Here is a 72,089-nt window from a genome sequence, read left to right as displayed (position 1 = left end):
CTAATTGCCTATAATTTCCACCAGTTGTCTATTCCATTTGCACAACAGCATGTGAAATGTATTGTCAATCAGTGTTGCTTCCTAAGTGGACAGTTTGATTTCACAGAAGTGTGATTAACTTGGAGTTACATTGTGTTGTTTAAGTGTTCCCTTTATTTTTTTTGAGCAGTGTATTTATTATTGATGTTTTTCTGTATGTTTTTTCTGTTTATGTCCTTTTGTAGTTTGTTAGGGTAATAGTTTTTTTTCTGTGTGGGTGTGTTTTGTTGTTAGGGTGTTGGTTTGCTTTCTTTGTCTACCAGACCATGGATAGTGAGTTGAAGGGGTTGGAAGTTCTGGGGGAGGTGTGGAGAGTAATCTGGGGGACCATGAACCTTAAGGTCCCACTTGGGATGGTTATTTGTAAGGAAAGAAAGACCCTCAAAGACCCTTGTAAAACATATTTAATCTTTGTAAAAAAATAAAATAAAGAATAGTTTAGTCCCCCCAAACATGGGGGTTGGTGGTGGTCTATTAATGAAATATTATATAATAAAATAATAATTACAGAGAAGTCTAAAGTGAGTTTCTCCATCTCCACCTATGAAATAGCCAGACCATGTGGCATAATAAAATAGGTCAACAACTTGCAGATGAAAGCTGTTTAGTACTGAATCCTATGAACAAGAGCTCTTGATATATTCACAGTAATAAAATGAACATATGCTACTTGTTTGTGTCTGCTTGTTTTTCTCCAGGGAAGGGATCCATCTCCCAACATCATCATCCTATCATCCTCACTGATATTACTAGTAGTTGTTTCATGTCACAGTGTCTCCCTGAACAATGTTTAAGACAAAACATCTTACGACAATCATACAGATTAGAAGCCAGGCAGCATCCGGCAAATAGGAATTTATTCTACATTCTTTACATTTAGATATACTCTATTTATAAGTATATAATTATACTTAGAGTACAGTATAATTATACCCATATATATTTCTGAGCAATAGACAGCCGATTCTCAGTTATATCCACTATATAGTATAAAGTATAAAATATGTATTTTTTTTATTTCACCTTTATTTAACCAGGTAGGCAAGTTGAGAACAAGTGAGGTCAGCTCAACCCATCAACAGCTCTCATAGGTCATAGGGGTCAATTTAACACATGAACAAGCGTTGTGAGTGAAATCTGTTATTCTGTGGGTGATTTAATAGTAAGTTCAGTCACCATAGCTGTGGAATTTGTAAGCAGTCAGTCAAGATGGTTGAAAACTGCCCTGAGACAGCTAGCTCTCTCTCTCTCTCTTTCTCTCTCCAATTAGCCTAACTAGGACATTATTATGTTGAAGCTGTTGATACCAACCGAACCCATTCTAAATCTTAACTAGCCTTGACAAATTTAGTTAATCTACACTGAGTGTACAAATCATTAAGAACACCTTCCTAATACTGAGTTGCACCCACACCCAAAATCCTCATTTTGTTGGGGCATAGCCTCTACAAGGTGTCACAGTTGTGTCAAGTTGGCTGGATATCCTTTGGGTGGTGGACCATTCTTGAAAAAAACAGGAAACTGTTGAGCGTGAAAATCCCAGCAACTTTGCAGTTCTTGACACAAATCAGTGCGCCTGGCATCTACTACCATACCCCGTTAAAAGGCACTTCAATATTTTGTCTTGCCCATTCAACCCCTGAATGGCACACACACACACAATCCATGTCTGAATTGTCTCAAGGCTTAAAAATCCTTCTTTAACCTGTCTCCTCCCCTTCGTCTACACTGATTGAAGTGGATTTAACAAGTGACATCAATAAGGGATCATAGCTTTCAACAGGATTCACCTATGCCATGGAAAGAGCATAATGTGCATAATGTTTTGTGCACTCATTGCTCTGGCTCTACCTAAATGGACCTGCTGTGTGTCTCTCACTTGGCTGACTTGCTAATTGTTTTCTATGTAGAGTAGCTGAAATCAATTTAGCCAAGGGAGTGATTAACAAAGCATGTCAGGTGAGCTGCTGTATCAGATACAACACCTCCTATTAAGGAGTCCTATACCTCTCTGTACCCCTCTATACCTCTCTAACCCTCTCTGTAACTTTTCCGTTCCTCTCTGCACCTCTCTGTACCTCTCTGTACCCCTGTTCACTCATGACTGTATGGCCAGGCATGACTCCAACACCATCATTTCGTTTGCTGATAACACAATAGTGGTAGGCCTGATCACAACCTCTCCCTCAGCGTGATCAAGACAATGGAGATGATCGTGGACTACAGGAAAAGGAGGACCGAGCACGCCCCCATTCTCATCGACGGTGCTGTAGTGGAGCAGGTTGAGAGCTTCAAGTTCCTTGGCGTCCACATCACCAACAAACCAAGCATACCAAGACAGTCGTGAAGAGGGCACGACAAAACCTATTCCTCCTTAAGAGACTGAAAAGATTTGGCATGGGTCAAATCTTTCAGATCCTCAAAAGGTTTTACAGCTGCACCATCCAGAACATCCTGACCGGTTGCATTACTGTCTGGTATGGCGACTGCTCGGCTTCCGACCGCAAGGCACTACAGAGGGTAGTGCGTACGGCTCAGTACATCATTGGGTTCCTGCCATCCAGGACCCCTATACCAGGCGGTGTTAGAGGAAGGCCCTAAAAATTGTCAAAGACTTCAGCCACCCTAGTCATAGACTGTTCTCTCTGCTACTGCACAGCAAGCGGTACCGGAGCGCCAAGTCTCGGTCCAAGAGGCTTCTAAACAGCTTCTACCCCCAAAGCCATAAGACTCCTGAACAGCTAATCAAATGGCAACTAAGACTATTTGCATTGCTGCCTCCAGTCCTACTGTAAATCACCTCATATAATGTACCTCTCTGTACCACAGAACCTCCAGTTCGTCCTCTAACTCAACAACCACATGCAGCTCCACTGGAGACTTGCCGCAATTCCACTGTCTTGTAACAGTGGGAAAGCCTAAAGGGATGTGTGTCATAGGTCTAAAATGGACCCACCCCTCTTGTCTATTCTGCTGTTCTTGTCTTCTTACTTTCATATGCCTTGATGTGAATCAACTATACAGATGAACGCAAATTCCTAGTAGCCATCCATTATGTATTTCACCCTTGTTTAAGGATAAAGCAGAGGAGACGAGTAAAGGAAGCCACTGGAGACTATTGATACACACCCATGACTCCTCTCTGGAACAACACTGCCCTCTGTTGGTCTAACCATGTAACAACACAACATATTCTTGGCATGTATTACATTGTGGATAATAATACATTTCGTCACACAGCTTCAGATCTGTACGGTACACAATTTATAATGACAATCTCATCCCAGTAAATCCACTGATTAACATTGTAATATCAGATCATCCTCATCTACATGATAAGATGAAAGAGGAATGCTCAATGTGTGAATACGTTTCTGCCATCTCAAGGCATGGCAGGATACGACACACATGTCAAAGCAGTGAGTGGTCTGTGGAAGTGGGTCAGGCAGCAATCCCCAGTTCATACTCAAATCACACATGAATAAAATATCATGAGGAAATGAATAAATGAGCATCCACTTTTTCACATCGCTGCTGCTTTCCTGGCAGCTCCTTATATTCCTCAATCTTCCCTCCCTTCCCTCTCCCCCTCTCTCTTTCTCTCCCCTCCCTCCCTCGCTCCTTCTTGCCCTGTATACCTACATTTACTACTCTGCATTCCAAACCCTGGCACTGCATGCTCTGCTGAAAGCCGTGGTTGGCTGGTTGGGTTAGAGAGCCAGTGTGAACCACCTTGGGAATAGAACGGGGAGAGAGTAGAGGAGAGGGTAGGAGAGCGGAGCAGGCCGCCCGCCACTTTTTTAAACCTCTTTAGAATCTGACCATTTTCTTTACATTTTCGCCTAAAATGACATACCCAAATCTAACTGCATGTAGCTCAGGACCTAAAGCAAGGATATGCATATTCTTGATACCATTTGAAAGGAAACATGTGAACATTTGTGGAAATGTGAAGGGAATGTAGAATAATATAACACATTAGATCTGGTAAAAGATAATACAAAGAAAAAACCAACCCTTTTTTTGTGCCGTCATCCTTGAAATGCAAGAGAAAGGCCATGTATTATCCCAGGCCAGGCACTATTTAGATTTAGTCCACTAGATGGCAGCAGTGTATGTGCAAATATTCCGACTGATACAATGAACCATTGCATTTCTGGTCAAAAGTTTGTGTCAAGACTGCCAAAATGTGCCTAATTGGTTTATTAATAACTTTTTAAGTTAAAAACAGTGCACTCTCCTCAAACAATAGCATGGTATTATTTCACTGTAATAGCTACTGTAAATTGGACAGTGCAGCTAGATTAACAAGAATTTAACCTTTCTGCCAATATCAGATATGTACTGGGAAATGTTCTTACAACCTCATGCTTATTGCATTAGCCTGCGTTAGCTCAACCGTCCCGTAGGGGACCCATAGATCCTGCAGAGGTTTAATAATTGATGAGATAGTCCAATGAGATAAGATCAGAATTCTGTGATACTATTACAAGGACGTGAACGGACGTGAATACGAACAACTGTACTCCTGATCTGGCTTTTATTCTTGTCCTGTTACTGTGTGATCATCATCATCCACACCTTGACAACACTCCTTTGTGATCTCCCAATGTCTTATCACCCTCCTACTGTGTCTACCAGTGGCGATTTTAGCATGCAAATTTTGGTGGGGCAAAAAAAAAAGTGGGATACATGCCAACAAAGCCACTACAAAACAATACATTAACGGCAATATACCACTACTACACCTGGCTATCAGTCGAGCCTTGTCTGGCAGCAAAACAGTTCATTCAGCCTCATTTACTGCCTTAAAAAAAAACATAGCTGATATGGCTGACTTGCTGAAACAAATGTGGTTTCTCATGACGAGATGTACAAACTATGGCATAAAGGGACGACAAGTGAATAAGAGGAAATCAATTAAAACATGAATAAGTGAGCTAGGACGGACCTAGTCAATATAACTATTTGTTCAGCACTTTTGAAATGTACAGCGACAGAATTCAGAACATGGGCCGTCACTGTACACCAAGCCAGAGCCGTAGGATAAATAAAGGGGTAAAAAAAAAGGTTGAATGATGACGACGTCAGTGATCTTCAGATCGGGAACTCAGTCCTCTTTCTAGCTACGATTTACAATTTCTAGTTGGATGAGAGTTCAAAACATATTTTTTCCAGAGTTCACAGTTATCTGACTTTAATGAGTTCAAGACTTTGCCATTCCAAGTTAACAGTTGTTTTGAATGCGGCACAAATCATGCTTCATTGACCGCATGGCCAATGTGGAATGTTTATCATTTTAAACTAGGGAATAGCAGGCTAATTATTGCTTTGCAATGCTTGCAGTTAGCCACTGTTACCTTCCAAACCACTCATTGTTGTGATTTACAACTTGTTGTGTAATGTTTATGTCCAATGGCCGATGAGCATCGATATGTTTTATCTATAATTTCTCTTAATTATTTATCTTAATATGGCAAGGATTTAAAAGGATTTGCCAGTAGATTGTCAACTTGATTCATGATGATGACCGCTAGCTAAAATTTTGAAAGTATGATGTTGACATGATCAGTCCAATCCCAACTACTGTAGATATAACGTGATTTGACGTCATTTTATCTGTGGCCAATGACCTTGAGCCTTCTTTGATGGGCACTTCTAATGTAACTCTATGGCAGCACCCAAGGGGCTTGAATTTTCGAGCTCCACCCTTAGACTTGGTGGTGAAGTAGTGTCCCCATGAGGGACAGAACACTGAGCCAATCACGGCACAACACTACGTATTTTCTGCTGGCTTGCCCCACCACCACAGAAAGCACTGAGATAGGCTGAAACACCTGCATTTTGGAGCTGCCTTACTCAAGAAAACAAAAAAGAGACCATGATTGTATGCAGCTTTAGTAACTCAGTGATATATAATTTTTTTTTTACATTGTTTGCAAACTGATATGTGACACGTGTTAATGCCAAAATAGACACTGCCCCACCTGCACTGAATGGTGGGTGGCCATTATTAGTTATATTATTACATTATTATTATTATTATTGTTATATTGTGAATTAGCACCTCTCCTCTTATGTGGTATCCTATAGCTACTGCTCACCTTTTGCCCATACCAAGACCCATGCATGTATTCTGTTGCTTTTCTCCTCTCCCACCTATATCTTATTTACTGAACTCAGGTAGATTGTATTGTATGTTACAATAAGTATGTAACTCTCGCCTTTGGGAGCTCTGTACTGCTGCTCTCCTTTCCTCTTAAAGGTCCAGTTGTAACGGTCGTCGGTGGAAGAAGGTGAGGACCAAAGTGCAGCGTGGTACTTGTTCATGTTATATATTTAAACTGAACACTATCAAACTAAGAAACAAAAAGCACAACCGAAACAGCTCCGTCAGGTGCAACCCACACTAAACAGAAAATATGATCACCCACAACTCAAGGGTGAAAACAGGCTGCCTAAGTATGATTCTCAATCAGGGACAACGATTGACAGCTGCCTCTGATTGAGAACCATACCAGGCCAAACATAGAAATACCAAATCATAGAAAAAAGAACATAGACTACCCAACCCAACTCACGCCCTGACCATACTAAAACAAAGACATAACAAAGGAACTAAGGTCAGAACGTGACACCAGTGAAGCCATTTTTATGTCAATCCGAAATCATTTGCCCTACTGTGATTGTTTTGAATTAAAATGGCTAACAAGAAACAAAAAAAAGCTTATTTTTTCATTTTTGACTAAACTCTTTTTTTTTTTATCTAGCTGATAGCAGCTGAGGGAAGAGGCTGGTTTTCTCAAGACCTGGTCCTGTAGGGCTGCAGGGTGACTCATAAAATCTTGTTCTCCAACATAAGTGGTTAATACCGTATGCATCATATCTTAATGGTTACAACGGAAGTGCAAGACAGAGAGAGGAACGAAGAGTACATAAACCCGCCTTTCAGCATTGGAAGTGGCCAAATGACTCCTAAGTGGCTACGGTAGAAGTAGGAGCTCACCAGATCAGAGCTACGTATAAATAACATTTATGAGACATCTTATCAATCTATCCCCATCTGGCCAACTGTATACCCTACCTCTGCCCTGTGGTACAGACTAAGATGGCAGACAGGAGACAGCAGATAGCGATTGGCACAGGGTCTTGTGGTGTTAGTAGTGGACAGTTAGGGGCCTCTCTGAGTGGCCTAGGGAGCTTGTCAGGGTGGCCTAATGAAGACAAAGCCTGGGGTTGAGAGGGGTTGGTGGGGTTAGAAGAGGGTGGAAGTGGGTGAGGATGGGGGAGGCTAATGTGACATTAATGGGGACCTCCACTGTCATTGACAAATCACCTCCAGAAGTCCTTGACACACACACACACACACACACACACACACACACACACACACACACACACACACACACACACACACACAATACACACACATGCACAGGCAAACACATACACACACTGTAGTGTACACACAGTAGTCACACACACAATGAGAGAACACACATACACAGATCCTCCTACACAGTAGACCCGCCACATGCACCCACTCTAAGCACTTATCAAAATGCCTCTATGTACAAACTCAGTTAGAGTAGTAATGAGTGGCATTTGTGGATGTACATATCCTCTCATCAGCATAATATCATCTCTTTTTATCTCTCCACATCCCATTTAAAAGAAGTGGTCACGTTCCATGGTGGGAAGTGAATGTCAAAATGACACATTGTACCCACATTGCCTAGTTCAGGGGAATGTAGCGTTCCCACAACACAGATGCTTAAAATGCTCTGCATCCAAATGGCACACTATTCCCTATGTAGTGCACTCCTTGTCACCAGGCCCTCTGGTCAAAAGTAGTGCACTACATAGGGAACAGAGTGCTATTTGGGACACCACCTGAGTTCCCCTCAGCATGACTATAAAGTGTTAACAGCTCAGTTGAGGACCCTGAACACTTTACTACCACCCCCAAAACAACAATCCTCTGAGACATCAAAACATTACTATTTATATGTGTTGCATATGTGTACAGCACTCCAGGTAGTCCAACATAACTTTATTATTGGATGTGTAAAGTGGTGTTGCGTTCAGTTCACAAGGAAGGAGAGGTACATTATTTAGATCCAATGACATCAAGGGAAGTGCTATATTGAGACCCCCCCTCCCCCTCTCTACACCTCCCCCTCTGTCTCTCTCTCCCTCAATCTCTGTCAGTCTCCCCAACCCTCCCCCCTCCACTCTCTGTTCAAATCAAGGTGCTTTATTGGCATGGGAAACATATGTTAACATTACCAAAGCAAATGAAATTAACAATAAAAAGTGAATGGCAAATATTATACACAAGTTCCAAAAGAATAAAGACATTTCAAATGTTATATTATGTCTATAAACAGTGTTGTAACAATGTGCAAATAGTTCAATCCCCTCACCCTACCTCTCTCTGTCTCTTCCTCCCTCTCTCTGTAGTGATACAGTCACCCTCTCCTCCTGTGAATTGAGTTGTAAATCCTTGTCTGCACTGAAATGGCTCTAAAGAGTTCTGAGAGGGTGAGCAGAGCTATAAATTGACTGACTGTTGATCCTGGGTGAGTTGTTATATTAGATATACATTATCCAACACCGGTTTGATATACTTTGAGATGAATTGATTTAAAGCTATTTGAGAAGATAGTGATTTAGATGTTATGCTGCTAACCCAGCAAACAAACATTCCCACAACTTTCGAGAGCGCTCCCTTAATAGTCTCATTTGGGTCATTAACCAACATTGTCATAGAACTGTTCCCGTGATGTGCAAGAGACCATTCCCTAAATGTCAAATAAAAACTTGGTTACCATGTTCTCAAAACTCAGGAAAAATGTTCCCTCAACGTCCTGCCAAACATATACAGAACACGGCTGACTTGTTCTCAGAACGTAAGATATTAATGTTCTAGACACGTTTCATGGGAACGTTGCAGGAACATTTACGTGTCCCAAGAAAATGTATTATGCATCACGTCTTGTTACTTCTGCCGAGCCAGTCACTGATTTATTTGAAGCTCTTCTTCTGTTGACATGTTCAGGGCAACTCACACACAGTACTTTTAACATGCAGTATGTCACGTTCTGACCTCTATTTCCTTTGTTTTGTATGTAGTTAGTATGGTCAGGTCGTGAGTTGGGTGGGCAGTCTATGTTTGTTTTTCTATGATTTGGGTATTTCTATGTTTCGGCCTAGTATGGTTCTCAATCAGAGGCAGGTGTCATTAGTTGTCTCTGATTGAGAATCATACTTAGGTAGCCTGGGTGTCACTGTGTGTTTGTGGGTGATTGTTCCTGTCACTGTGTTTGTTGTCACAGGATAGGACTGTTTTGCGTTTTCACATCTCTTGTTTTTGTTAGTTTGTTCATGTGAAGTTATTTATTAAAACATGAATCAAAACAACCACGCTGCGCTTTGGTCCGCCTCTCGTACAGACGAACGTCCTTACACAGTAGTTCTCAACATGAAGTCGGAGGTTTTACGTACACCTTAGCCAAATACATTTAAACTCAGTTTTTCACAATTACTGACATTTAATCCTAGTAAATGTTCCCTGTCTTAGTTCAGTTAGGATCACCACTTTATTTTTAAGAATGTGAAATGTCAGAATAATAGTAGGGAGAATGATTTATTTCAGCTTTTATTTCTTTCACCACATTCCCAGTGAGTCTGCTGTTTACATACCCTCAATTAGTATTTGGTAGCATTGCCTTTAAATTGTTTAATAACTTGAGTCAAACGTTTCGGGTAGCCTTCCACAAGCTTCTCACAATAAGTTGGGTGAATTCACAACACATTTTCAATAGGATTGAGGTCAGGGCTTTGTGATGGCCACTCCAATACCTTGACTTTGTTGTCCTTAAGCCATTTTGCCACAACTTTGGAAGTATGCTTGGGGTCATTGTCCATTTGGAAGAGCCATTTGCGACCAAGCTTTAACTTCCTGACTGATGTCTTGAGATGTGCTTCAATATATCCACATAATTTTCCTGGCTCATGATGCCATCTACTTTGAAGTGCACCAGTCTCTCCTGCAGCAAAGCACCCCCACAACATGATGCTGCCACCCCCACGCTTCACGGTCAGGATGGTGTTCTTCGGGCTTGTAATCCTCCCCCTTTTTTTTCCATACATAACGATGGTCATTATGGCCAAACAGTTCTATTTTGTTTCATCAGACCAGAGGACATTTCTCCAAAAAGTATGATCTTTGTCCCCATGTGCAGTTGCAAATCGTAGTCTGGCTTTTTTATGGCGGTTTTGAAGCAGTGGCTTCTTCCTTGCTGAGTTGCCTTTCAAGTTATGTTGATATAGGACTCGTTTTACTGTGGATATAGATACTTTTGTGCCTGTTTCCTCCAGCATCTTCACAAGGTCCTTTGCGGTTGTTCTGGGATTGATTTGCACTTTTCACATCAAAGTACGTTCATCTCTAGCAGACAGAATGCATCTCCTTCCTGAGCGGTACGATGGCTGCGTGGTCCCATGGTGTTTATACTTGCATACTGTTGTTTGTACTGATGAACATGGTACCTTCAGGTGTTTGGAAATTGCTCCCAAGGATGAACCAGACTTGTGGAGGTCTACAATTTATTTTCTGAGGTCTTGGCTGCTTTCTTTTGATTTTCCCCTGATGTCAAGCAAAGAGGCACTGAGATTGAAGGTAGGCCTTGAAATACATCCACAGGTACACCTCCAATTGACTCAAATGATGTCAATTAGCCTATCAGAAGCTTCTAAAGCCATGACATAATTTAGGGGAATTTTCCAAGCTGTTGAAAAGTACTGTCAACTTAGTGTATGTCAACTTTTAACCCACTGGAATTGTGATACAGTGAGTTATAAGTGAAATAATCTGTCTGTAAACAATTGTTGGAAAAATTACTTGCGTCATGCACAAAGTAGATGTTCTAATTGGCTTGCCAAAACTATATTTTGTTAACAAGAAATCTGTGGAGTGGTTGAATAATTAGTGTTTGTAGACCTCTGACTTCAACTGTAACTGACACACATGATTACATGATGTATCTTACGTTATACAGAAATTATTATAACGCATGTCCACTAGAGGTCGACCGACTATGATTTTTCAACGCCGATACAGATTAATCGGCCGATTTAAAAAATATATATATATTTGTAATAATTACAATTACAACAATACTGAATGAACACTTATTTTACTTAAAATAATACATCAATAAAAATCTATTTAGCCTCAAATAAATAATGAAACATGTTCAATTTGGTTTAAATAATGCAAAAACAGGTTCCTTGCTCAGAACATGAGAACATATGAAAGTTGGTGGTTCCTTTTAACATGAGACTTCAATATTCCAGGTAAGAGGTTTTAGGTTGTAGTTAACATAGTATTTATAGGACTATTTCTCTCTATACCATTTGTATTTCATATACCTTTGACTGTTGGATGTTCTTGTAGAAACTACAGTATTGCCAGTGTAACAGTACAGCTTCCGTTCCTCTCCTCGCCCCTACCTGGGCTCGAAACAGGGACACGTCGACAACAGCCACACTCAAAGCAGCACTACCCATCGCTCCACAAAAGCCTCGGCCCTTGCTGAGCAAGGGGAATAACTACTCCAAGTCTCAGAGCGAGTGACGTTTGAAACGCTATTAGCGCACACCCAGCTATCTAGCTAGCCATTTCACATCGGTTACACCAGCCATTAGGCTGATGGGCTTGAAGTCATAAACAGCGCTGCTGCGAGCCTGCTGCTGCCTACCATCGCTCAGTCAGACTGCTCTATCAAATCATAGACTTAATTATAACATAATAACACACAAAAATACGAGCCTTGGGTCATTAATGTGGTTGAATCCGGAAACTATCATTTCGAAAACAAAACGTTTATTATTTCAGTGAAATACAGAACCGTTCGCTATTTTGTCTAACGGGTGGCATCCCTAAGTCTAAATATTCTTGTTACAATGCACAACCATCAATGTTATGTCATAATTACATACAATTCTGGCAAATTAGTTCGCAATGAGCCAGGTGGCCCAAACTGTTGCATATACCCTGACTCTGCATGCAACGAACGCAAGAGAAATGACACAATTTCACCTGATTAATATTGCCTGCAAACCTGGATTTCTTTTAGCTAAATATGCAGGTTTATAAATATATACTTCTGTGTATTGATTTTAAGAAAGGCATTGGTGTTTATGGTTAGGTACAGTCGTCCAACGATTGTGCTTTTTTTCGCAAATGTGCTTTTGTTAAATCATCCCCCAGCGTTGCATCGATTATATGCAACACAGGACACGCTAGATAAACGAGTAATATCATCAACCGTGTGTCGTTATAACTAGTGATTATGATTGATTGTTTTTTATAAGCTAAGTTTATGCTAGCTCGTAACTTACCTTGGCTTCTTACTGCATTCGCGTAACAGGCAGGCTCCTCGTGGAGTGCAATGAGAGGCAGGTGGTTCGAGCGTTGGACGAGTTAACTGTAAGGTTGCAAGATTGGATCCCCCAAGCTGATAATGTGAAAATCTGTCGTTCTGCCCCTGAACAAGGCAGTTAACCCACCGTTCCTAGGCTGTCATTGAAAAGAAGAATGTTTTCTTAACTGACTTGCCTAGTTAAATAAAGGTATTAAAAATTTACAAAATCGGCGCCCAAAAATACAGATTTCCGATTGTTATGAAAAGTTGAAATCTGCCCTAATTAATCGGCCATTCTGATTAATCGGTCGACCTCTAATGTCCACACCTGAGATTTGAACTCACAACCTCTTGGGTCATCATACTCAGAGCTTCCTGCATCACTACCATGGCCGTGTCAGGTATCACATAATATAACTATTCTTAAGGCATTGATTTTATTGACTTATTTCAGCAATTTAAGTTTTTTTTTGTATAGCTGCCTAATGTTGGTGGAGCATATTAACCTGTTTTAATGATACTCCTGAATCACTATGATTAATAAATTATTTTTTAGAGTGTGCTTTTAACAGAACTCAAATGTACTTCAGAGTGCATTCACCCTATTGCTTACACCTATCAAGTTGTTTCATCTACATCAGTGCCTAGGGAGGAGGGGTTAGGTTTTCTTCTGGACAGGGCCTAACTATACTGGCCCAATAAGCACACATCCTGGAGATACGCCTTATTGGGATTGTGGTTAGAGCTTTTGTCATTGGTGCTGGCGGCCTAGGTTCAAGACCCGCTAGGGGAGTTAGTCTTCTCTCACATTTGTACAAATATACTGTATGTCAATGTCATTATTGCCATTTTAAATTGCATTCATCAGACATTTCGATTGTTTGTATGGACGTTTCATTAGAACACGTGGACATCTTTGTTACCATCATGTGCGTACATTTCCACTCTTTCACGCATTTCTGGAACTTTGGCTACTAGCTTTGTGCCTTTGTGCATAACCTCCAGATGCATTTTCAGGTTTGATGTGGTGTTTCTGGACGAAGAGATCCACGCTGCCTTTGCAGAGTTTGCATTTGACTAAAATGTTGTTCTCTTTCTCCACGAATAACTTCAAATACTGGGAGCATTTCCACAATGAAAAGGTTAAGTGGGGTAACAACACAGCTGCCATCTTTCTTTGATTTTTGGCTTTATGATACAATATTTGAAGACAGTAACTCGTTATATTACTCTGTTACTGGTAAAAGTAATTACTGTAATTAATATTTGATCCCCAACCCTGGTCCCAAGTATTCTGATAGCAATTGTCTATATTTCCGCGTGAAAACTTGGAGATGAAACTCTGTGTTGTGTATTGTTTTGGTATAGCTGCCATCATTGTTGTTTAAATGGCAAATGTAAGGAAGTACAGACACGCTCCTGTAAATAAACACATTTCTGATATTCTGAGAATATGGCAACCATGTTCTGGGTACATTTCTATCAGAAGCAACAATATCACTTGGGCCGTGTTTCGGCAACAAATTAGGAATGTTACAGGTAGAAATGCAATGACAAGAGCTGATGCGATTCCTTATCAGAGACGTGTTTAGTGCTACGTGGTATATGTGCTGTGGATTTCAAAAGACGATAGCAAGTTCTCACTGAGATGCTGAGCTGCGTAGAATTCTACCGATTCCCATCTTTTAATGAGAAACTAATCTTAATTAGATCACATAGGTGTGTCGTAACTGTTGCCAAACAATAACTTATATTGCTAAGAAGACGGAGTAGGGTGACTCCTCTAACAGGTCTCGAACACAGGCCACCAGGACCAATAACTAGCACCCTAACCACTGTCCCAAGAAGGGACATATTTGTAAGGTATGTGCTCATTGGGCCAGTATAGTTAGGCCCTGTCCAGAAGAAACCCTAACCTCTCCTCCCTAGGCACTGATGTAGACAACTTAATAGGTGTAAGCTATAGAGTGAAGACACATGGAAGTACATCACAGCCCCGTTAAAAATATTTTTTAAAAAGCCTTTATTGATCATAATGATTCAGAAGTATTTTAATGAATTATTTTTTAATTAAACCTTTATTTAACCAGAAAGGGCTCATTGAGAGCGTCCTGGCCAAGATAGGCAGCACCAAGTCATTATAAAAATTACAGACAAACAACATGAAAAACTACAAGTAATCTAGTAAAAACCACATGCAGAAGAGTATAACAAAATCAAAAACAGCAATTTAAAAACATTGACAGGTCAGGGAATCAGTCTCAAGATCATTCATCAGTGATTTAAAAATACCAATCGGGACAAGTTCTTCCAGTTGAAAAGTATTTTCTAAAGCGTTCCAAGACGATGGCACAGAGTACATAAAAGCCAATTAACCAAATTCAGTTCGGACATTTGGAACAGTTAGCAGGATAAAGTCCAGCGAACGAAGAGAGTACCCACCACATTTCTGAACATAAAAAATGCCCAAATAAAAAGGTAGTAAACCCAAAATGGCTTTGTAAATAAAAGTATACCAGTGACTGAGCCTACGAGTGACTAGAGAAGGCCAGCCAACCCTGGTATACAAAGTGCAGTGGTGCGTAAGGGTTTTGCAGTTTAAAATACATCTCAAAGTTCCGTGGTAAAGGGTGTCAATTGATCTCAAACACTGAGCGGAAGCATTCATATATAAAATATCCCCATAGTCTAGTAAAGGCATAAATGTATCTGATACTAGCCTCCTTCTGGCTTCAAAAGAGAAACAGGCCTTATTCCTAAAATAAAATCCCAATTTCAGCTTTAATTTGTTTTGTAAGTTGTTGAATATGCTATTTAATAGAGAGACCGTCATCAATTAAAATTCCAAGATATTTATATGAGGTTACAGTCTCAATCTCAATGCCCTGACAGGTAATAATAGGTGAAAAGTTCAGAGGTTAATTTCTTGCTTTAGAAAACACATTTAGTTTAGTCAGTATTGAGGATAAGCTTTAATTGACACAAGGTATGTTGAACAGTATAAACAACATTTCGCATGTTCTGGAAAGCTTTTGTAAGAGATGAGGGACAACAGTAAATAACAGTTTCATCACCATAAAAATGAAGTTGCGCATTTGACATTTTTGTCTAAATTATTTATATAAATAGTGAATAAAAGAGGACCAAGTACAGAACCTTGGGGCACACCATTACAGACAGACAATTTAACAGACATGAGCCCATCAAATTGAGTGCACTGAGTTCTATCCGATAGATAGTTAGCAAACCATGCAACTGCATGCTCCGAAAGACCTACACTCAATAATCTCTGCCTTAGTATATAATGATCAACTGTATCAAAAGCCTTAGAGAGATCAATAAAAAGTGAGACACAGTGCTGTTTTTTTGGCAAGGGCTTCAGTGATATAATGTAAAACCTTCATGGCTGCTGTAATTGTGCTATGCTTTTTCCTGAAGCCCGATTGGTACATTGATAAAATAGAGTTAGTAAATAAAAACGCTTTTAGCTGTTCACTCACAAGGGTTTCAAGTATTTTCACTAGGGGTGACAGCTTTGAGATTGGCCTATAATAATTTAAAAGAGTTGAATCTCCCCCTTTTAAAAGTGGTAGGACAAATGCTGCTTTCCAGATCTTTGGAATTTCATTACATTCCAGGGTTAGATTGAACAGATACTGTATGTAAGTGGTTCAGCTATGAAATCAGCTGCCAGATTTAAAAAGCAGGGATCCAAAAGATCAGGACCTGCAGGCTTTCTCTGATCTAAGGATTTCAGGGCTTTATGTACCACCTGCACTGAGAATGGCAAAAAGCTAAATGTTTGACCAGCTTTCACTGGTTCATCCACACAGGGTTGTACAGAGACAGAGGACACTGACTCAAAGAGCCTACCAGATGATACAAAGTGCTCATTGAAACAGTTCAGCATTTCAGTTATGCAATGTACAGCAACAAAGTCCTTCAATACACATGACGGTAATTCATTAACATTACTGTTACCAGGCATAGACTTAATAGCCAGAAGTATAATTTAAACAGGTTAATATGCCCCACCAACATTGGACAATAATTATACAGAAAGCCTTTAAATTGTTGAAATAAGTAAATCAAATCCCGGATGAGAGAACAGTCCAAATAAATCATGACTGACACAGATATGGCGGTGTAGCATGACCATCTGAATGCTCTGTACCAAGAGGTTGTGAGTTCAAATCCCAAGTGATGACATATTGAATAATAATTACTGTGCAAAATCAATATCCCAAATAAGTAAGTTTAAAGCACTGTCTGTGAGTATCCCTATCCTTGCCAACAGGCCTTTATTGGCTTGTCAATAGTCATATTTCTATGTGGTCATCAGGTGACAGAAATGTTCTTGAGAGGTGTCTAGAACATTAATATTGTACATTCTGAGAACATGGCAACCATGTTCTGTTTATGTTTCGTGGGACGTTAATGGAATATTCTCCTAACCCTCAAAATGGTCATGAAATGAGTCTAGAACAGTCACATTTTCTATCAAGGAATAAACATGTTTGATTTTTTTTATTTAGTCAATTTACTGTTGATAGTTAGAACACTAGAACAATTTCAAAATGTGGTTGTGCATCAGCAGTCACTCAATTAGCCCATGTCAGCTACATTTTTTTAGACTGGTAAATTAGTCTGAACTTGTAGTAAGCACGGTCGAATTGGTGGGGTGGGGTCCATTGATCATCAGTTATCATATTAACCCTTGCAAAATTCTCATGAAAAGTGTCTTGAACATTAATATCTTCTATTCCGTGAACATGCCGACCATTTTCGGTGTATGTTTGGTGGAACGTTGATGGAGTATTCTCCTAACCCTCAGGAAACTGGACACATGAATGTTCTTGTAATGTCCCATAAAACTTTAATGTTGTATATTTCTGAGAACATCGTAACCATGTTATAGACAAGTTCCGTTTGACATTAACGAGAATGTTTTCCTAACTTTAACACCAAAACATGCTAAGAAGGTTCTCAGAAGGTTTTCGTTGACATTGACAGAATGTTCCCCTAACTAACGGAAAATTGGACACAAACATTACGGGAACATTACGAGTAACATTGCAAAAACGTTCTCTCTCCCCAGAATGATTACTGTAACTGGGACATGGGTAGTAATGTCCCTGTGTTTTCCAATGATTGGATTTTAAATGTGTAAATGCATAGAGCAGGGTTGGGTAACTGAAGGTCCACAGCTCCACTTTTGTAGGCCCATGGACCAGTTAATATATAAAAAAAATAATTAAATATAAACTCAGTAGGAGTCTCAAATTACTGTTGAGTGTTAGAATAATAGCACATACAAGGTGCAACCTCTAAATTTGCTGCTAACTTTTTTTTTCTCCGCCCCACGGCAAAATGAGTAGGATTGCAGGAAATTAACTTTAAAACGGTATTATTTTCTCTTTGCTGTGAAGGGGGGGGGGGGGGGGGGGGGCTGCTAAAATGTTTTGCTCCCAAGGCTTTTTTTTGGCCCCCACCCCCATCAAAGTAGCCCATCCCTGGTATAGATAGGGAGTGAAGGAAGATCATTGAAAAGGTATTGCAACAGATAGAGGATAATTGATTTTGGAGTTATACTATATTTGACACCGATAAACAAGTTCTCACTCAGACACACAGTTGCATGATGCACACGTACACATGCACGCACACACACACACACACACCCCTCCACTCCCAGCCTATCTTTGGCCCAGATCGTAGGTGGAGTTAGAGTGATGGAGGGTTGTAAAGGAGAACAGACCATTAGCTCCATTGATATCTGCCAAGAGGCTGAAAGAGGAATCGCTGTATCACAAAGTTGTAAAGATATACCTGAGACTCCACTAGATCTCACAGTCTGACAGCCCAGCATCACTCAATCTGAGTGTGTGTGTGTGTGTGTGTGTGTGTGTGTGTGTGTGTGTGTGTGTGTGTGTGTGTGTGTTTTTTTTTTCTTTTTTCAGGCCAGCATCATTCACCCTGCCCATCTCCTAGAAGTGGTCGTCACAGACAATAGAATTTGGCAGTACGTCCAACTGGCCTCACAACCACAGACCACGCGTATGGCATCGTGTGGACAAAGTGCCCCATGATGGTGGTGGGGTTATGGTATGTGCAGGCATATAAGCTACAGACAACAAACACAATTGCATTTTATCGATGGCAATTTGAATGCACAGCGATACCGTGACTAGATCCTGAGGCCCATTGTGAGGCCCATTTTTTGTTTTTGTGAGGCCCAAGGTATTTGTATCAACAGATGCATATCTGTATTCCAAGGCAAGTGAAATCCTAAGATTAGGGCCTAATTCATTTATTTCAATTGATTGATTACCTTATATGAACTGTAACTCAGTAAAATCTTTGAAATTGTTGGGTTTATATTTTTGTTAAGTATATTTTGTTTTTTACAATACATAATTCAAAAGGCACTCGCACATCTGAGCTATCTTTGTTGCGGGTGCATGGTAACAGTTGAATAAGATGAGAAAAAATAAGAAACCCGCACACTGCTCTTTAGTATCACTGCTCTTTAATAAGCTTTAAGTATCGGCCTCAAGGCCTTTGTCAGAGCTTATTAAAGAGCAGTGACACCAGCAAGAGCAGTGTACAGGTTTCTTATTTTTTCACATCGTATTTTAAAAATACAAAAATACATTTGCAAGTAGCCAGCCCGAACAGCAACAACATACTTTCTATAGCTGTGATATGTTGTTGAGCAATTGAGCAAGTCACTCTGGATAAACGTGTCTCTAAATGACCAAAATGTAAATATGTGAAAATGATGAACATACCAGATTTAACTGCAAAGGGGCAGAGCTCATTATAATAGTACTCAGCATGCTTTGCAATTGCTAATTTAACATATACAGTGCATTCGGAAAGTATTCAGACCCCTTGCTCTTTTTCCACATTTTGTTACATTACAGTCTTATTCTAAAATATATTAAATACATTTTCCCTCATCAATCTACACAAAATACCCCATAATGACAAAGTGGAAAAAAAATATTATTTTGGCAAATTTATAAAAAATAAGTATTCAGACCCTTTGCTATGAGACTCGAAATTGAGCTCAGGTGCATCCTGTTTCCATTGATAATCCTTGTGACGTTTCTACAACTTGATTGGAGTCCACCTGTGGTAAATTCAATTTATTGGACATGATTTGGAAAGGCACACACCTGTCTATATAAGGTCCCACAGTTGACAGTGCACGTCAGAGCCAAAACCAAGCCATGAGGTCGAAGGAATTATCCGTAGAACGCCAAGACAGTATTGTGTCGTTGCACAGATCTGGGGTAAGGGTACCAAAAAATGTCTGCAGCATTGAAGGTCCCCAACAACACAGTGGCCTCCATCATTCTTAAATGGAAGATGTTTGGAACCACTAAGATTTCCTAGAGTTGGACGCCCGGCCAAACTGAGCAATCGGTGGAGAAGGGCCTTGGTCAGGGAGGTGACCAAGAACGCGATGGTCACTATGACAGAGCTCTAGAGTTTCTCTGTGGAGATGGGAGAACCTTCCAGAAGGACAACCATCTCTGCAGCACTCTGCAGCAAACAGGTCTTTATGGTAGAGTGGCCAGACGGAAGCCACTTCTCAGTAAAAGGCACATGACAGTCCGCTTGGAGTTTGCCAAAAGGCATCCAAATGACTCTCAGACCTAGAGAAACAAGATTCTCTGATCTGATGAAACCAAGATTGAACTCTTTGTCCTGAATGTGAAGCGTCACGTCTGGAAGAAACCTGGCACCATCCCTATGGTGAATCATGGTGAAGGCAGAATCATGCTGTGGGGATGTTTTTCAGCGGCAGGGACTGGGAGACTAATCAGGATTGAGGGAAAGATGAACGGAGCAAAATTCAGAGAGATCCTTGATGAAAACCTGCTCCAGAGCGCTAAGGACCTCAGACTCGGGTGAAGGTTCACCTTCCAACAGGACATCGGCCCTAAGCACACAGCCAAGACAAAGTCTCTGAATATCCTTGAGTGGTCCAGCCAGAGCCCGGACTGAACCCGATCGAACATCTCTGGAGAGACCTGAAAATAGCTGGGCAGCGACACTCCCCATCCAACCTGACAGAGCTTGAGAGGATCTGCAGAGAAGAATGGGAGAAACTCCCAAGATACAGGTCTGCCAAGCTTGTAGCGTCATACCCAAGAAGACTCGAGGCTGTAATCGCTGCCAAAGGTGCTTCAACAAAGTACTGAGTAAAATGTCTGAATACTTATGTAAATGTGATATTCCTGTTTTTGCTTTGTCATTATGGGGTATTGTGTTTTTAAATCAATTTTAGAATAAGGCTGTAACGTAACAAAATGTGGAAAAAGGGAAGCGGTCTGAATACTTTCCGAATGCACCGTAAATGTATATTTAGCAGATGCTTTTATCACACCATAGTGTTATCAGACGTCTGATACCAACGCAGGGTGAATGGGGGGCCACAAAATGTCAACTGTTATAGAACATTTATTTTGTATTGTGTACTTTCAACAGAGCTGAGTTTTACTTTAAAGTGCATTCACCCTATTGCTTACACCTATTAAGTTGCTTCATCTACATAAGTTCAAAGGGAGAAGGGGTTAGGTTTCTTCTGGACGGGGCCTAACTATACTGGCCCAATAAGCACATTTCTTAGCGATATCCCTTGTTGGGACAGTGGTTAGGGTGTTCATCATTGGTGCTGGTGGCCTGGGTTTGAGAAATGCTAGGTGAGTCACACTACTCCAGAGCTCTTCAAACCTGTTCCTGGAGAGCTACTGTCCTGTAGGTTTTCACTCAAATCCTAATAAAGCACACCTGATTCTAATAATTAGCTGGTTGATAAATTGAAGCAGATTAGCTCCAATACAATTTTGGTTGGAGTGAAAACCTACAGGAGGGTACCTCTCCAGGAACAGGGTTCAAGAGACCTGCTCTACTCTCATTCTTATTAATATGTGTTCCCTAACCATGCCAACAGACAACGAGCTATGACTGGATCAGTGGTTCACCAATTAGGTGCCTTGATTGGCAACAGTAACAAGGCGTGATGTGTAATTAACCACTTTTTGGGGAGAACGTTTCTTCAGGGCCATCAGGTGACGTCGTGACAACTGATACACAGAAATTCTCTTGCATCTTTCCCATGAAACGTGTCTCGAACATTCATATCTTATGTTCTGAGATCATGGCTGACATGTTCTGTGTATGTTTAAGGGGGGATGTTGATGGGATATTCTCCTAACCCACAGAAAACTGGACACACGGATGTTCTGCAATGTTCCCATGAAATGTGTCTAGATCATTAATATGGGATATTCTGCGTTCTGTATGTTCTGTTTGACATTAATTTGCATCCTTCGTGGGAGACGACATGTTTACAGGTTTGTTTTGCAGCTGACGAGATGGTCAGTGAATGTCAACAGGGGGCTACTTGTGCTCTCCAAAGAACAACTTTGACACCGGTGTAACATTTCATTACTTGAACTCTTCCACCATATTGACAGCAGAGTCTTTCAGCTCGTTACTACTTAGTCTATGGTTCCACTCTAACTCATTCACACTGCCACACTGCCATCTTGTTGAGGTAGATATAATGGCATGCAGGGGATTGTTGCAATGGGCTGAGCCCCAACTCTAAATGCATCCTGTCCTTGGGTGCATCTCAATTATCTTAAGTGGCTTCCTTTCCTGTGGCTTTGAATTAGTGTAAATTAAGGAGAGGAGACAAGGAGTGGAAGTTACTTTAGCGTGTTAAGATTCACCCTATCATCCAACCATCCTAAAGTCAGGGAGGTTTTTCTGAGTCGTAGCAATAGAGTGTTGTGTACAAATAGATATCAGGCAGATGTAGATATCATCAATAATTCAGATGTTTGAATGAGTTCAGATGCCGTCCTATTTTCTTCCTAAAAGTACACTACTCTTGTTCTAGAAGGTTAAGAGGGCTTAAGTTATAAATCATGTACACAGAGATGTGAACATTTTATGGAATTCTTAAGTATGCTGAGAATGATCCCTATGACCCTCAGTTTATGGTGATATTGTGGGAGTCACAGATCGAAGTGTGTGTGTGTGTGTGTGATTACAAGTTCAGTGTGTGTGATTACAAGTAAAAAAAAAAACACTGAAAACAGGGGTGAAACTCATTCGAACTGACAAGAAAACAGATCTCTTTCGACAAAGCTGTTAAATTATGGATTCCTAAACTACTGCATTTCTGAGCTTATGTGTGCCCTTTAGAATCCACACTACATACACTGCTTACGAGGGGCAACGGGCTGTAGAGGAGGGCTACAACTTTGATCCCAATGGGCAGTCTACTACAATAATGACTCCATCCCCTTTGGACAGGCAGAAGTGCTTGGATGACAGGGAAATATTGTGGTAAAACTGACCAAAAATGAAAGCGCTTTTGACGCAGATCATTCATTCGCGTGGCATGAAGAAAATATCTGCCTCCAGACATTTAGGCTGGCCCCCTAGAAGAGGATATAGAGTAGTTCAATCTTCCTTATGCAATAGCTGTCCCTCTCAGGCCCTTTTAAATGTCACCAGAATTGAGAGTGCCTCATATATTCCAAATTAAATTATTGAATTTGAATTAGTCATTTTTTAAATTCTATATTTTTGTCCCGTTAAAGGGAAATATCATTGAATTCATTGAAATTCAAATGCCTCTTTCTATTCTATACTGAACAAAAATGTCTTTATTAGACAGAAATACTCCTCAGCATCCCCTCACAGGTTCTGGGCTGGCGTGGTTACACGTGGTCTGCTGTTGTGAGGTCGGTTGGACATACTGCCAAATTCTCTAAAACGATGTTGGAGGAAGCTTAAGATACAGAAATGAACATCCAATTCTCTGGCAACAGCTCTGGTGGACATTCCTGCAGTCAGCATGCCAATTGCACGCTCCCTCAAAATTTGAGACATCTGTGGCATTGTCTTGTGTGATGAAACTGCACATTTTAAAGTGGCTTTTAATTGCCCCCAGCACAAGGTGCACCTGTGTAATGATCATAACGTTTAATCAGCTTATTGAGGCACTGCATCGCAGTGTTGCAGCATCACTACAGCCTAAGGTTTGATCCCTGGCTGTGTCACAACCAGCTGTGATCGGGAGTCCCATAGGGCGGCGCACAATTGGCCCAGCTGTGGTAGCTTTACTTGTCTCATTGCACTCTAGTGACTCCTTGTGGTGGGCTGGGTGCCTGCAGGCTGACTGTGGTTGTCAGTTGAACAGTGTTTTCTACAACACATTGGTGCAGTTGGCTTCCGGGTTAAGAGTGCAGGTGTTAAGAAGCGATGCTTGGCGGGTCATGTTTTGAAGGACGCATGACTCGACCTTCGCCTCTCCCGTGCCCATTGTGGAGTTGCAGCAATGAGACAAGATCGTAATTACGAAATTGGGGAGAGAAGGGGGGTGAAAATTACAACAACCATTTTTTTAAAGAATGGTCCTCCACCTAAAGGACATCCAGCCAACTTGCCACGACTGTGGGAAGCATTGGAGTCAACATGGGCCAGCATCCCTGTGGAACACTTTCGACACCTTGTAGTCCATGACCCAACAAATTGAGGCTGTCTTGAGGGCAAAAGGGGGTGCAACTCAATATTAGGAAGGTGTTTCATGTGTATTTCATTAATCATTACATTTTGTTCAATATGGGGAAAATACTATACTTCCCAGAATGCATTCATTTAACCAGTTGATCCTGAGGCCTTCAAAAAGAAGCCAAACAAATGAAATTGTTGGTGGAAATGTAATTGGCTATTCTAAGCATCTAAGCACAAAGATTAAAAGAATATATGAACATTGTTTTATAGAAAAAGTGATATTTTTTGGTATCTGGTAGTGTGACCGGTCAGACTCCATGGAAATTCTATGGAATTTCTTTGAATTGCACTGAATTAAATATTTCCTGTCACTCAAACTCAAATTTTACATCCTGTGGGTTGTTGCAAGTTCAATTAGAATTTAAACTCGTGAGTTGAATGGGAGTCAATTCCAAAATTCTGAATTGAGCCCAACCCTGCATTCCAGCCGATCTGCAACTACCATTAGGCCAACCTTTTCCCTTGACAACTCAATATCTATACATTTCTCTCTGGGTGAATCTGTGCCATTTTCACCCTTCCATGAATGGTGATGCCTCTGCTGCAGTATAGAATGATCACACACCATTACAAGCTATTACAACACAAACAACTCCCTGCTTACACACAGCGCACCACATTCTCAATGAAACATGAACTCCACATACAGAGACACGGCCATAAAACCCCTAAGCTGACACACACTTAAGTACAATTACTATACCACCTAGTCTGTCTACTACACCTCCCCAGAGGAACGTTATAGTAGCCCCATACAACAGAACTACAATCTGCATGCACACACACACAGAGCAGCCTAACCAGATTTCAGGAGTTGAGTGAATAACGTTTACGATCAACAGCCGCTCCGGAATAGCTCCATATTAAAACATGGGTATTAAACAGTACCACTTGGCTGCCGAGGCTCCTAATCCTGGTCTTAAACCCTGGTAAAAATAGGACTGGGTCTACCAGTCATCCAGGCAGCAGAGTCAGGAAATTAGGAGAAGGAATTAGCTATCCATTCGGTGAGCGCTGTGGATTGGGGAGGAGAGGGAAGGGAAAGGCTTGGAGAGGTTCTGGCTGCTGGTTTGCTGTTCAGCTCGTGTGGCAGGCCTGGCAAGCTAGTGCTTGTTATTCCATTAGACACACTGAGCTGAGAGAGAGGGAGCACATAGAAGAGGAGAAGCTGAAAGGGTGATGAATGATGAATCATGGTTTAGGAATGCATGGAGATAGGAGGGAGGACAAGACAGTGACTAGTGAGACTTCCGTGTGTGTGTGTGTGTGTGTGTGTAAAGAACCAGTGAAGCATCACCCCGTGTTTTTGTAGAACCACACTTCCTCTACCTGTCTAATGCTCACACTAATAAACAGGGAGCTTCTCTACAAATACTTGTGTCTGCAGAAGCTGCTTTCCTTGTGTAATGGTCAGCCAGCTTGCAGAAAGAGACTGGTCTTAGTAGTAAACACTGACTGGGACACGGGCCAAAAGCTCTGGGATGAAGTAGATTCCATCTCAGAGGGAGATTTGAGTCAGGGTTGAGATTTCAAATGTTTTCATACTAAAAAGGTTCAGGGGAGTTGCTCTAAAATTCTCAGTCCGTTTTCACAGAATGAAGTTTAAGTTACAGGGAGAGGAGATGAGTATGTAGATCATACACAATAAAAACAGTTCTACATACAACACTTCTACATAGTGCCAAATAAGGGTTGTTTGGCTTGTAATCATAGCAGATTTGTTGGTGCTATATATAACATTTTTTTAAGGTTCTGTAATGTTCATAAGGTTCTAAATGGAATCTTCATGGTGCTATAAAGAATCCTTTCCTAAGGTTCTATATAACACCCAAAAAAAGGGTTCCGCTATGGTTACAATAACCCTTTTTGGGACTATATAGAACCCTTTTTTATGGTTCTTTAAAGAACCTTTATGGCGAATGGTTCTATAAATAACATTTTATTTTTCTCAAAAGTTCTTTGTAGATCCTTAAGAAAAACCATAAAGTTTTTAAATTCTGGTTAGCCATATTATATTGTTATAATTCCATAGGCGTTCTTCTTGTGTTAATTGACAAGTTTAATCAGGTGTGTAAACTGTAATAGCGGTGCCCATTACATTCAGCATTACAGCACTCAAATCAAATGGTGTTGGTCACGTATACAGATTTGCAGATCTTATCGCAGGTGCAATGAAATGCTTGTGTTTCTAGCTCCAACAGTTCAGTAATATCTAGTAATAAAAAATAAAAAAAATATAAATATATACACACATAATCCAGAAAAATAAAGAAATTAAAGAAATATCAGAACGAGCAATGTCAGAGACTGAACTATAAATATACCTATAATAATAGTGTATTTTGTCTGTAACCATTATTACAGTGGCCAGTGTTCAATGACTCTATAGATATAGGGCAGCAGACTCTAAGGTACAGGGTAGAATACCAGTTGGTAGCCGACTAGAACAGTGACTAAGGCTAGTGGTGACTGTTTAACAGTCTGATGGCCTGGAGATAGAAGCTAAGTCTCTCGGTCCCAACTTTGATGCACCTGTACTGTCTCCGCCTTCTAGATGGTAGCATGGTGAAAAGACCGTGGCTCTGGTGGCTGAGGTCCTTGACGATCTTCTTGGCCTTTCTGTGACACCAAGTGCGGTAGATGTCCTGGAGGGCAGGCAGTGTGCCCCCAGTGATGTGTTGGGCTGACCGCACCACCCTCTGGAGAGCCCTGCAGCTGTGTATATGTAACTATACGGGATTTAAAAAAAACATTTATAAGATGTGATGAACATTTACTATGTTTACAGGTACATTCTTAAAACTTCTTAGGGCTGCAATCCCGTTAATGGGATGATATGAGCCAGTGAAAGTGCAGGGCGCCAAATTCAAAACAGAAATCTCATAATTAAAATTCCTCAAACATACATGTATTTTATACCGTTTTAAAGGTAGTCTTGGTGTTAATCCCGCCACAGTGTCCGATTTCAAATATGCTTTACAGCGAAAGCACCACAAACGATTATGTTAGGTCACCACCAAGCCACAGAATAAACACAGCCATTTTTCCAGCCAAAGATAGGAGTCACAAAAAGCACAAAGAGATAAAATGAATCATTATCCTTTGATGATCTTCATCAGATGACACTCATAGGACTTCATGTTACACAATACATGTATGTTTTGCTTGATAAAGTTAATATTTATATTAAAAAATCTGAGTTTACATTGGCGCATTGTTCACTAGTTCCAAAAACATCCAGTGATAGCCTCATCGATTCAACAGAAATACTCATCATAAATGTAGATGATAATACAAGTTATACACATGGAATTATCAATATACCTCTCCTTTAATGCAACCGCTGTGTCAGATTTAAAAAAAACTTTACGGAAAAAGCAAACCATGCAATAATCTGAGACAGCGCTCAGAAAAATAATAAAATTATCCGCCATGTTGGAGTCAACATAAACCAGAAATTACATGATAAATATTCCCTTACCTTTGATGATCTTCATCAGAATGCACTCCCAGGAATCCTAGTTCCACAATAAATGCTTGATTTGTTCAATAATGTCCGCTATTTATGTTGAAGTAGCTACTTTTGTTAGCGCGTTAGGTATACAAATCTAAACGCTTGTGCAGGTCGAGCATTACTTCGGACAAAAACTCCAAAAAGTTATATTACAGGTTGAAGAAACATTTCAAACTAAGTATAGAATCAATCATTAGGATGTTTTTATCAAAAATCTTCAATAAAGTTCCAACCGGAGAATTCCTTTGTGTCTAGAGGAGCAACGGAATGCAGGGCGATATCATGTGGAATGTGTGTGACCAGGAAATGGCTGGAGAGCCATTTATTATTCAGTCCCAAAACACAGTAGAAGCCTCATTCAAGTTTCTAAAGGCGGTTGACATTTAGTGGAAGCCCTAGGAAGTGCAATTTCATTCATATCTCACTGTGAATTCAATACGACCTGGGTTGAAAATCGACCAACCTCAGATTTCTCACTTCCTGTTTGGATTTCTTCTCAGCTTTTTGCCTGCCATATGAGTTCTGTTATACTCACAGACATCATTCAAACTTCAGAGTGTTTCCTATCCAATACTAATAATAATATGCATATATTAGCAACTGAGACTGAGGAGCAGCTTACTCTGGGCACCTTTCATCCAAGCTACTCAATACTGCCCCTGCAGCCATAAGAAGTTTAAGTGGTGAGCCTGTTTTAGTCTCAACATTGATGGAATTCACACCATCACCTGACTAAAGTCAGAGAGGTCAGCCAGCACCTTTTAGGTTTGAATCGGATGTATAGCAGAGATGCATCTCAATAGTCTAATATGGCCTTCCTGGTTTCACCTGTCCAACTCTTTCACACCAGTGTAATGTTCTTTAGGGAAGGAGATGAGGAGATGATGCCACATTAGACTATTGAGATGCACCCATTAGCATTCCACCAGACTACCCCAACCAGGTTTGTGATCTGGGCCCATGTCCACAAAGTGTCTCAGAGTAGGAGTGCACTGTAAAAAAATACAAAAAACAATTGCTTAATCAGTGTTATTCTGTGAGTTGGGTGGACTTCAGAAGGACAATAATTTTTATTTACCTAAGAATTTATTTCACCTTTATTTAACCAGGTAGGCTAGTTGAGAACAAGTTCTCATTTACAACTGCGACCTGGCCAAGATAAAGCAAAGCAGTGCGACACAAACAACAACACAGAGTTACACATGGAATAAACAAACATACAGTCAATATCACAAAAGAAAATGTCTATATACAATGTGTGCAAATGAGGTAGGACAAGGGAGGCAAGGCAATAAACAGGCCATAGTGGGGAAATAATTACAAAATAGCAATTAAACACAGGAGTGATAGATGTGCAGAAGAAGAGTGTGCAAGTAGAGATACTGGGGTGCAAAGAAGCAAAATAAATCAAACAAATAACATCTGAGTCTTCAGCTTCAGTTATTTTTGCAGTTCATTGCAGTCATTGGCAGCAGAGAACTGGAAGGAAAGGCAGCCAAAGGAGGAATTGGCTTTGGGGGTGACCAATGAAATATACCTGCTGGAGCGCGTGCTACGGGTGGGTGCTGCTATGGTGACCAGTGAGCTGAGATAAGGCGGGGCTTTATCTAGCAAAGACTTATAGATGACCTGGAGCAGTGTGTTTGGCAACGAATGTGAAGCGAGGATCAGCCAACGAGAGCGTACAGGTCGCAGTGGTGGGTAGTACATGGGGCTTTGGTGACAAAACAGATGGCACTGTGATAGACTGCATCCAATTTGCAGAGTAGAGTGTTGGAGACTATTTTGTAAATGACATCTCCGAAGTCAAGGACCGGTAGGATAGATAGTTTTACGAGGGTATGTTTGGCAGCATGAGTGAAGGATGCTTTGTTGCAAAATAGGAAGCCGATTCTAGATTTAATTTTGGATTGGAGATGCTTAATGTGATTCTGGAAGGAGAGTTTACAGTCTTACCAGACACCTAGGTATTTGTAGTTGTCCACATTCTAAGTCAGAACCATCCAGAGTAGTGATGCTGGACAGGCGGTCAGGTGTGTGCAGCGATCGGTTGAAGAGCATACATTTAGTTTTACTTGCATTTAAGAGTAGTTGGAGGCCACGGAAGGAGAGTTGTATGGCATTGAAGCTCGTCTGGAGGTTAGTTAACACAGTGTCCAAAGAAGGGCCAGAAGTATACAGAATGGTGTCGTCTGCGTAGAGGTGGATCAGAGAATCACCAGCAGCAAGAGTGACATCACTGAGGTACACAGAGAAAAGAGAAGAGAAATTTAGTCAATGCGTGAACGTTTGTTTACTCAACAAAATTCCTCACAGTTAGCTGAATGCATATTACTTGTTGAGTCGTTTTACAAATTCATGTTTGTCTTTGGAAGGCAACACTGTATGTTGGTTCAGCTATATGCCCAAATTTTGCGCCGACTCAGAATCCTATTGAAGCTGGTTGCCTTAAAATTGTATGTTGAATCAACAAACTCTGCTCAAAGTGAGCTGAATTTGAACAACCTTATTGAGTAAAATTACAAATTAATGTTTGCTCAAAACCACTCAAAACCTCACCCATCATTATCATATTTCCCAGCATGCTCAATTGCAGGTTGATCTTCAGAATGTTTTGTTCTAATACCTGTGTTTTTGCATGTATATTGATAGTTTTTTATCCTACCAACAGTCACTTTTTATGTACTGTAGGTACAAAGTATTGATCATTTTACTTTGGAAGCAAGAAGTGAGCCTCCACCCCTAACCTCCCATCCCATTCCCTCAATCCCACCCATCCAACATCTCTCCATCAAACCACCCACCTCCTACCTCCCCCTTCCTTAACTATGCTGTTTGTCAGTCACCTACTGCAACTGTGATAGCATCTTTGCGCAAAATGGTAGCATCATCTGGATATGTATGCAACAAAAGTTCAACATTCACCTTCTGCTACCATTTCTGTCAAGCCATCTACTCATACAGTTTGAGCATACATTCGATAAATCCAACATATGCACCACACAGAACACACTGCAACTGCCTCTGCAATGCTGCAAGGCAAACGCAGCATTTCATTGGAAATTATTATAATTCTGGTGTACCGAAATGCAAGGAGGCTGAATGTACTTCTGGCATACCAAAATGCAATGAGGCTGAATGTACTTCTGGCATACCAAAATGCAATGAGGCTGAATGTACTTCTGGCATACCAAAATGCAATGAGGCTGAATGTACTTCTGGCATACCAAAATGCAATGAGGCTGAATGTACTTCTGGCATATTCACTTCTGGCATACCAAAATGCAATGAGGCTGTCGGTGTAGCCTAGCAGGCAAACCGGTTTAGCATACTAGTCTGGTGTCTGCAGTGTTGTTGCTGCATGGTGACACATCCTTCATTGTGAGTGATAACCAAACTATGACAATCCCAACAGGTCATTCATTACAAGTATGCTTTGTACACATAGACTCTACTGTCTGTAGTAGGCTACCTTTTTCCCAACTCAGTTTTTGTTTCTTTTCCTTGCCTGAGAGTACATTTTTTAATTAAATTCCACGCAAAATTTTCGCCCAATTATATTTGACTCAAGTTAATTCACCAATGTGTAGTCTATAGTAAAAACATTACACAGATTGAGTCAAACATGTAGCCTATTACACGAATCAAAAATATAAACGCAACAGGTAAAGTGTTGGTCCCATGTTTCATGAACTGAAATAAAAGATCCCAGAAATGTTCCATAGGCACAATAATATTTATTTCAAATTTTGTGTACAAATTTGTTTAAAAAGCATTTCTTCCTTGCCAAAATAATCCATCCACGTGACAGCTGAGGCATATCAGGAAGCTGAATAAACAACATGATCATTACACAGGTGCACTTTGTGCTGGGGACAATAAAATGTTTTGTCACACAACACAATGCCACAGATGTCTCAAGTTTTGAGGGAGCATGCAATTGTCATGCTGACTGCAGGAATGTCCACCAGCGCTGTTGCCAGAGAATTGAATGTTCATCTCTCTACCATAAGCTGCCTCCAATGTCGTTTTAGAGAATTTGGCAGTATGTCCAACTGGCCTCACAACCGCAGACCACATGGATGGCGTCATGTGGGCGAGAGATTTGCTGATGTCAATGTTGTGAACAGAGTGCCCCATGGTGGTCGGTGGGTTTATGGTATGGGCAGGCATAAGCTACCGACAACAAACACAATTTAATTTTATTGATGGCAATTTGAATGCACAGAAATACTGTGTGAGATCCTGAGATCCATTGTGAGGCCCATTTTCTTTCAAGTATATGTGACCAACAGATGCTTATCTGTATTCTCAGTCATGTGAAATCCATAGATTAGGGCTGAGGGTTGGTCTCTCAACATCCATCCCTCAGCTCTCCCTTTTCTGCACTAACACTGACCAAAAGGGGACACCATCTTCCAGCTGATTGCAAAACTCGAGTCGCATCTCATTATTTCTGCCTCATGTACAAACTTCTGTTGTTACTCCTATGAACAGAGAAAGTGAAATATTCCTTGATATTAAAAAAGACCCAAGCCGCTAATAATAACAACAATGCAAGCCTAGATACACTTTCCTACTCATTCATTACTGCTGCAGTGTTTGTTGTAGAGCCGAGTGGAAATAGGAAGAACACCCATGTTATGCCTTATAAAAGTGTTGACAGTGCTGAGAAGGAACTTAAGCATGAACACACTCATAAAAACAGCATCTCTTTGCTGTGTTCGTTGACACTCTCTAGCCATGGTTACGTTATGCCTGATACGTTAATGCAGACACGGTCATCTAAGCCATCTGATTGGCCAGCAGTAGGCCTAGTGCACTTGATTTGCTCTCTGGGACCGCCGGGAAGCTTCAGACACATGATGGGAACACTGCTCGCCACTCATGCAGTTTACTCTTTTATCCATTATATGGTTAATTTGATCCCAGCCAATCACAGTTTAGCTGTTCACGCATCTCACTCCTTGAGGTTTAGTTATACAAAATCTTTGGTGAGATCGCTTACTGAGTGAGGGTGACCATCTGAAGAGTGGCTCCCAACTTTTCTACAACTGTTTTGTGTGCGTTCAGATACTAGTGAGTATTGTTTGAGGTTATATCGTAATTCTATTGAAAGCCCGAGTGTTAATTGCCATTAGTGGTTAATTTCACCTTTATCTGTTGAGTAATGGTAGATTGCTAGACTAGCTGTTCGCCTGATATGGCTTCTCTTTGATGTTTGTATAGGCCTACTATTTGCTCACATTGTTTGCCTCATGAATATTAGCTAATGGTTATTACTTAGTTGTGACATTATGTGGTTACATGCAAATGCCGCGGCATTGCTTTGTTAGTGCTACATCATGCTAGTGTGCATGCCTTTGCCTCATGGCAGTGTGGTTGTGCTTGCAGGCGCGAGCGCTATTTTGCTAATTGAAGCCTGTATGTACCAGCCTTTGTTTAGCCCTGTTAATGGTACTCTTTGTGTACACAGTGGTTATGGACACTATTATTATTTCTGTATAATCACTCATTGCAGAAGCATAGCCAGTAATTAGTTGGTGGGTGGGCCTGCAGAAATTTGCTGAGAGAAAAAGTTGAATTTCCTGCAATTCTACCATGAAGCAGGCAGGAATCCTTGCCTTGTTTCATTACATCACTACGACTTCTGACACCAACGTAATGAAACAGGCAGGGAGAGCGGCTCGAACCCACAACCTTCTAGCCAAAAGCCCAGCGTACTGTGCCACTTAAGCATGCTTATGTGGCAGAGTCAATATCTGCGTTTATAAACCAGGGTCGCTGCATTATGTAAGTCTATTTGTAATATTGGCCTTACTGTATGTATTAGAGGTCGACCTATTATGATTTTTCAATGACGATACCGATTATTGGAGGACCCCAAAAAAAGCCGATACTGATTAATCGGCCGATTTTTATATATAAAAATATATATATATATATATATATAAATATATATTTCTAATAATGGCAATTACAACAATACGGAATGAACAATGAACACTTTTATTTTAACTTAATATAAAGCATCAATAAAATCAATTTAGTCTCAAATAAATAATGAAACATGTTCAATTTGGTTTAAATAATGCAAAAACACAGTGTTGGAAAAGAGCGTAAAAGTGCAATATGTGCCATGGAAAAAAAGCTCATGTTTGAGATCCTTGCTCAGAACATGAGAAAATATGAAAGCTGGTGGTTCCTTTTAACATGAGTCTTCAATATTCCTAGTAGAGGTCGACCGATTAATCGGAATGGCCGATTAATTAGGGCCAATTTGAAGTTTTCATAACAATTGGAAATCTGTATTTTTGGACACCGATTTGGCCGATTTTTCAAATATTTTTTACCACTATGCAAGTCAGTTAAGAACACATTCTTATTTTCAATGACGGCCTAGGAACGGTGGTTTAACTGCCTTGTTCAGGGGCAGAACGACAGATTCTTACCTTGTCAGCTCAGGGATTCAATCTGATAACCTTACAGTTAACTAGTCCAACACTAACCACCTGCCTCTCATTGCACTCCACGAGGAGCCTGCCTGTTACGCGAATGCAGTAAGAAGCCAAGGTAAGTTGCTAGTTAGCATTAAACTTATCTTAGAAAAAAAAACAATCAATCAATCATAATCACTAGTTAACTACACATGGTTGATGATATTACTAGTTTATCTAGCGTGTCCTGCGTTGCATATAGTCGATGGTGTGCATTCGCAAAAAAAGACTGTCATTGCTCCAGCGTGTATCTAACCATAAACATGAATGCCTTTCTTAAAATTAATACACAAGTATACAGTGTATATTTTTAAACCTGCATATTTAGTTAATATTGCCTGCTAACATTAATTTATTTTAACTAGGTAAATTGTGTCACTTCTCTTGCAATAGAGTCAGGGTATATGCAGCAGTTTGGGCCGCCTGGCTCGTTGCGAACTGTGTGAAGACTATTTCTTCCGAACAAAGACAGCCAACTTCGCCAAACGGGGGATGATTTAACAAAAGCGCATTTGCGAAAAAAGCACAATTGTTGCACGACTGTACCTAACCATAAACATCAATGCCTTTCTTAAAATCAATACACAGAAGTATATATTTTTAAACCTGCATATTTAGCTAAAAGAAATCCAGGTTAGCAGGCAATATTAACCAGGTGAAATTGTATCACTTCTCTTGCGTTCATTGCACGCAGAGTCAGGGTATATGCAACAGTTTTGGCCGCTTGGCTCGTTACGAACTAATTTGCCAGAATTTTACGTAATTATGACATAATATTGAAGGTTGTACAATGTAACAGCAGTATTTAGACTTAGGGATACCACCCATTAGATAAAATACCGAACGGTTCCGTATTTCACTGAAATAATAAATGTTGTGCTTTCGAAATTATAGTTTTCGGATTCGAACATATTAATGACCAAAGGTTCGTATTTCTGTGTGTTATTATGTTATAATTAAGCCTATGATTTGATATTTGATAGGGCAGTCTGACTGAGCGATGGGTAGGCAGCAGCGGGCTCATAAGCATTCATTCAAACAGCACTTTCCTGCGTTTTGCCAGCAGCTTTATACTGTTACACACTGGCAATACTAAAGTGCCTATAAGAACATCCAATAGTCAAAGGTATATGAAATACAAATAGTATAGAGAGAAATAGTCCTATAAATACTATATTAACTACAACCTACAACCTCTTACCTTGGAATATTGAAGTCTCATGTTAAAAGGAACCACCAACTTTCATATGTTCTCATGTTCTGAGCAAGGAACTTAAACTTTAGCTTTTTTACATGGCACATATTTTTACATGGCACATATTACTTTCTTCTCCAACACTTTGTTTTTGCATTATTTAAACCAAATTGAACATGTTTCATTATTTATTTGAGGCTAAATTGATTTTATTGATGCTTTGTATTAAGTTAAAATAAGTGTTAATTCAGTATTGTTGTAATTGTCATTATTACAAAAAAATAAAGAATTGTCCGATTAATCGGCATCGGCTTTTTTGGTCCTCCAATAATCGGTATCAGCGTTGAAAAATCATAAATCGGTCGACCTCTACTTCTAATGGCTTTCCATGAACCAGTTTGCCAGTCCCTGCCCATTGGGCACAGACGTCATTTCAACGTTTAGTTTTGATCAAATCAAATTGTATTTGTCACATGCGCCGAATACAGAAGGTGTAGACCTTACCATGAAATGCTTACTTAGAAGCCCTTAACCAACAATGCAGTTCAAGAAGTTAAGAAAATATTTACTAAATAAACTAAAAAAAATACAATAAAAAAGTAACACAATAAAATAACAATAGCGAGGCTATATGCAGGGGGTACCAGTACCGAGTCAATGTGCGGGGGTACAGGTTAGTCCAGGTAATTTGTACATGTAGGTAGGGGTGAAGTGACTATGCATACATAATAAACAGTGTGTAGCAGCAGTGTAAAAACAAAGGGTGGGGTCGTCAATGGCCATTTCATTAATTGTTCAGTAGAAAATGTTTGGGTCCTTCCTCTGACACCGCCTAGTCTATAGGTCCTGGATGGCAGGAAGCTTGGCCCCAGTGATGTATTGGACCATATGCACTATCCTCTGTAGCGCCTTATGGTCAGATGCTAAACAGTTGCCATACCAGGCGGTGATGCAACCGGTCAGGATGCTCTTGATGGTGCAGCTGTAGAACTTTTTGAGGATCTGGGGACCCATGCCAAATCTTTTCAGTCTCCTGAGGGGGAAAAGGGGTTGTCGTTCCCTCTTCACAACTTTTCTTGGAGTGTTTGGACCATGATAGTTTGTTGGGGATGTGGACACCAAGGAACTTACAACTCTGGACCCGCTCCACTACAGCCCCGTCGATGTTAATGGGGGCCTGTTCGGCCATCCTTTTCCTGCAGTCCACGATCAGCTCCTTTGTCTTGCTCACATATATTTGGTTGAGTTGTCAACTAATGTGAATTAAACGTGAAAACAAAAAATGCCATCATTGGATTTAGGTTTAAAAAAATCAATAACTCCCTTACGTTGATGATCTTTTGCAAATCCATGTTGATTCAACGTCATCACATTGCTTTTTTTGCATGATGTGGAAACAATGTTGATTCAACCAGTTTTTGCCCAGTGGGCACCTCCATGTGTAAAACCCAGTAGCGCTCCTGCAATCTGCATTGGGATTACTGAAAGCACCGCATTAGCGAAAATAACCTGCCCAGCTCCCTGTCAGTCACTAACCCGGAGGATCAGTTGTCAAGGTATAGTAAAGCTATTGTAGCTATAGTATAGTCTACCTGTTTGTGACCTATTTAACTGATATTATATGTCTATATCTTACTGGGATAGACCTAGTTGGAACCTTGTTTAATTTTTATTTGGGATATTTAGTCGTTTAATATCTCGGGAAACATGTTATAGGCTATTTGTAGCTTTTGTTAGGTGTCGTATAGCCTAGCCTATACTCTCTCCTATGGCGATATGTCATCTGGTGTGAATGCATTTCATTTTGGTGAGTGATTTTCTGCGTAGTTTTACCTGGAGAGGCACATGTTCACCACTCGGGATATTATCCTATCAGTATTTTGTGAATAAACATTTAGTGCTGTGGTATTTTATTACATTTTATTTGCTCAGTGTTGTTAGGAAATGTGTTGGAACAAATCATCCACTAAGGTGATTTTGATGCGGGTGATGAGGTAGATTACCTTCTGGCAGCTGATCAAAGACGCCACGGATCATGACAGTTGTCAGGCTTCAAATGCGAAGGCAGAGGGGTTACCTTGCTAAGGGGGTCCAGTGTGCGCAGTGTCATTGGCCCCTTCCATGAGATCGTCCCATGATGGGAGTCGGGGGCCTCGGCACCGCGACCCCAAGCTGAATGTGCGAAATGTGCGTAACGTTTTCTTACAGTTGGTGGAATTCGCCTCTCTCTCTCTTTTCTATCCTCTCTCTCTTCCATCCCCTCAATCTCTTAACCCCCTCCTTCCCTCTCTGTCTGTCTCATATCACACTCTCCTCTGTCACTGTGTAGCCTTCTCTCTACTCCTTATCTCCTGTCCTCGTAGCGCCATGTCGAACGAGGAGCGGACTTTCATTGCCATCAAGCCAGATGGAGTTCAGAGGAGGCTTGTTGGCGAAATCATCAAGCGATTTGAGCTAAAGGGCTTCAAAATGGTGGGGATGAAATTTGTCCAGGTACGTCATTCTACTTACTGGAATCTGTTATTTTATATGTAGGCTGTAGTCCTATGCACTTTCAGCGCATTACCAGACAAAATGGTATAGCCAATAAGTAGGACTGAATGGCAGGCCTGTATAACAGTATGTAAACAGGCTATCTGACAGCTTTTCTAAACAGCTTTTCTAAATAAGCACACAAATCGTCTAAGCAATAACTGCCAATACACATTGTTTGGGCATACAATACACATTGTTTGGGCATACAATACACATTGTTTGGGCATACAATACATCTAGTCCTTGAGGTAGTTCCTAGTGAGCAGATTAGCATCCTGGCTTTTCTTAACCACATGTATGTTTAGCATAGGTCTCCTGATCTTGTCTGCGTTGGTCTGTGGCCAAAGAGGGCTGCCTTGTGACCTATGAACCCAGAGATCAGAAGTGCCCACCGATAATAGTCACTGTTTGCAATGGGCTGTTTAAAGGTTAAACACATGCACTCAACGGTTACCTAGTTATAAACTCTAGTGACTTCATGTGATTGATGCTATATGCACTACAGCAGAGTGTATCCAGATTTAGGCTATAGCTTTACGAAACCCTTGTTTTGTTGCAACATGACTGTTACTGGATCCTTTACTCCACAGGAGGTTGGTGGCGCCTTAATTGGGGAGAACGGGCTCGTGGTAATGGCTGGAGCGGAATAGGTGGAATGGTATCAAACACATGGTTTCCAGGGGTTCTATAGCATTCTATTAGCTCCGTTCCAGCCATTTATAATGAACCGTCCTCACCTCAGCAGCCTCCACTGCTTTACTTCTGCTATTCCACCACTGGTGTTCCAACATGGCCCGCTGTATTTTGCTGTGATCTGCCTCTTGTGCGTCTATGGTTCTGGTGGATTATTGATTGTTTATTGATGGTTCTGACTACCTGTTGTGTTATGTCGTGTCTGACTAACCCAGGCCCCGGAGTCTCTGCTGAGGGAGCACTACGCTGACCTGGAGGACAGACCCTTCTTCCCAGGCCTCGTCAGCTACATGACCTCAGGACCAGTGGTTGCCATGGTAGGAGAGACTTTCCTTGTTGTTTTCATTGACAAGTGGTGCAATTGGTCTAGTTTCCCCTGCAAGAACACAGAAAAGCCTGCACACTAACGCTTCTAATACCATTTCACCATGCATGCGTTCACTACCTGTACCACTGTCAAATTATAGCTTTGAGCCGCCAGGCTTGAACATATTCACATTAGTACTCGTATTTTGAAATGTATTTGACCGCTGTGCATCGAAATGGAAGATCATAAAGCGTACTTGGATAGTAGAGTGTTATCCATCTGTGTGTGGGTGCCAGGTGTGGGAAGGGTTCAACGTGGTGAAGACGGGCAGAGTGATGCTGGGAGAGACCAACCCTGCAGACTCCAAACCCGGCACCATCCGAGGGGACTACTGCATCCAAGTGGGCAGGTGAGAATTCATCGCGCCACACCACTGCACATGATACAACAAGAAAAGAAAGCCGCGTTTAGTTACACACACAACAGATAACACACAAAAGCATTTACTAAGTAAACATGTGTTGATATTTTAAAAGCTTTTTTGATCATTGACATCACTTGGACAAGTCCAGTACTTGCTAAACTCTATCCAGAGACACTAATTAACCCATCGTTAAGTCTCCATCTTTCTTCCCTTGTTGTTTTCAGGAACATCATCCATGGCAGTGACTCAATAGAGAGTGCCAACACAGAGATCAACCTGTGGTTCAAACCTGAGGAGCTTTGCAGCTACACTAGCTGCTCTACCAGCTGGCTCTACTGATCTAGGATCAGTTTACCATCCACCAACCCTAACCATTAGGACTAGGAGGGGGAATGTAAAATTGGCCTTAGATCAGAGACAACTTCATCCTACTCTAGCTGGCGACTGAGGACCATTTACTATGGTAAATGTGTTTGACTGCCTGTTTTGTTCAACTGAGCTTTCCAATAAAAGAAACTCACAACCCCATCTTTTTTTCTTGTTGCTAGGGGTTGACAAAATCTGATAACCTTACTGAAATTCCCAGGTTTTCCAGAAATCCTGGATGGAGAATTCTGGATTTCTTGCTCATTCCTTCGTGATTCAGGGAAACTTCCAATTGTGTTTTGTGGAAAGCAGGGATTTTATTTCATCTACCTCACATCATGAAAACCCTTTTCTTTCAACAGCCACCCAGTGAACTGCTCTTGATCTGACATGGCCTACAGTAGGTTGACAGGGTTCATTGGTGCATCACCGTCCTGTGGGCCTCAGTCCTGCTGGCCACATTGACAGTTCAAACATTAGCAGGCCTGGCCAGGTCACTGCCAACATTAAGCGGGATTAGCCGGCGCCATAAACCTAGATTGGGATTAACTGTGGATCTGCTGCCTTGCTCAGGTGAGTAAACGGTCAACCTAATGGTGGACAAGCATTTTGGGACCTGGGATGACACAAAGGCTCAAAGGAGGTATCACACACAGACTGTATGCTTAGAATAGTACCTGTGTCACTGGGGAAGATTTGACCCAAGATGTCTATCAGACGTGCATGTGGTGTGGAGCACTGGAAGCACCTGAGCCTGGCGGATCTCTGTAGTCAGTCTCATTGCAGGACTCTGGAGACGCACTGGGTCCACTGCATGGGGGAAGTGACATCGGAGTTACAATCGTTAGCAGCCGCACACAAGCCTAAGATCACCATGCGCAATGCCAAGCGTGGGCTGGAGTGGTGTAAAGCTCACCGCCTCTGGAGCAGTGGAAATGCGTTCTCTGGCGTGATTAATCCCGCTTCACCATCTGGCAGTCTAACGGATGAATCTGGGTTTGGCGAACGCCAGGAGAATGCTACCTGCCCCAATGCATAGTGCCAACTGTAAAGTTTGGTGGAGGAGGAATAATGTTGTGTGGCTGTTCTTCATGGTCCGGACGAGGCCCCTTAGTTCCAGTGAAGGGAAATCTTAACTACAAAGATTGGAAAAAATCTGCATCAACAAATATAGTAATTTATAAGTATCATTTTATTCAGTGTAAAAAGTTAGTTCTTACAAAAATCACTAACAGATAGACCTTTTCACAGCCATGCGGAAACCGTTTGCAATGATTGTAAACAAAGAAACCAATAACACAACCAATATTGTCCCCAAACACTTGATATATTTACAAATTCAAGGAATTGTCTATCAAACTTTGATCACAGCACAAAATTACCATAATGATGAAAGGAAACCTCATTTTTAGTAGACACACTATCAAAAAAATGTACAAACCCTACACTGCAACGTAATATGTATTACAAGGGCCAGTGTTAATAATTTCAACAATCTTAACAAACCATTGTTGTTTGTATCCAAAATAAATCAAAAACGCAACTTAAGCCCCTCCATTCATAATTACAATTGAGAATTATTTCCCCAATAAAATAACTAATAATCACGTTATCAAATATATGTAGCACCATGATATAATGGCTGAATATAGAGGGTTTGTCGCATACAAAAAGAGACCCGTGTTAGTATTCAATGAACAGACACCACATTCTAGATAAACTCCCTAGCCCCTACCACCACGAGAAACCATGTTTGAGTCTGAAAAGATTTGGATAGGTGTAAGCAATATGGCTCAAATTCCACCAAGCTTACCAAAATGGGCAAAATGGAGGTATTTCCATGTTTCTCATACCTATCAAATCCTTTCAGATCTGTAGGAGATACTTTGGGTTAGGTGCTAGAGGTCGATTTAGTGGGCAGTAGCACGACCAAAGACCATAACAACAACAAAAAGCTCAGTACAGGACCACAGAAAGACCTCACTATTCTGCATGCACTCTAACTTGATTGATCTGTGCACCCACTACCAAATCAGCCCCTCAGATCTACACACTTCCTGAATTGCCCCTTGTACATCTGAACGGACCGGATAGATGTGGGCCTATAATGTCATATTGCTTATACGCAACCTGTTCTTTCAGATATCTAAGAAGGATTCAGAAGTGACTAGATGGAGAGGCAAGGTGTTGACTTTGGATTGGGCTTCTAGGTGATATTGGGATAGTCTTACATACATTTCTAAGAATAAAGAGGCATAGTATCACTGAAAAAGTAGAAACCTTCAAAATGCAGAAAAGGTTTGCGGTGTTGGATTGTGCGTTAGGAATCATTTGGGTTATTTGGAAAGTAGCAGCAAAGTTAGTCTATAAACAGCAGTGTCATTATTTTCCTTATGGTGATAATGTAATTTGGTCAGTAAATTGGTTAAGATGACCATCATCCTTTAATGCTTTCTTCGTTCTCATCTAGTTAGTCAAAGTCTGCGCCAGATCGAATTTCATAAAGTGAATCACAAACAAAAAAGCAAATCCTGAACTCCAAACCTTTTACACATAAGGGTATAACGAGACACGACATTTTATTGCTCTGCTGGACATTGTATATAACCTTAATTAATATGATGAACAATTCAATCATAAATCAACAGAGTGAGGAAATGCATATTGGCAGAAACTATGAAACTATACATCCCTTGGAAAAAGAACACCACATGGAAACAACGAGGGTAACACATACCTATCTACACAAAGCACGGCGTCAAACTGAAAAGGGACCTTAATTGTTACTGTTAGAACATTAGGACATGAATGGTTTATATGAAATACCTTACCAACCAACTGAACAGTAAATCACTGAACACAAGAAACCATATCAAAAACGGGAGAAATCAACATTCAGACATGGACAAGAAGAAACTTTGTGAGCAAGTTGTTCCATTAAGACTTCTCTAAGTAACTTTACGCAATGTCGTTCTGTTTGATTTTAATCGTAATGTGCTTTGCTTGACCCTTGAAGACAAGAAAAAGCAAACATTTCCTGAGAAGTTAATCGTCAACCTTACTGGTATAGAGAGATTATAGCTAATTTCACAACTGCGACGATCACTGAGCTAGACCCATTTTTCTGTACTAGTCTATTTCGACACGGAGTGTACAAAACATTACGGACACCTGCTCTTTCTATGGCAGACTGACCAGGTGAACGCTATGATCCCTTATTGATGTCACTTGTTAAATCCACTTCAAATCAATGTAGATGAAGGGGAGCAGACAGGTTAAAGAAGGATTTTTAAGCCTTGAGACATGGATTGTGTATGTGTGCCATTCAGAGGGTGAATGGGCAAGACAAAAGATTTAAGTGCCTTTGAACGGGGTATGGTAGTAGGTACCAGGCACACTGGTTTGTGGGGGTGGGGGGGCAACTCAGTATTAGGAAGGTGTCCTTAAGGTTTTGTACACTCAGTGTATATAGCGTGTGGTTCTAACAAACCTAACTATTCTATTCTGATTATAGACCGTAGCTCACAGTTGTCACAGTTCTGCAATAGAATTTAGGTAAACTGATGTAAGTATAATATATTTTATGTATCTTAATATCACTTTAGGGTGTTATATTTCATGGATGTGACATAGCAAAATAATACAGAAAACATTATTGCATATTATTCCATTTTGAGGACTACCTCAAATGTGCTATGTTACAGATATCGGTGTTTGCGGTCTAGTCTTAAAGTCAAACATATGAGGATATAATTATTTTATTTGCATATGGTATATCAAGTTGCCCAAACCTGCATTTCAAATTTGAGACCCCATCATGAATTCACAATGAGCCCCAACCCTGTCTCTATTTGACTGCCAAGCTCACCAGGAGGTAGTACAAAGATAGAAATGAAGTCTAGATACAGATGCGTCACCACTCAGTACCAGCTACAACACACAAGCAGATTCAGGAATTCAGGAGGATCTCCTCCAACCAATCAGGAATCTTATAAAAATGTATGACCTCTAATTGGTGAATAAAGAAGCCAATGGGAAAGGTTCTCCTGCTATAGCCTACTCCAATCTGATCCCATTGGTTTTATGTACGTACAGACTATCAACAAAGCCGTGTTTAATAAAAGACAACACGAACAATAAAGGTGTTATCCAGTGGCTCGGTTGAATACTTAACCAGTACGCATCGATATGGCTCTGAAATAAAGGACTACCCATACAGAAGAGGAAAAACACCACTGAAATAAAACGACCGGTTTTGCATATCTCGGAAGTCATCCATGAAATGTAGCCTACATTGTTTTTCTGCCTGCTTTACAACATCATTTTAGGATTAAACTTTGCTTGATTACTAAAATCATGTCTGTCTTTTAGGGCCAGACTTACTAAGTTTACACTTGTTTTCTTCGAGGAAAATAGGTTATGACAATATGGTAGAGTAAAATAAAGAGTATATCATGGTTTAGCTTTGTTTCTGGAGTTGTATCCTGTACTTGAAAAAAACTGATGCAAACGTTAGCTAAGTCCGGTCCTTCTATTCTAAAGCTGCTGACATGGTAAAGGGTGGTTCCAACAACCCAAAGAGACTGGTTGTTTGTTCCTGTAGTGCAATCTGTGACAGTGTTTATCTAGTGTATTCCAATAGACACATTAGCACTACCTAGTATGCATAGCCAATACTAAGTAGTACGCAAGTTACCCTATTAAGACACAAACACCATCTAGTTTGAGAGTGTCAGTCCTATCACACCAGCAAGGTTTCGGATTTATACAACATCTATTCAAAACCCACTCTCGTCAAATCACAATTCTTAATATCTATATTGAACAGTCACATCTATGAATATGTATCCTCATAATATCTACACCACTCCCGACGGTACCCCCCCCCAAAGAGAGGTTGATAACAAATCAGCGTTGAAGTCAAAATAACAACAACCCTCCAATTTAAAGGGCAAAAACAAACAAAGAACAGAAACTTTACAAATATCAACTGAAAACTTCAAGTACTATTAACAAATAAAAAGCAAGTCCACCTGGCAAAATGTTTGAAAAATAATAATAATCATCCTGCTTTATACAACTTGTTCCCTCCCTCTCAAGACCGAGTGAAATTAAATCCCGCCATGTGCGGCTAGCCTTCTTACCTGAAAGAAATAAACCAAGGCCTGGCTCAGAAATATCTGTCACAGTTAGTCCAGGTGACTGTGTGTTTGGGCCCCAAGTTTTGAGTCAGAGATCCTGCCTAGCAGGGTGGGGGAGAGAGACTACCCAAATGAGAGGCTTCTGTTTCTGGGCATCCAGAGCTCCAATGCCCCCTAGATAGATGCATTATGGAGGAAGAGAGAGAGCCACAGTCGTATCCAATCATCCAGGGAATTGGGATTTTAAATCAGATTGTCCAGGTATCATAAGAGGCCTCTTCTGGGCCGGTGGCTTTGGGAAGTGTCCAGTTACCCGTTAGCCTTGTTCATATGGTATGTCTGTCTCAGTGACTGTATCAGAGCGCCAGGGTTTGAGGCTGTAGCTGCTCAGAAGGGTACTCACCCCTGGGTGGTTTTGGGGAGCCCCAAGTAGCTTAATTTGTGGGTGAGGGTTGGGGTTTCAGGGCGTGAAGTCACTCAGTGTTTGTATCCCAGTAGCATTCTCTCCTGATTGGGGTGTAAGAAACTGGCTTCTCTGGATATGTTTTTCTTTTAGAGCACTCCATGCTCCCTGCCCTGTTGTTCTCGTCTTGGTTTAAAGATGTCTTATCCTAGTTGGGGGGCCTAGCCCGAGGCCCCTGTCCCCCGGATCATCAGGGCTCCTGTTTGATGTAGTAGCTGCCCGAGCCGTTGCTCTCCTGATCTGAGATGCCCTGGGAGAAGGTGAACTCATCCACCTCAGCCGGCTCCTCTTTCAGACGCAACAGAGACTCTGGAGAGCAGGAGAGAGAGGGGGAGAGAGCGTTAGCCAAATTGAGGGTTTGATGAAACTCAAAATTATAGGCAAAACTCTTTCCAGCATACCAAGACAGGGCATTCATTTTGCAACTCCAAGAGAACAAAAAAACAGAAAAAATTGTATTCACAAAACCCTTTGCAACACAGGAACAGCTGACTTAATAACTAGCCTTCCATTTGAGCCTGCAATTCCAGTAATACGAACAGACATACACAGTAAATCATATTACCACTTTTTCTCACCTAATACGCATCATGAGGTGGGAGGAGAAAATGACATTTTTCACATTAACACTTTCACTGCAATAACATGACACAGAAATAGATCAAATAGATTTCTCTTTCCTGCAGTTGCATCCGACACACAGCGATCACACATGAAGGTCAGGACCTAGAGTGGATGAGGACTGGCCCCTGTTACCGCCCTCTGTCTGTGTGGAGGTCTCAGTTGTTATTCATTGTTAGTGTGTTACCTGGTTTGTGGGTGTGGTGGTGGTGGGTGCGGGGCCGGGGGACCATAGTGGGGCCCTGGCTGGAGTAAGGGGGCGGACTCTGCTCTTCCTCCTCCCCTGATAGGCTCCTCCTCCTGCCTGCCTGACTGAAGGGCCGTCGACCAACCGGAATCTTCCGCTCTAGACACCAAGTCAGACTCAGGTAAGCTACCAGGGGTGTTTTCAGGATGCTAGCGCTCCCAACAGTATAGATTTGAATGTTTGGTTGAGCAGTGTTGCTTTATATGTATTTTGAAAAATCTAGTAAATGCATTCATTTATTCATCATAGATAATATTGTGTGTATTAGGCAAAGGCCTAGACAACTCCATGCTTTAATGAGATTACATGTGCATATTCCAAATCCTTTCATATAATATTCCAAAACACGAATCACCAGGCCCCAATGAATTATTTTGTTGCAAAACCTTTCAAACGGTTCCAAGAATGATCTCTGTTCCATTATGAAACGTTCTAGAACCTTACATAATCTGAATACACCCCAGGTAAGCTACCAGGTAAGCCAGACTCAAGTAAAATCAGCTAGAGTTGGTGGTGTGTGTGACTGTGTCTGCACTAAACCACTCCCTGAGGTGTAAAACAAGCTGTGTTTGGACCGTCACACCTGGTGTTACAAGCACGTTCCCCACATCTTTGGCTTTTACCCCGAGTGCCACAGTTTCCTTTCATGTGACTCATGCCAACCAATCAGAACCCAAGGAATAGACAAAAAATTAAAAAAACTAACCAATAAGAGAAAGGTTAGATAGATTGACCCCACCAGAGTGTGGACCAACAGAAGGAGGAAAAGAGGAAAGAAGTGATAACTCACTTTTCTTTTGGCCTTTGTACTGTTGGGCTTTCTTCTTCTGCTTAGGTAGAGCAGGTGGGGTTTCTCTGGCCACTGAAATTACATAAATTAGCAGTAAATAAACAGTTGTCTATTGTTTTACTGACACAAAGGTACATTTCTGCCTGTTAGTTTGGGACTAGGGTGTAAAACCGGTAACCGGTATCCCGAGATTTCCCGACCAAGCTCCTTCAGGTTTCCTGAGAAAGAAAATGAAAGGTACCGTGGACCAATAATATACTAATTCTGTGTCTCACTAACGCAAAAATATTAAATGCGTACGTCCAAATAGCTGCATGAAACGGACATACCTACTCTCTGGCTTCATTCAGAAATCAAACCAGTCAACACAACGCTAGCAGCCTACCATATTCACTCAACATAAAGTCCCCAATTAAAAAAAAAACACTTGGCTTTTAGAAATGTAATTGCTGACTATCATGTGTAGGTTACATGCGACCTCTCATTGCAGTCGAAAATCTCCATCTTACATTCACAAATCTCCAAACTAGCTGTGTGGCACTGGCAGAGGTTCACCATGTGCTAGTCTACTCACTGTTATCAAAACAGCAGCTACACCGGGTCTGAAATAGACATTTACAACATTGTTCCATGGTGTTAAACTTAAAATCTGCTAAATTGTAATTATTCGCCTACCTCCTCATGCCTTTTGCACACAATATATATATATATATATATATATATATATATATATATATATATATATATATATATAGACTCCTTTTTTCTTTTTTCTACTGTGTTATTGACTTGTTTATTGTTTACTCCATGTGTAACTCTGTGTGGTTGTCTGTTCACACTGCTATGCTTTATCTTGGCCAGGTCGCAGTTGTAAATGAGAACTTGTTCTCACCTAGCCTACCTGGTTAAATAAAGATGAAAAAAAAAAAAAAAAAAACATTTTTTAAAAGCGGGAGCACATCGTGCTTACTAGTCAAATTTGCAGGAAATTGATCAACCACTCTGCTATGCATAGTGTTGAATCTCCTCTACTTGCTCATTTGTTTGTTCAGCGGCGAATCATATTTATTCCCCGTGACAAAGTCACCACAATAAGTGGGTTAGTATTGAGTAAAAACAGCCACAACCCTCCCAAATTCCCCCTGATAGCCAAGTGCAAGGGAAGAGAAAAGGACAAACAAGCTGACATATTTCAGCCAAAGGTATGATATTTTACCAGTCGGTCAACAGTGCTTCATCAACGAAATAGGGCGGTGACAGAGAACTTCTGAGTTATTGAATGGCAACAAATACAGTACATCAAGACACCAATATATTCATGTGTATACATTTCTCCATTTACAGTGTATTATCAAATCAGATTTTTTCACTGGTATTACATGTCCTTTTAAGCTAGAGATGTGGGTTTTTGCATGAGCTGCGTCTCGATCCGAGCTTTATGTCTCCTAGATATAGGACATTTTTGGACTGTCTTTTTTGCCATTTATGAATGTGTTATTCAATGCATTTCTGTGGGATTTGGTACTAAAGACCCCCCTCCCCATAGACTCTAGAGAATAAATAGCAGTTCTGGTTTGAACAGGAACACCGGGATGCCCCAGGTGTGTTTGCAATTTTCCGGGGAAGGAAAATACTAAACCCAATTTGGGACTCCAGTGGAATGTTATCGAGTAATTGGCAACATATCACTGGAACCTAATCCAATCCATCAACGAGAACCTAAGGGTAGAGGTTGCTTTATGTCTGAGCATGTTAGTGTGTTATATTTGGGTAGAACTATAGTGCTTGATCTCACTCTGTGCGGCGGGGGGCTGTAGCTGGTAGCCGGTCAGCTGACACCAGCCCACGGGGTAGAGGTCAGGTGATTGGCAGTCCACCCATTGGTCGTACTCATCCTCCCAGCCGTCAAAGTGGATGCGCAACAGGCGGTGGACGATCCGAGTCACAGTGGCAACACACACCAGCCTGGGATCCATCAGGTCCACGGCCTCCAGCTTCATGCCCTGGCGGAAGCCGTGGTTTGGAACATCCTGGGCAGGGGCAACAAGATAGCGGAGGCAAGGAGGAGAGATATTCTTAGGTTAAATGCTCAATCCAGGGTTTTTTCCATTACAATTTTGAAGCACTTTCTTACAACAAAGATGTACAGTGGGTATCGTAAGTACCCCCCCTTGGATTTCTTCACATTTTATTGTGTTACAAAGACCTGGGAATTTATACTTCTCAGTATTTGGTATTCAGACTTACTTTATTCAGTCACGTAACATGCTCTGCAGGTGTGGCTACCTTGCACGCTCTGAATAAACTTCATACAACCGCTGAAAACCCTCCCACTTGCTGGCCAACAGATTTTCTCGTGAAGTTTTCATTCAAATAGGGTTTTCAGTAAATGTATCTTAAGACATCCCTTTAAATACATTGTACCTTTTGTCGACAGACTAGAATATATAGAGAAAACAGGTTCAGAATATTAGGGATCAATGAAAGAAAGCCATCTAAATATATGCATATTCATCTACATTTCATTTAAGGTTATTTTAGATTATTTAAAGTTTAGGAAAGTATTTATGAATCTGGTTTGGAGAGAAAAAATGAGGTTTGATTCATACAGAAAATTGCCGCATTGAGTTCTTCAACTCGTGGTAATGTTGGAAGATTAGTCTACGTCAAATGATAATAGGGATTATAATAGGGAGAATAGTGTACAATGTTAGGCTATACCCTCCTCGTTTATTGCCTGCACTAACCATGGAACTGTGTGATGACACAGCCAAGTGTTATACCACACTGTTACGGCTTGGCCTGCGCTCCGATTTAATTAGCCTACATGTCTTTTTTTCTTATATTATCAACTGTTACTAATGATCCTCGGCAATAAAAAAAAATCACACAGCCGTGACGATGTTTACAGAGGAAGCAAATGAAAGTAAACGAAACAATCTAATTAAATGAAATGATAACGTAGACTATACCAACTGAAGGGAACCAACAGTAAATTGGCAGTTGAATATATGTGGTTATTAGGCCTACTAATAGTGACTAATATTTAACATGATAGAAACAGGAAACAGAGAAAGTCGGGGTAGCCTGTCATTAAGACATTGGAGAGTGCACATCCCTGGATGCCAGTTAAAAAGGCTATACAATTTAAATTCTACATAATGGCACAGTATTTCATCAACTTTACAGCGGGAAAGATATGTTGATATGCTTCAGTTTGCTGCTGGTTTCACGTGTCTCCAGCGATCACAAGGTCAATTCTTTTTTTTTTACAATTCCCTTATCCAAACTGATTACTAATTTAACCTAGCTCTTATCAATAGTTCTTATCAAGTTGTACATTACAGTGCATAGAGAACGGTGTTACTTCTTTTGGAGGAAAATTAAGTAGATGTTTTTTCTCACTTGGAACCGGCAGGTTCGCTACACCTTATTCATGGTTTCCTTGTGCATAAAGGTGGTGGAGATATTGGGAAATGAAGTCAAGGTCAGAACACCTCCGCCACACCTTCATTTATCTGATCTCCACCCCAAACCAATAGCGGGTGAACAGCACGCTATCCTCATGCTTAAGTTCAAGGTCAGAATACGTGGAGAGAGAAAAGTGCATTTAGGGATTTACATTCCATTTACGCTTGCTTAACTCAGGTGGAAATCCCCCTATGAGATTTCCACACCTGGATAGTTTAATGCTTGCTTATTATTCTTTTCAAAATTCTTCCAAGCTCTGTCAAGGTGTTGGGACTCATGACTAGACAGTGATTTTAAGTCTCGCCATAGATTCTCAAGCAGATTTAAGTCACAACTGTAACTTGGCTCCTCAGGAACATTCACTGTCTTCATGGTAAGCAACTCCAGTGTAGATTTGGACTTGTGTTTTAGGTTATTGTCCTGCTGAAATGGGAATTCCTCATCCAGTGTCTGGTGTAAAGCAGACTGAAGCAGGTCTCCTCTAGGATTTTAGCTGTGCTTAGCTACATCCTGTTTCTTTTTATCCTGAAACAGTCTTTGCTGATATCAAGCATACCCATACCATGATGCAGCCACCACCATTTCAGCCAAAAAGTGTATTCCTTTGCCTTTTAGTTTTTTGGCAATATTGCTTTAGTGCCCTGTTGCATGCAGGATGCATATTCAGTATATATTTTTTTCATACTTCTTGTCTTTTTGGTCATTATTGTGGCGTCACAACAATGTTTTTGATCCTCATCCGTTTCCTCCTATCACAGCCATTGAACTCTGTAGCTGTTTTAAAATCACCAATGGCCTCATGGTGACATCCCTGAGCAGTTTCCTTCCCGTCCTGCACCTCAGTTCAGAAGAACAACTGTGTCTTTGATGTGTCTGAGTGGTTTAATACATCATCCACAGCATAATTATTAACTTGACCATGCTTAACTTGACCATTCGATGTCTGATTTGCTATTGTTACCCATCTACCAATCACTGCCCTTCTTTGAGACTTTCGAAAAGCTCTCTGGTCTTGGTAGTTGAAATAATGTCATGCCTATTATTTCACACAAAGTGAGTCCATGTAACTTATGTGATTTGTTTAACCAAGTTTTACTCCTGAACTAATTTAGGCTTGCCTAAACAATGGGGTGAATGCTTACGAAATGACTATATTTTAGTAATTTTGTTTTAATTCATTTGTGAAAATGTGTAGAATGTTCTTTTTACTTTGACATCATGGAGTATTTTGTGAAGATCACAAATGACATAATTCAATCCCACTTTGTAATGCAACAAAATGTGGGAAAAAAAATCCAAGGGGGGGGGGGGGGGTGAATACTTATAATACCCAATGTATGCAACCGAAACCTATCAACATAGTTTTTTTATTTGTATATTTCATGTGATCATAGAAGAACAAAACGCATGTTGGCATCGCTTTGTCATTACACAGAACTACAGGACCGGGCGAAACAAAACAACAAATCCACGATGTCAGGAATCAGTCCTACCTTGTTAAAGAGCTTCACAGGAGCGGCTATTGAACTCGTTTCTCTGAGGTAGTCAAACCATTTAAATGGCAGTTTAGTGTACCCTGTGGGGCAAAGTCAGTGGTAAGGCTGGGTTAACATATAACCCCCGACCAGAGAGAAGGAAAGGAAGAGGAAGGAAAACTACCTTAGTATCTCTTTGTCCCAATAGTTTTTATCTAAATGAGACTATCCTTAATTAAATAAACAATGGTTGAATGAAAAAAATTAAAATCGGAGTGAAGTAATGTTGTAGTCTGTGAAAGGAAAAGGGGCTATAGAAATGTACCTCTAGGGGGCGTGAGTTCAATGTTGTTGATTCCACAGAAGCCAGCAGGGAAGATGGAGGGAGAAGTGGAGTGGTAGCAAAACCAGTCTGAGCCATCAGCTGCCTCAGACCCGTCGATGGCGATCATGAGGTACCCGTCTGCCAACACCTGAGACACAATTAAACATCAAGACAAGATGTATACAACTCAACACCTGAAACAGACAGCAAACATCAAGACGTATACAACTCAACACCTGAAACAGACAGCAAACATCAAGACGTATACAACTCAACACCGGAAACTAAAATAACATGGAATCGCCAATCCAGGGGTACCAACAATGGAGAAGTATGATTGGGCTAAATGCCCCTTGAATTTGCCCTTTATGAATGTTTTCCATTGGTAACAATCCAAACTGTTGCCATAACTTTCTTACAGTGGCTACACATATATCTGAGGGGGGAGACAGTTACCTTTCTTACAGTGGCTACACATATAGCTGAGGGGGGGAGACAGTTACCTTTCTTACAGTGGCTACACATATATCTGAGGGGGGGAGACAGTTACCTTTCTTACAGTGGCTACACATATAGCTGAGGGGTGAGACAGTTACCTTTCTTACAGTGGCTACACATATATCTGAGGGGGGGAGACAGTTACCTTTCTTACAGTGGCTACACATATATCTGAGGGGGGGAGACAGTTACCTTTCTTACAGTGGCTACACATATATCTGAGGGGGGGAGACAGTTACCTTTCTTACAGTGGCTACACATATATCTGAGGGGTGAGACAGTTACCTTTCTTACAGTGGCTACACATATATCTGAGGGGTGAGACAGTTACCTTTCTTACAGTGGCTACACATATATCTGAGGGGTGAGACAGTTACCTTTCTTACAGTGGCTACACATATAGCTGAGGGGGGGAGACAGTTACCTTTCTTACCGTGGCTACACATATAGCTGAGGGGGGAGACAGTTACCTTTCTTACAGTGGCTACACATATATCTGAGGGGTGAGACAGTTACCTTTCTTACAGTGGCTACACATATAGCTGAGAGGTTTAGAGGGTCAATGGCCTCTAGTTTCATCCCGTCCTTGAACCATTCACCATTCTGGTCCACATCCTTCACCTGAGGAGACATCACAGACACATTCCGGATCCATACATAGGAAAATATCAATAGAAACCACAGAGGCTCAAAGACTTGGGCCACTGTAACTCCACTTCGCGTATTACATTACCTTGGCAAACAGCGGGGCGGGGGCGTCCATCTGACCATCGATTTTCTTTGACACATCTGAAAACAATCATTGCCGTCAGAGCCAGAAAACAAACACATTGGAGTAACCAACTAACTAACTAGGCCTAACTCACTAACAACTTAAACTACCCAAACCAACTAACTTGACTGACCGGATCGTTTGAAGCGGTGTCCGATGCTCCGGGACCATCCGATGGCGTGTATGAGCGGGGAGTACATGTGACACCAGAAGTCGTCGGAGCTCTCCTCGTAGACGAGCCTCAGCCTTCCCCCGATCACCTGCTCCACCAGAGCCACCCGAGTCCGGCACAGGTGCGTCTTATCCACCACCTCCACTCGCATCAGCTTCTTAAAAGGGAACTGCATGTTCTCATGGACCTGGTTAGAGAGGGGGGAATGAAAGGTGTTTAGAGCAGGGACTGGAAACAAAATTATTTTTTAACTATTGCGTTCTGAACAGAACCACACATTTTTTCTCCCTCACTGTTCCGACCAGCAAAATAAAATTCAGAACCAGTTCAAAACAAATATCGTTCCTTTCTGTTCCTTTTTTAACCTGTGAAAATTAACTGGTTTTGTTTTTTTACATTTGGCTCATTAAATTACTACACCAATCAATGCGGATAGAGTAGATAGAGTAGCAATGGAGCGGGCAAGCTAGTTGTTCACATACGTAATGGACAGACAAGTGTAGGGTATGAGATACGGCTGAAATTGTGCGGTTGGGGAGAGAGCGGAGGAGGAGGCTTTGCTTGAAGCGCTGGGAATCTTGTTATGACATGCATTACCTGAATTAGGACCACAGAATATAGCCCATCTACGGAGGAGCGGCTTCTATGGAGGAACTTTCAACGGAGTAGGTATAACACTGGACCAGAGCTAGCTAACAAGCTTGTGTGTGCAGTGTGGCACCAGAACTAAAAACACGTTTTGCCTTTTTGGAGCTAATAAATCCAATGTGAAATGTGATACCTATACTATCCTTAACTAGCATGGAAAAAGTTCATCTGTTCTTCTCTAATAAACATCTCTGTCCCCTTATCTTGTGAATCACACTTGGTATGTCAGTAGGCCTTGCATAAGCCCTTATTTCTTTATTTTTTTGTGGGACTGGAAATACAGTGCCTTCGGAAAGTATTCATTGTTCTAAAATTCCATTGTTCTAAAATTGACTAAATAAAAATCCTCAGCAATCTACACACAATAACCCATAATGACAACGTGAAAACAGGTTTAGACATTTTTGCTTATTTTCTACAAAAAAAAAAAAAAAGTATTCAGACGCTTTACTTATGAGATTCGAAATTGAGCCCAGGTGCATCCTGTTTCCATTGACCATCCTTGAGATGTTTCTACAACTTGATTGATTGGACTTGATTTGGAAAGGCACACACCTGGCTATAACAGGTCCCACAGTTAACAGTGCACGTCAGAGCAAAAACCGAGCCATGAGGTGGAAGGAATTGTCTCTAGAGCTCCGAGACAGGATTGTGTCGAGGCACAGGTCTGGGGAAGGGTACCAAAAGAATTCTGCAGCATTAAAGGTCCCTTCGAACACAGTGGCCTCCATCAGTCTTAAATGAAAGAAGTTTGGAACCACCAAGACTCTTCCTCGAGCTGGCTGCCCGGCCAAACTGAGCAATCGGGGGAGAAGGGCCTTGGTCAGGGAGGTGACCAAGAACTTGATGGTCACTCTGACAGAGCTCTAGAGTTTCTCTGTGGAGAAAGGACAACCATCTCTGCAGCACTCCACCAATCAGGACTTTATGGTTGTGACCAGACGGAAGCCACTCCTCAGTAAAAGGCACATGACAGCCCGCTTAGAGTTTGCCAAAAGGCACCTAAAGACTTACAGGGGGCGAAGGTTCACCTTCCAACAGGACCACGGCGCTAAGCACACAGCCAAGGCAACGCAGAAGTGGCTTCGGGACAAGTCTCTGAATGTCCTTGAGTGGCTCAGCCAGGGTCCGGAATTGAACCCGATGGAACATTTCTGGAGACCTGAAAATAGCTGTGCAGCAACGCTCCCCATCCAACCTGACAGAGCATGAGAGCATCTGCAGAGAACGGAAGAAACCCCCCAAATACAGGTGTGCCAAACTCGTAGTGTCATACTCAAGAAGACCCGAGGCTGTAATCGCTGCCAATGTGCTTCAACAAAGTACTGAGTAAAGGGTCTGAATATTTACGTAAATGTGATATTTCATGATTTAATTTCTTATATTAGCAACAATTTCTGAAACCTTTTTTGCTTTGTCATTATGAGCTATTGTGTGTAGATTGATGAGGGGAAAAAACAACAATACATTTTAGAATAAGGTTGTAACCTAACAAAATGTGTAAAAAGTCACATTGAATACTGAATACTTCCCGAAAGTACTATATGTAAAATAAGAACATTATAAACCGGTTTCATGCTTTTAAAAAATAACGGTTTTGTACCGGAGCAGTAGAGGTCACTTTCATTCCCTGTTCCGTTTCTGTTTTTTAAAAATTTACATTATTTTCCAGTTTTTGGTTCTGTTCCCTGAACCGGTTTCAACCCCTGGTTTAGAGTGGGAGCTTTAAGAGCTCTATTTTTTTATTTAACCTTTATTTAAACAGGTAGGCCAGTTGAGAACAAGTTCTCATTTACAACTGCGACCTGGCCAAGATAAAGCAAAGCAGTGCAACAAAACAACAACACAGAGTTACACATGGGATAAACAAAAGTAGTCAATAACACAATAGAAAAATCTACATACAGTGTGTGCAAATGGAGTAAGGAGGTAAGGCAAGAAATACACCATAGTAGCGAAGTAATTACAATTTAGCAAATTAACACTGAGTGATAGATGTGCAGATGATGATGTGCAAGTAGAAATACTGGTGTGCTTAGGCTATCATCCTTGCCTCTGCGGCTCGTAATTATGAGATCTTACCTTAGCAGCAAAGTCCGGTGGCAGTGTCTTGGCTCCAGTGAGTCGCTTCACAAGAAAAGCTTTCCAGTTAGAGTACTTATTCTGTATCGCTGAGAGAGAACACAAAAACATATCCGCCATCAGTCTTATCGACCTGGTTTTTCATCTTCTGTTCGGGAATGTGTGACTATTTGATCAAAGGCAAGTTCAAAGCGTATTACAATGATCCTTATTAGAGTGATGTTTACATTTGGGAGGTACGAGGGGTTTCCCACTGGAGGCGCACCAACCCACGGGGTGGATCTCTGGAACGCAGAGGTTACACCAGAAGTCCCTGATGGTGTCGTTGTCAAAACCCTCGTACCGCAGCAGAGCCTTGAACCCTTGGGAAGAGAACAAAACAGAGAGAGACAACAGATAAAACAGAATGTTTCACGTGACATCGTGACAACCTCATTACCGTGCTTCTAAGAGGAATACCTTATACAAGTATAGTCTGATCAGTGACAAAAAGCTGCGTAATACTTCTATTGTACCCCAAGAATTTGAATAAAATCTTCCATGTGTTTAGATGTATTCTTACCTGCAAGTTTGACGATCCCTGCTATCCAGTAGACTTTAGTAGAGAGGTTAGTATCGGAGTTGAGCACCTCCACCCTCACTCCTTCAGCTAGGTCTCCCCAGCACATACCCATAGGGACCTAAGTCACAGAGAAATATTTCAATTTAACACGACTTCATATTATTTCCCACAAGGGACAATTGTTTTGATCAAAACAGTGTCGATTTACAGATGTATAACCTTAGCATCTGTAATAGACAATTTGAATGTCTGGCTATTGTTTAAACGTACATGCTTGAAGCAGCTGACTGGTGCTCCAACCAGGTTATTGCTACAGATGTATCTTCCCCAGTCAAAGCATTCAACAGGAACTACTGTAGGGGAGAAGGAACAAGGTCAACATCACTATGCTGGGTCAAGAAAATACAGAGAACATGTATTCTTTTGAATGAAATAACTTTCCATTCAAGGTCATTCTTCTCCATTACGACAATATGAGAGACTGTATGTTTGGTCTACTGTGGGACTCACCTGCTTTTGATTTAGCCAGGTTTTGTTGTTGTTGACTTGCTTGGTACTGGGCGTAAGCTGCCAACTTCGCCATGAGAGGCTGTTTCTGTAACACCTTAGCCTTTTTCGTAGGTGGTTTACCCTTCGAGTAAAAAGCACATAACAATTACAATAAAGAATGAAAATAGGTGAATATGTTCACATATTTTACTGATGCTTTCTTGCATTTCCAAAGGAAATACAGTGGTGCAAAAAAGTATTTGGTCAGCCACCAATTGTGCAAGTTCTCCCACTTAAAAAGATGAGAGAGGCCTGTAATTCATCATAGGTACACTTCAACTATGACAGACAAAATGAGAAGGAAAAAAAATCCAGAAAATCACATTGTAGGATTTTTAATGAATTTATTTGCGAATTATGGTGGAAAATAAGTATTTGGTCAATAACAAAAGTTTATCTCAATACTTTGTTATATACCCTTTGTTGGCAATGACAGAGGTCAAACGTTTTCTGTAAGTCTTCACAAGGTTTTCACACACTGTTGCTGGTATTTTGGCGCATTCCTCCATGCAGATCTCCCCTAGAGCAGTGATGTTTTGGGGCTGTTGCTGGGCAACACGGACTTTCAACTCCCTCCAAAGATTTTCTATGGGGTTGAGATCTGGAGACAGGCTAGGCCACTCCAGGACCTTGAAATGCTTCTTACGAAGCCACTCCTTCGTTGACCGGGCGGTGTGTTTGGGATGATTGTCATGCTGAAAGACCCAGCCACGTTTCATCTTCAATGCCCTTGCTGATGGAAGGAGGTTTTCACTCAATCTCACGATACATGGCCCCATTCATTCTTTCCTTTACACGAATCAGTCATCCTGGTCCCTTTGCAGAAAAACAGCCCCAAAGCATGATGTTTCCACCCCCATGCTTCACAGTAGGTATGGTGTTCTTTGGATGCAACTCAGCATTCTTTGTCCTCCAAACACGACGAGTTGAGTTTTTACCAAAAAGTTATACTTTGGTTACATCTGACCATATGACATTCTCCCAATCTTCTTCTGGGTCATCCAAATGCTCTCTAGCAAACTTCAGATGGGCCTGGACATGTACTGGCTTAAGCAGGGGGACACGTCTGGCACTGCAGGATTTGAGTCCCTGACAGCGTAGTGTGTTACTGATGGTAAGCTTTGTTACTTTGGTCCCAGCTCTCTGCAGGCCATTCACTAGGTGTGGTTCTGGGATTTTTTCTCACCGTTCTTGTGATCCTTTTGACCACACGGGGTGAGATCTTGCGTGGAGCCCCAGATCGAGGGAGATTATCAGTGGTCTTGTATGTCTTCCATTTCCTAATAATTGCTCCCACAGTTGATTTCTTCAAACCAAGCTGCTTACCTATTGCAGATTCAGTCTTCCCATCCTGGTGCAGGTCTACAATTTTGTTTCTGGTGTCCTTTGACAGCTCTTTGGTCTTGGCCATAGTGGAGTTTGGAGTGTGACTGTTTGAGGTTGTGGACAGGTGTCTTATATACTGATAACAAGTTCAAACAGGTGCCATTAGCCTCTTGGATTTAGGGGGCGCTATTTAAATTTTTGGATGAAAAACGTTCCCGTTTTAAACAAGATATTTTGTCACGAAAAGATGCTTGACAATGCATATAATTGACAGCTTCGGAAAGAAGACACTCTGACGTTTCCAAAACTGCAAAGATATTGTCTGTGAGTGCCACAGAACTGATGTTACAGGCGAAACCCAGATAAAAACCCAACCAGGAAGTGACGCATTTTTTGAAACCGCCTCATGCCAATGACTCCTTATATGGCTGTGAGTGAGCTACGAATGAGCTTACGTATTCCACGTATTCCACAAGGTGTCTACAGCATTGTGACGTCTTTTTAGGCATTTCCATTGAAGAATGGCTGTAAGGGACCATATATAGCATGTGGTCACATGGTGTCTCCCGCAGAAAACCTTGCGTAAAATACTGAGGTAGCCATTTTTCCAATCGCTTCTTATGAGAAACCAATTGCCTCGACGGATATATTATCGAATATATATGTTAAAAACACCCTGAGGATGGATCCTCAACAACGTTTGCCGTGTTTCTGTCGATATTATGGAGCAAATTTTGAAAATAGTTTGGCGTTATAGTTGTAGCATTTTCCGGTCGATTTCTCAGCCATGCATGATGAAGAAACGGGAGCTATTTCACCTACAAAAATAATATTTTTGGAAAAAAGGAACATTTGCTATCTAACTGGGAGTCTCCTGAGTGAAAGCATCTGAAGTCCTTCAAAGGTAAATTATTTAATTTGGTTGCTTTTCTTATTTTCGTGAAAATGTTGCTTGCTGCCAGCAGAGCCTAGCATAGCATTATGCCATGATAAACTTACACAAATGCTTGTCTAGCGTTGGCTGTAACGCATATTTTGAAAATCTGAGATGACAGTGTTGTTAACAAAAGGCTAAGCTTGTGTTTGAATATATTTATTTCATTTGCGATTTTCATGAATAGGAAAAGTTTCTAGGGGTATTTATGTCCGTTGCGTTATGCTAATGCATTTGAGGCTATGATTACGCTCCCGGATACGGGTTTGCTCGTCGCAAGAGGTTAATACAGGTAACGAATGGAGGACAGAGGAGCCTCTTAAAAGGTCTGTGAGAGCCAGAATTCTTGCTTGTTTGTAGGTGACCAAATACTTATTTTCCACCATAATTTGCAAATAAATTCATTAAAAATCCTACAATGTGATTTTCTGGATTTTTTCCCCCTCATTTTGTCTGTCATTGTTGAAGTGTACCTATGATGAAAATTACAGGCCTCTCATCTTTGTAAGTGGGAGAACTTGCACAATATGGTGGCTGACTAAATACTTTTTTGCCCCACCGTATAAGAAAATATTCTCATTCTACCATTTGGCTAAAACAAAATGCAGAGCATAGTTGGGCATATCATGGTTACCTGGAGTCTAGCCATTATACTGGCTTTTTTAGAGTTGGAGGAATAACTTCTAGAGCAGGAGACGCTGCAGAAGCGTTTAGTTTTGGAGTAGAAGGCGTCTCGCACTCCAACCATCCCACACATCTCACAGGTGGCTGGGGAACAGAGGCAACACATAAACATTCCCAGGAAACTCAGAATACAGCAGGAAATTCCAATTAATTCAAAGTAATGTATTCTTTTATCAGTTCTTCTTCTTCTCAGTTGCAGGCCGGGATCCATGCCAATACACACTCTATAGTCTAACTTCAATTACAGGCAGCCATTTAATTCACAATCTCTTCCACAAGCCCCATCCACCAATCCCCAACCTGCTTTGTGCGATCACCCCAGAGTGACACTGACTGACCCATAGATATTCCTGACCAATTTCGATCTATATCTTCAGATTCTATATCAATATTTGTCCGTACTGACCCATGCCAGCCTTGCCGTCGGGATAGGTGTAAACCTGTCCATTGTTCTTGATGATGGGCAGGCTGGCAGGGATGGAGGGCACCTCGTCCTCACTGTCCTCTGAGCTGGAGCTACTGGTGCTCTCCTCACTGCAGCTGTCGTACCCGTCAAACATACCGAACGAGTCCTGACGCTTACGCTCCGAACGCGGGGTGCGCTCAGCCTGGAAGGAGCAGAGAGAGGGAGTGAATGACACCAACTGTACGGTGAGAGGGTGTGTGAGTGAGTCTATAATGTTGTGCTAGATCATTCATTATCATGACTTTGGTTTTTCTTTCAAAAAGTAAGTAATTATAACTTTCGTAACCACATGTTTTATTGTGGCATAGTCATAATAGAATATTGTCTTGAAAACTGGCATACTTGGAAACTGGGTATGGTAAACAATGTGATTCAACAGTCGCACTGATATGTGACAGATACAGATAGTTACATGGCTATGCATATGTACATGGCTACCGGCATCAATGAGATGAGAAACAACATCCATACCAATAGAGCTAACGTTAATAGTATGAGATAACGTTTTACTGAGCAATGACTGAGTCTTAGCCACATAGTTAGCATACATAATAGCAATTACCTTCCTATACAACTACAAAGCCGTCTCAGAGTTTGCATTAATTTAACACTTCCTCTTCTGCATATGACAGTAACGTTACTGTAAAATTATTTCCCCATGATCTGTTTCGCACTACGTTACTGGCTAGCTATTTATAATGTTCTAGTTAGTACACTTAGCTGGCTAAGTAACTAACCGACTTGTGTAGAATGAATGTGAGAGCTGAGGCCTTAGCATATCTGTTAATCCAGTTCTACCATAGCGTTAGTTAGCTAGCCAGACCTAGCTAGCTAACGTTGGCCAGTTACAAGACCGCTTGCAATAATTATTTCAATAAACGAGTAGACCTTTATCGTGTAAAAAAACGAATAAAGCATCCATATATTCACTTTCCAAATCAGGGCTATTGGATATCATCTAGCATGTTTGGTGATTCAATCAGCTGTTCTTACTACAATCTGATAACAACGAAGGGGGAGCGCTAGCTAGCTAACGACGTTAGCGAGCTAGCTAACGTAGCTAGCTACACAACAAGTCGGAAGCGGACGGACCATATCGGAGAAATTAACTCACCAAATTCCTTGTGTTCTCCATCAGCCCTTCATAAAGCTAGCTATGGTGTTTTATTATTGTCTAAATTGGCTATAATAGTAAAACCCCCCAAAAAAGGGGAGGTTTATTAGCTTCAGAAAGCTAAACTCGGAGCCTAAAAATATCAGGATATCAACAAAAACACAACGTATCGAAAGCGCACGCGCGAGTTTAACCCACTTTGCTGTGATTGGTCAGAGTTGAACGAGAGTTGTAGAAAACAAAACAGACCATCCCTATTGTCATGTAAATGAATTACCCTCCTTCCAGTTAAATTACCACAATCTTTGATCGTAAAAGTAAAAGGATCAAAGTAAACTGGCAAAAGGTTCAGATTCAAGATTACATTTAAAATGACTTTGTAGTGTACTTTGAAATAAAATCAGAAAACCCTTAACTCTTAATTCTTTCTCACAACATAAACATCTGAAGCACAATATTACAGAGGCGTACATTTGCATTTCCATACAGATAGAAAATAAGTGAAAACCAAACAACACAATCCAAACATTAGCCACAATTACCTACAGTACCTTCAGAAAGTATTCACACCCCTAGACTTTTTCTACATTTTTGTTGTGTTTCAGCCTGAATTTAAAATGGATTACATTTAGATTTTGTGTCACTGGCCTATATACAAATCAATACAAAATGAAAAGCTGAAATGTCGTATTCAACCCCATTGTTATGGCAAGCCTAAATACGTTCATGAGTAAAAAATTCCTTAACAAGTCACATAAGTTGAATGGACTCACTCTGTGGGCAATAATAGTGGTTAACATGACTTTTGAACGACGACCTCATCTCTGTACCCCACAAAATACAATTATCTGTAAGGTCCCTCTGTCGAGCAGTGAATTTCAAACACAGATTCAACCACAAAGACCAGGGAGGTTTTCCAATACCTCGCAAAGAAGGGCACCTATTGATAAAACATGGTTAATAAAATACCTGTATTTATGGTCAAGATGTTTGAAAAGAGTATTTTGATTTTAAATGATATTGTAAATTGGAATGGTAGAGTTGTCTTTCATGGAGTTAGCAGAATTGTATGGGAAGGTCTGCTCAATCCAAGATTAAAACCAATTGATTACAGAATTACCCCAAAAATGGAGGAGGCAGGTGGCAGCGGGGGGAGGTACAGTAGGGAACTGGTCTGTCTGCCTAATATAAAGGATCAAAAATGGCAGAGGAATAAAAATATTCTTAAAAAGTATACCAGTTTCATTTGAGGACCAGGATGTTGACAGCTGTGCCATACCGATTGCAAAATATATTTTTGATGTACCAATTCCATGGTACAGGTGTATGAGTTGATATATAAAACGACGCAAGATTCAAGAATTTCAGCAAAAATGATTATATAGAATTCTTGCCACCAACAAAAAGTTGAATATTTGGGGCATTCAATCATCGAAGCTCTGCAGATAATGTTGTGAGGATGCAGAATCAATAGACCATTTATTTTGGTATTGCCCTCAGGTAGCCTGTTTCTGGTCTCAGGTTCAGGAATGGCTAAAAATACAGAACATTGATCTAAAATTGACCCTGGAAATAGTACTGTTGGGAGATCTGGAGAGACCGGGTCAATCAATCAATAATAAACTAATATTCTTAGTAAATGTATTTATCTTCAACTTGCAATCTGTGGATTCTATTCGATTCGATTAGATAGATTGAAATTGTGTATTAAACATCACAGCATAGTTGAAAGAAGTATATGGTGCGTAGAAATCCAAAGAGGGTGGCCAGCAGAGATAGGTGGGAGGGGCTAAGGGTTGGGATGTGGAATTGGAGACAAGAGGGAGAGGAGTTGCTGGGCGGGGATAGAATGACTGTCAAAGAAAAAAGTATCAAAAAAATTCAATAAAGTCAAAATAAAACATGACAAAAAGTATATTTGAATGAAATTGAGGGGCAGCGTTTTTACAGCTCATGCCGGTTTGCCTGAGGCTGATGCCGTGCATGTGTTTGTACACATGCATATACACACACTCGCATTCAAATGCACACGTGTGCACATACATGGACACACACACAGGTAAATAGTGCCATGCATGCACTCGAACATATTCAGTTGGCCTTGCTGTTGTGATTTTTGTTGTCCTTCATGTCTTTTCTTTGTCTTTTTCTCTTTTGTTTATTTTTTTGGTTGCTGGTGCATTGGGTGATGGGGGCTTGGGGGGACGGGCGGTCTTGGGGGTGGGGTGGGGTGGGGTGGGGAATGGAATGATTTCATTTTGGAGGGCTGGTGGCCTGGCGGTTGGGAGCTTGGCCCGGTGGCTGATAGGTCACTGGTTCGGGTCCCTGATTTTGATCTTGAGGGAGATCTGTCGACGTGCCCTTTGACCAGGGCGTTGACCCTGGTTGCTTCTGTGTGTCGCTCTGGACGGGAGTCTGTTAGATGAGTGAATGTGATGTAGAATGTTGAGCGGCTTCACTGCAAGTAGATTGTATGATTTAATATTCCATAAAATAAAACAATAATACATTAAAGTAAGTGTGTGTGAGCGGCAGCTGGGGCACCGAGATGCTGTAGAGGTTGGTGGTTCGGTTGAGCGTGTGAAAGCGCTGGCCTGGGACCTGGTGGTCTGGGGAGAGGAGGGACTTCAACATCAGCCCGCTGCAGCTCCAGAGGCCTCAAAGAACCTGAAGACAATGGGAACAGAGATGATGTTGTGGCCAGTTCTGACACCCACTCTCCATTATGAGGGCCTGTACTTTAATCAAGACATGTGCCGCCAAAAGGAGTTGGTCAGACAGCGAAAGAGAGAAAACACCTGGTGACAACTGTGTTTAATATTAATGTAATGTTCAATAATGCATAAATGTGGAAAATGCATTGAAACCGAAAAATGAAATGAAGTGATTTCACACATTCAGGTAGAACATAATACATTCATCCATTTCAAAACATTTAGTCAATTTCTTAGCTACTGAATGTGACCCTTCTCAGTGTAAACCCACCTGATAAGCTGATGAAGGACAGGCTTCCGTCACATCATCCTAACGGAACACAGACACAATTTTAAGTCATATCTGGTTCAGGGTTTCTGTTAGGAAAATGTGGCGCCAGACATTTGACCGGCAGCATTTTAATTTACCAGACATTTGGAAAATGTACCGGACCCATAGGCATTGTGTGTGTAACCTGATTAGTGCATCTACCCATGGTGCTCAGAATGACAGAAATCACATTTAGTTTATGGTAATTCATCTTAACAGAACATGCAAGTTGAGGATTCAACGATGTGCGGTCCTTCTTACCGAATCCTGATGTGCACTTTGAAGATGTTACGATAACTGTCCACATGGACTTTTCCTCAGCCAACAAGACGAGCAACGAACAGCAAAATACCTAGCCTTTCAATCTACTATCACCCATAGTCCAAAAGTTGACCTATTCTAATATCGTATTCCAAACAGACTCTGGGACAGTTGTGGGACAATAAATCCCAAATTCATTCAACCAGTAGGCCTAGGTTACATTTAAAAAAAAGTTAAAAAGCAATGTCTGATGCAACTGATCAGAACTTTTAGCTTAAAAATGTTGATAAACTATACTGAACAAAAATATATACGCAACATGTAAAGCGTGTGCCATGTTTCATGAGTTGAAATAAAAGATCCCAGAAATGTTTCATACACACAAAAACCTTGTTACTCTAAAATTTTGGGAACAAATTTGTTTATATCCATGTTAGCGAGCATTTCTCCTTTGCCAAGACAATCCATTCACCTGACAGGTGTGGCATATCAAGAAGCTGATTAAACAGCATGATCATTACACAGGTACACCTTGAGCTGGGGACAATAAAAGGCCCTTTTAAAAGTGTAGTTTTGTCACACAACACAATGCCACAGATGTCTCAAGTTGAGGGCGTGTGCAATTGGCATGCTGACTGCAGGCATCTTCACCTGCGGGATCGTCTGAGACCAGCCACCTGGACAGCTGATGAAACTGTGGGTTTGCACAATCGAAGAAGTTCTGTACAAACTGTCAGAAACCGTCTCAGGGAAGCTCATCTGCGTGCTTTTGTCCTCACCAGGGTCTTGACCCGAGTGCAGTTCCTGCATCGTAACCTACTTCAGTGGGCAAATTCCCACCTTCGATGGCCACTGGCACGCTGGAGAAGTGTGCTCTTCACAGATGAATCCCAGGTTCAACTGTACCGGGCAGATGGCAGATAACGTGTACGCGTCGTCGTGTGGGTGAGCGGTTTGCTGATGTCAACGCTGTGAACAGAGTGTCCCATGGGGGCGGTGGGGTTATGGCATGGGTAGCAATAAACTACGGACAACGAACACAATTGCATTTTTTCAATGGCAATTTGAATGCACAGAGATACCGTGACGAGGATCTCTGAGGCCCATCGTCGTGCCATTCATCCGCCACCATCACCTCATGTTTCAGCATGATACTGCACGACCCCATGTCGCAAGGATCTGTACAAGATTCCTGGAAGATGAAAATATCCCAGTTATTGGCCTGCAATCTCACCAGACATGTCACCCACTGAGCATGTTTGGGATGTTCTGGATCGACGTGTATGACAGCCCGCCATCCCGCCAATACCCAGCAACTTCGCACAGCCATTGAGGAGGAGTGGGACAACATTCCACAGGCCGCAATCAACAGCCTGATCAACTCTATGCGAAGGAGATGTGTCGCGCTGCATGAGGCAAATGGTGGTCACACCAGATACTGACTGGTTTTCTGATCCACGCCCCAACCTTTTTTTAAGGTATCTGTGGCCAACAGAAGCATATCTGTATTAATATGAAATCCATAGACTAGGGGCTAATGAATATATTTCAACCGACGGATTTCCTTATATGAACTGTAACTCATAAAAATATTAGAAATAGTTGCATGTTGTGTTTATATTCTTGTTCAGTGTATTATTTCATGACATTATAAGGGCAGCAACGCGCACAATAATTCAATTAGCAGGAGAATACCACTTTCAAAAGCACACCGTTCATGTGAGCGGTTTAATGTGACGGATATCATGTGACCAAGATGAAAATGTCCTTTCAGAAATTTGAAAGAGGGGAGACCTAATATTCAGTAACTCGCATGGGTTGCTAATATGACTAGGATTGTGAGTTTGGCTACTGGAAAATGAAAGAAAGTTTATATAAAATAATTGCCTCCACGTATATGGTCTGATTTTGGCGCCGATTGAGATGGCTGCCGTTTTACGATCCTGTAACCAAATGTGCTATTGTGTATGTTTTTTCGCGTTATCTGCAACTTATTTTGTACATAATGTGAATATCATTAATGTGATGGCGATTATTTTATCAAATCAATTAACTATGTTTAATTAATACGATGGTTAAATTAATCATGTAACAATTAACTCCTTAGCAATCTTGGGGCGCCACAGAAAAAGTTTGTTTAATGAGTTACCGTTTCCCAAAATAAACTCAAGAATATCAGAACATATCGTTATCGCATTAGTCATCCATTAATTATTATTACCTCATATCAGTCTCATTCTGAACGTCGTAATATTGTATAAATCTGCACAAACCTAATTTTATTTGTTGTTTTTTCAACAAACAAAATATATAATTCAAAAGCCGTCTATTACCAGCTAACGGAAACCCGGATATAGTTACATACTTTGCATCTCTAAATCGCTCTAATTTATTTTCCCTCTCCTCTGCCTTGTGCTCTTACCAACATCCTCTGTGGTGATCCGGGGTCGTCCCTGTCGCCCTTACCGTTCCAATTATCCTGGCTAGGCACAGCATGGCCAAGACTCACCAGCTCCTCTCCTAGATCCACAATCCGACAGGGAGAGAACGAGAGACCAGTCACACACAAAGGGGGAGATCACGATAAGAGACAAATGACAAGGCATCTTCCAGAGAGAGAGAGAGAGATAGGCGAGACATACAGTGCCATTTCCCACCCCAGTCCAGGTTAGTACTGATCTTGCCCTCTGCGTTGTAGAGCTGTACAGTACACTGAGCCAGAGTGGGTGTAGCTGCACAGTTTGGCCAGCAGGGGTCTCTACTAGGCAACATATGTCAGGCGGTCAAAGTCATCCAGGACTTCTTCTCTCCACACCGGCCTGCTGGGTTGACTCCAGCTAAGCTGCACTCGATGACCTGGAATGGTAGGCTGAGGAAGTAACTCCTAAAAGGGGCATGAGAGAAGAAAAGACAAACCATTAGCCAAATAGCTAACAGCTATTAGAGTAACAGCTTTCATCTATTATTTATTACGTTTGCAATACAACGAGGAATGCTGGAATGTATTGTCCAGCTCTTTCTTGGAAACAAAATTATTTATTTCAGAGCCCTAACCTCTTAACCCTGACCTCACACCTCATACTTTGTAGACTGTCCCTGGGTTGTTCAATATTGTCTCCAAAGTCGACATAGTGGAGGTCCACCAAGCCAGAGCCCATCACCCCCAGGAGCCTCGCCCTGTTCCAGGTGCTATAGTCCGGGTACGGAGCAGCCGCAATGTCCCCCACCATGAAGATCTCCACTCGCTGCTCCTGGAGCCGTCACACATAGGGCTCAACACTAAAGTTCAACACTATAGAAACATATTGTGTTTCTCTGTGATGGAGAATAAAATAATAGAGTCAGCTCTGGACACCATTCTATTTCAGTGGTTCATTGTAGATGGAATCTAGAAAGTCATGTTCATGAGGGCACACAACGGAAAACATTTAGCAAAATAAAATATTTAGCAACACACAACATGTAGCAACAGAAAATATTTAGCAACAAAAAAAACAAAAATAAGCGCATTTATAGGAAAATACCAAATAGTTCCTCCTTGTTTCAATCCATTTATCTGTTTGGTGTCTATAGAACACAAGCAAGTTATGACTGACCTGCCGGGTTCCTTTGCTGTAGAAGCAGCTCATCTCGGCAATAAGTTTGTCCAGCCCCAGAATCTGGATCCAGAAGTGGTGGGGGTTCTCTGACGTTGACACATCGTTGACTCATCTGTCTGGAAGCTCAGGTCTGGAAGCTCAGGTCTGGACAGCACAAGAGAAAGGGAGATATATTTGAGTGAATGTTTAGTATCAATGACAGCGCACCTGTATTAATCTCAGTATTGTACAGCCAATTTCAAATGGGTACAACTTTTCAAAAAGCCACATTTTCAGAACTTCTAAACCTACTTTAGAATTTGAAAACCTCTGATAGGGAGCCAGGTGAGACGATTTCATCCTCCTCCATCTCCTCCTCTCGTGCCAGTTGTAACTCCTCTCCTGCTGCCATTAGCCTGGACCAGCCCCTCTTCCTTCACCCTGAAAGATCGTGGAGCCTCCTCCGGCTTCAGCTCCTGTGTGGGTTTGATTTCAGTTACCTCTGAACTTTGTAGTAACAGAGTAGGGTCCACACACCCAGATGCTCTTACACATACAGTGGGTTCCTACAGTATTGACACCATTGGTGAATTAGAACAATAATGACTGTATACAATCTAATACTAAGCTACAGTATATTGTAAGCAAAAAAAAGGGGAAATTATATTATTTTAAACTCAGAAAAATAGATTGTTTTAAGTATTTTTTTTATATGGGTGATTAATAATTGACACCCCTAAAGATTCTTATAAATAAAGTAGTCAAAAATGTTGATTTGGTTCCATATTCTTAGTATGTAATGACTACATCAAGCTTGTGACTACAAATTTACGGATAATCCCGAATGAATCATGAATAATGAGAAATTAGAAAGTTATAGAGGGTTGAGAGAGCAAATCTGCAAGACTATGTAATAATACTTTTATTGCATCAAATGGTTGTTCTATGCAACAGAATAGAGTATTCTGTTAACTATTGTGTGTGTGTTCTACTGAGGATGGGCCTCTGGAAGATAACACTGACAGAGGAGATTTATGATGCCTTTTGGGTGATAAAACCTAAAGAGCATTCCAGAGCATGAGTTAATGTTTCTGTTCTATATGATACCAGGGAGAGATGGTTCCAGTTTGGAGTCGGAGGGCCAGACACTGGTACAATGAAAACTGTTGACACAGCAGATGCTGTCTGCTATGTATTATAGGTATCTTTCCTTCAGATCTAAACCTTGTGACCCATTCTGTATATATGTTGTTGGTCATGTAGGTTGAAAGGGGTGTATCTTGGCTATAAAAGACCCTTGTACTTTTGTCTCGGGGCTCTCAATGATTCATCTGAGCGTGAATTGTCGACCAGCCATGACCAGTCATCTTTATCGTAGCGCACTCAATCGATTCACTTTATATGTGTGCGTTGTATTGACCTGCTCCTTTGTTAATAAGTGATTGAATATTTAGTTTAAGTATAACTCTGACTTGTGCAATAAGTTTGACTCTCCTCATTTGATAGTAAAGAAATTAACCACTACAGGGTCAATGATCATACCACCAAGACATGCTAACCTCTCCTGTTATTGGTAATGGTGAGAGGTTAGCATGTCTTGGGGGTATGATCTTTTCAAAATGTCGCTAAACCCACGTGTGTTCTGACTCTGGCCCAACCAATCGGTTTCTGGACCAATCAGATGGTCTAGAATGTATTTCCATTCTAGAAATCGTAGGGGAGGTACTCAGAACCAGACTCATTAGACTCAGAACCAGACTCATCGTAGGGGAGGTACTCAGAACCAGACTCGTTAGAAGAAACTAACGTCCGTGGCTTAGCGTTTAGCCGGAGCAAGGAGTTTGGGTAGCCAGGCATTTCTATTGGGCACAAAATAATCTTAAACACAGCCAAGAAACTGCTGAAACACATCTAAACTTTTGACTACTTTATTTATACGAATATTTGGGGTTGTCAATCATTTTGAGTTTAGTTTGAGTTTATTTATTTTATATTTACAGGGACAGTGCACATTAATCAACGTTTCAGTAAAAGTGCCGGTTTTAGACAGCCGGCTAATTTTCAACCGCAGTCCCTGGGCAGGTTATTAAAAACAATTACAATACAGACAATCGTTGAGCAGGAGCACACGCAGAGCAACATAGGACAAGCAAGACATAGCATGCAGACAGAGTGCCACGCACTGACCGTAGATTGCTTTGTATGTTTCTATTTTTGTTTGGTCAGGGTGTGATTTGGGTGGGCATTCTATGTTTGTATGTCTAAGTTTTTTTTATTTCTATGTTTCGGCCGGGTATGGTTCTCAATCAGGGACAGCTGTCTTTCGTTGTCTCTGATTGGGAATCATACTTAGGCAGCCTGTTTTCCCACTATGGTTTGTGGGTAGTTGTTTTCTGTTGAGCGTTTGTATCACCTGTCAGAACTGTTTCGGTTATTCCTTTTGTTATTTAGTGTTCAGTTTCAAATAAATAATATGAACACGTAGCACGCTGCACCTTGGTCCTCACCGTCTTCCTATGAATGCTGTTACAGAACTACCCACCACCAAAATAACCAAGCAGCATGGAGAAGAGGACTGGACATGGGAACAGGCGGAGGCAGCAGGAGAAGGGAACCGAAGATACGAGGGAACACGGCTGGCAAGGAAGCCCGAGAGGCAGCCCCAATCATTTTCTGGGGGGAGGCACACGTGGCAGGTTGGAGTCAGGTTGGAGACCTGAGCCCACTCCCCGTGCATACCATGGCGATCATGGGACTGGTCAGGCCCCGGGCTATGGGGGGAAATTGGAGGTGAGCAAAGGAAGCGAAGCCGAGACTGTGAAGGAGATGATGGGGAGATTGGAGGAGAGAGCAATGAGAGAGCTGCTGTGTTGGTGCATGAGGCACAACATCCGCCCGACGGAGCGTGTCCGCAATTTGATGTCACCTGAGTCAGCTCTCCATACTCGTCCTGAGGTGCGTGCTAGCCATCTGGTGAAGACTGTGCCAGCCCCATGCACCAGGCCTCCTGTGCACCGCCCTAGCCCTGCACGTCCTGTGCCAGCTCGGCGCTACAGCTCTCCAATACGTGCTCTGAGCCCGGTGCTCTACATTCCAGCTCCCCGCATCTGCCGGGCTAGGGTGAGGATCCGGCCAGGATGGGTTGTGCAGGCCCTTAGTTCGAGACCTCCAGTGCGCCTCCACGGCCAGGTCTATCCTGTGCCTCCTTCAAGGACCAGGCTGTCTCTCCATCTCCTCCCTCCAGGTTCTCCTTCCAGTCCGGAGCGGCCAGAGTCTCCTTC

At 41.3% G+C, this 72,089-nt stretch overlaps 2 protein-coding genes and 1 long non-coding RNA gene across 8 annotated transcripts; 1 reads left to right on the top strand and 2 right to left on the bottom strand.

Moving 5' to 3' along the window:
• The first annotated feature begins 32,442 nt into the window (after positions 1–32,442).
• Positions 32,443–39,767, top strand: nme2a (NME/NM23 nucleoside diphosphate kinase 2a). Of its 3 annotated transcripts, XM_036955727.1 has the most exons (6): positions 32,445–32,667; positions 36,733–36,836; positions 37,610–37,773; positions 38,724–38,825; positions 39,112–39,224; positions 39,464–39,767. In XM_036955727.1, the coding sequence occupies exons 3-6, from the start codon at positions 37,648–37,650 to the stop codon at positions 39,576–39,578; spliced, it is 456 nt and encodes a 151-aa protein (XP_036811622.1). In that variant the 5' UTR covers positions 32,445–32,667; positions 36,733–36,836; positions 37,610–37,647; the 3' UTR covers positions 39,579–39,767. The 3 variants fall into 3 exon arrangements, with proteins under 3 accessions (XP_021431341.1, XP_021431342.1, XP_036811622.1); XM_021575666.2 differs by lacking the exon at positions 36,733–36,836 and having other exon boundaries at positions 32,443–32,667; XM_021575667.2 differs by lacking the exon at positions 36,733–36,836 and having other exon boundaries at positions 32,444–32,667; positions 37,644–37,773.
• A 3,585-nt stretch (positions 39,768–43,352) lies between these two features.
• Positions 43,353–62,518, bottom strand: LOC110498736 (MBT domain-containing protein 1). 2 transcript variants are annotated; one of them, XM_036955725.1, is made up of 17 exons: positions 61,946–62,517; positions 60,772–60,973; positions 60,316–60,449; positions 57,383–57,503; positions 57,143–57,225; positions 56,873–56,990; positions 56,538–56,672; positions 56,311–56,399; positions 53,542–53,767; positions 53,370–53,425; positions 53,153–53,257; positions 52,139–52,286; positions 51,832–51,914; positions 48,663–48,897; positions 46,868–46,939; positions 46,018–46,176; positions 43,353–45,518 (listed from the first exon to the last, which is right to left on the bottom strand). In XM_036955725.1, the coding sequence occupies exons 1-17, from the start codon at positions 61,964–61,966 to the stop codon at positions 45,400–45,402; spliced, it is 2,106 nt and encodes a 701-aa protein (XP_036811620.1). In that variant the 5' UTR covers positions 61,967–62,517; the 3' UTR covers positions 43,353–45,399. The 2 variants fall into 2 exon arrangements, with proteins under 2 accessions (XP_036811620.1, XP_036811621.1); XM_036955726.1 differs by lacking the exon at positions 46,018–46,176 and having other exon boundaries at positions 61,946–62,518.
• A 1,323-nt stretch (positions 62,519–63,841) lies between these two features.
• Positions 63,842–69,279, bottom strand: LOC110499583. Of its 3 annotated transcripts, XR_005037920.1 has the most exons (6): positions 69,121–69,279; positions 68,827–68,973; positions 67,873–68,545; positions 67,653–67,750; positions 64,931–64,969; positions 63,842–64,612 (listed from the first exon to the last, which is right to left on the bottom strand). It is a non-coding gene; the product is annotated as an uncharacterized LOC110499583 (long non-coding RNA). The 3 variants fall into 3 exon arrangements; XR_002469980.2 differs by having other exon boundaries at positions 67,653–68,545; XR_005037921.1 differs by lacking the exons at positions 63,842–64,612; positions 64,931–64,969 and having other exon boundaries at positions 66,600–68,114; positions 68,306–68,545.
• Between the last annotated feature and the right edge of the window lie 2,810 nt (positions 69,280–72,089).

The sequence above is a fragment of the Oncorhynchus mykiss genome, chromosome 20 (genome assembly GCF_013265735.2).
Source record: "Oncorhynchus mykiss isolate Arlee chromosome 20, USDA_OmykA_1.1, whole genome shotgun sequence".
Classification (NCBI taxonomy): Eukaryota; Metazoa; Chordata; class Actinopteri; order Salmoniformes; family Salmonidae; genus Oncorhynchus; species Oncorhynchus mykiss.
This window is presented reverse-complemented; position numbering and strand designations above follow the sequence as displayed.

Excerpts from the sequence above, each read along its gene's own strand:
- nme2a (XM_021575666.2), top strand. The coding sequence starts at position 37,648 with ATGTCGAACGAGGAGCGGACTTTCATTGCCATCAAGCCAGATGGAGTT. Across the intron at positions 37,774-38,723 it reads TGGGGATGAAATTTGTCCAG|GCCCCGGAGTCTCTGCTGAG; the intron begins GTACGTCATTCT and ends TGACTAACCCAG. Across the intron at positions 39,225-39,463 it reads TACTGCATCCAAGTGGGCAG|GAACATCATCCATGGCAGTG; the intron begins GTGAGAATTCAT and ends TGTTGTTTTCAG.
- LOC110498736 (XM_036955725.1), bottom strand. The coding sequence starts at position 61,966 with ATGGAGAACACAAGGAATTTG. Across the intron at positions 53,426-53,541 it reads ACACCGCTTCAAACGATCCG|ATGTGTCAAAGAAAATCGAT; the intron begins GTCAGTCAAGTT and ends GATTGTTTTCAG. Across the intron at positions 53,258-53,369 it reads CCGCCCCGCTGTTTGCCAAG|GTGAAGGATGTGGACCAGAA; the intron begins GTAATGTAATAC and ends ATGTCTCCTCAG.